Genomic DNA, 72089 nt, shown 5'->3' on the forward strand with positions numbered 1-72089 from the left:
TGAAATAATGATTTGGTTAAATCAGGAAATAAATGCCATCTACTGAAACATGTCAAAGAGTTGCTGGGAAGTTGGAACCCATCTGCTTTGCATTTCTTTTTATTTATATTATTTATGTAAGTGGAGGTACTTTATCTTGGGGTAATCCATCTTCCAAACAGTATTTTTTAATCACAGTCCTCTCCTCTTCTTCACTCAGCACGTGCCTTCTTTTCCAAGGGGCAGGTTATCTCCAGGCAGAAGGGATTTTCCTTGAATGCCCAGGTATAGATTCTACAGTTCACCACAACACTCAAAGACAGATATAGGGTGCTCCAGTGATCTAGAAAAAACCTGAGGATGTACAGTATTTGGTAAATACTCTACAGTCACTCATCATACATATTCTTCACCTGTGGCTGTGTTTCTGTTCAATGATTACCAGACTTTTGGGGGTCAAAGGCTCCCTGAGTACTGGGCAAACCTATTCCCTTTTGATTGACCTTCCCAGTCTCTCCTGTCTGGGATCCTCTTCCTCACAGACTCTCTCTACATGGGAATCTGGTCTCCACAATACTTTGTCTTGTAGTTAAGCTCCTGCTTGTGCTTCTCTCTCTCTCTCTCTCTCTCTCTCTCTCTCTCTCTTCCTTGTTCCTCATGGCACAATATCTTCTGTTTCCTCCTTTCTTTGACATTCAGACAGAAGGGTGGCCAAAACCTTTGACTCAGGGCCAGCCTTAAGCAGGGGCAAGAGGGGCAGTTGCACAGTGCCCTGCCCTCTGAGGACCCTGCACTTAACTGAGACACCTTTGCAACTGGCAGCTGACCAAAAGTTGAAGCTTCTTTTCCCTTTCTATCATCAAAATACAACCAGGGCACAAAAATACTTCCACTGAAAAAGTATATCACAAAGAGAAGTGGAAATAACTGCTGGTATGGTAAAATAAAACTAAAGATCAATTTTTAACTGTATTGAGTTAAAGATGGCATCAGAAATAAGCATTTGACTATAAATGGTCACAGGACTTTGTACAGGATTTGTGAATCTTCTTTATACAATGTCCAGACATATTACATTCATGCCTCCATGGCTCCATCATATGCCATCTCCTGAAAAACAGAATAAACTTTTAAAGTCCCAAATGTCTTTCAGATGTGAGGCACCACGTTTTCAGTTTCTACCCGAAGCAAGCTGATTTAAATAGTAGATGTAGGCATATTTTGTACAACACAGAAGGAATTCGACAACTTCTGTTAAAACATGACAAATCTGAAAGCTGGCGGGAGACCACCGAAACACCTTATCTTTGAAAGCTGTTTTCTTTGTTATCCATAGAAATCAAACAAAATAAAACATGGAAAAGAAAATAAGATGATACCTTATTTATTGGACATAACTTAATACATTTCTTGATTAGCTTTCGAAGGTTGCCCTTCTTCGTCAGATCGGAAATAAGCAAATGTGCTAGCTGACAGTGTATATAAGTGAAAACATTCAAGCATTACTATGACAGTCTGACAGGGTGGGAGGATGGGGGTGGGTCGGAGGTATGCATGGGGACATCAAAGCATATCATTGATATTCTAACAGGATGGGTGTGGATAGGTGAGGAGTGGGGTGATCAACAGAGAAATACAGCTTTATGGTTTATAATGGGCTAGGAACCCCAGGTCCTTGTTAAGTCCTTTCTGTTGGGTGCTAAAATATTCAATCATTCTGACTTCAAAGGTCTTACGTTCTTGTATGGTTTTAAAGTTACCTTTCAGTATTCTCACTGTGAAATCACTGGTACAGTGTCCTGGTTCTGTGAAGTACTGTCCCACCGGGGTGGGGGCCCTACTGGCTGTATTGTTCATGTGATGTCTATGTAAATTGAATCTTGTCTTAAGCATCTGGCCTGTTTCTCCAATATAGCATCCTTCGTTACATTTTTTACACTGAATGATATATACCACATTGGAAGATGAGCAAGTGAAAGATCCCTTTATGTTGAATATCTTTCCTTTGTGGGTAACTGTGGGGTCCTGTGAAATATTTTGGCATAGTTTGCAACTGGATAAATTACAGGGACGTGTGCCCTTCTGTTCCTTTTCAGTCTGTGATGAAAGTTTACTTCTGATTAGCTTGTGTTTGGGACTTGTTATCCACAACTGGGTCTTTGACCCCTTAAGTGGTTTTTGAACTTCTGTTGGTGTCAGGTGTCATAACCTGGAACTTGGCTGCAGTACTGCTTCAGATAAGTTGTCGTCTTTCTTTATTTATATGAACTATTTCACTGTGTGGACTATAAACATTTATTTAGTTTTTCAGGAGATGGAGGCATGAATGCAATAGGTCTAGATACTATGTAAAGGAATTTCACAAATCCTGTGACCATTTATAGCCAAATGACACCATCTTTAACAACGCAGTTTTTATAAATAATTTGAAATAAAAATTGATCTTTAGTTTTATTTTACCATATCAGAAGCTGTTTCTCTATCTTCCTCTCTCCCCCCCCCCCCCCCCCCCCCCCCCCCACAACCCGGTCATCATGCGCTTCAGCATTGATTCTCAATACTCATCCGGCCATATTTATACCAGAACATAAAGTAAATATATTTAGCTTATTTATTTAAAGAAGTTTTGTTCAAAAATAAATATAAGCTAATGTTTTATTTATAATACAGTGTAATAAGTAGGTAAATCAATGTAACAGTGTTAAACTAGATCATGGCAAAAGTCTGTTCAGTGGTTCCCTATTTTTGTTATTGTACTACCTCTAGGGTCCAGGCTATCTCAAGCTTGTAAATCACTAAGGGGTCCTTTTACTAAGGTGTGCTACCAGACTTAGCATGCACCAGGGGTGTAGCTGCTATGGGGCCACGGGGGCCTGGGCCTCCATAGATTTGCCCCTGGACCCCCTGCTGACGACCCTTTCAACCCCCCTCCCGCCGCCAACCCACCGCCTGCTACCTTTGCTGGCGGGGGACCCCAACCCCCACCAGCCAAAGTCTTCTTCCTTCGTTTGGTTTCTCAGTCTGACGTCCTGCACGTACAACGTGCAGGATGTGAGACTCACAGAGCCTTGCAGGGCTTCGTTCTGTTTCTGTGAGTCTGCGTGCAGGACGTCAGACTGAGAAACCAAACGAAGGAAGAAGACTTTGGCTGGCGGGGGTTGGGGTCCCCCGCCAGCAAAGGCAGGTGACGGCGGGCGGGGGGTTGAGAGGGTCGTCAGTGGGGGGGGGGGCAAAGTTGTTAGAGGTGTCAGCAGTGGCAGGGGGGTGTCGGCAATGGGGGCTGGGGGGGGGGCTAAAATGTGCCCCCTCACCTCGGCTCTGGACCCCCCTACCTCTGAAGTCTGGCTACGCCCCTGGCATGCACTAACAATTAGCGCATGCTAAATGATAAGACGCCCATAGGAATATAAGCACCTTAGTAAAAGGACTCCTAAGATTACAATAGTAGTTAGATTTATTTAAACAGAATTATTTAATTTCTGTCTCTGACACAGGGCCCCACAGTTGCTATGGCTGGCCCTGTTCTGACTTCCACATGTAGTTCACACAAGGAGAATGCACCTAAGTTCCTCACTTCCCACTTGATTTTGCAACAGTGATTGCAAGATTTCAGCCTGACAGCAGGAGGTGAGAGGCCTATGTGTTTCCCAAGCTGCTGAAAGGTTGGGCCAGAGTATTTTCATTGGACAATGTCAGAGGGAGATGTCCTGGTAACTTATTTACAAGTAAGTCATGTTTGCCATACTCTGCCTTCATTACTCCCATTATGTCCACAAGCTGCGAACCTGCATTTTCAACCATTGTTCTGACTGCTAGGAAGGCATGTTGGCTTTTAAAACATGTTAATGTTTGGAGCAGCTTTTACCAAGGAATGTCCTGTATCAGGGACAGACTGACCAGGCAACCGGGCAGTGCCCGGGGGCCCAGAGGCTCTGCCCAGATGCCCACTGCCAGTGACCTAGTGGCCTCTGCGGGGAGGGGGGGGGGAACATGTTCTTTCCTGCCCGTTGTGCTGCCTCTGTTCCCCCTGCCTGGCACCGCTGTATTTTAAAAATGGCAGCTGAGACTATCAAGACCCACGAGACTACCATGGGAAGTCTCGGCTGCCATTTTGAAACATAGCCGTGCCGGCAGATGGAGGAATAGGGGCAGGAAAGAACATGCACACAGATGAAAGGGTTGGCGAGTCCTTTGATTAGTGCCGGCGAAGGAGCGTCGACGTTCTTGGACCTGGAAAAAACAACTCCATCGCTCCCGAATTATTCAACCACCATGTCTAAAGGAGTGGAGGAGCGAGTTAGAGGCATATGCTGAAACGGAGGACGTTTACAGCAGAACCCGAATCAGCGGAACCACTCCTAAACACCTAAGAGAAATCAACTTGGAGTTTTTGGCTCCTGTGGAGGTTACATTGAATACCATCTGGAAGGCCCTTCGGGACCTAACAGTGGCAGTAAATAATTTTGTTTCAGATATAATTTTATTAGAGAGTTACATGGACAATTTAATTGAACCCTTTGACAATGAAAAATTGATATAACAAATGATTCTACACGAGCAAGAAGTGGTTATGATTTTGAAAATGATAATAGACCAGAAACTTTGAATAATAAAATGAATATTATTATAGATGATTAATATCGAGATTATTGTTTTTCCCAGAGTTCCGGGTATGACTCCTAAAGTTTTCCTCAGAAATATTTCCTCAATTATCACTTTAAAAGGAGTGAAGCCTGTGAAAACTGGGATTACTTTAATCAGTGGGATTTGAATTAGACACTTAAGTATATGGATTGTTAAATAACGTCTGGTTTTTAAAAGAGAGAGAATGTAATCAGATGTATTATTGCTAACTAATATTGGACAATAAGTATGTTTTCAATGAAATGATTTGACTATACACCATATTGGCCTTGAAGAAGCCAACCAGATGATCAATGTGGAATAATGAATTAGACGAGTAATATCTGGGGATAATCAGGTTAATACCAAGGTTTTTTTTTCTGTTTACTGTTTAATTGATCTTCTTGTCTTGTTTCACTCTCCCTATTTAGTGGTCTAAGAAAGAGAATAGAATTACCTGACTGAAATAATTCCTATATATTACTTTCTCTGTATTTCCGGCAAGTTGTTTTATCGCTTGTAAAATTTTAAATGGTTATAAATAAAAAAATTAAAAATACATATATTCAGGTACTTATTTTGTACCAGGGGCAATGTGTATAAATCATATTGTAATGAGATGCACTACCGTTTTCCAATTGCCTAACCGTGGAAAATCTAACAGGAGGTCTGTACCTCACGTTGGGGCTGCGCAGCCTCTAAAAACTTCTATAAATGTAACCAAAAAAAAAAATTGGGAAAAAAAACATCCAAGTGCTCATCAGGGCCGTCCTTCTAAAGTGCCTAACATGGACGTCCTTCACTGAAACATTAAAAAAAAAGGACGTCCCTGACGAGCAATTGGACGTTTTTCCCCAGATTGGGTGTTCTTCTGCGAGGATGTCCAAATAAAAAAACTATTTGGACGTCCCTTTCAATTATGCCCCCCTCCAGGTCTCTCTTCGCCAATCACAGCATGCTTAGCTGTCATCGGTGTCAGCTAAACGCGCTGTGATTGGAGGAGAGAGACCTGGAGGGGGGCATAATCGAAAGGGACGTCCAAATAGTTTTTTATTTGGACGTCCTCGCAGAAGAACACCCATCACAAAAACATCTGGGGAAAAACGTCCAATTGCTCGTCAGGGCCATCCTTTTTTTTTATGTTTCAGTGAAGGACGTCCATGTTAGGCGTCCTCGCACGTCCCGATGCCGGCGGTGGTAATTTGGTGCAACTCTCACCCCCCATCGCCCCCAGAGCTGCGCATTCCCAGGGAGGAGGGTCTGCACAGTCAGCCGCAATCCACCCCTTCTTCCGAAAGTGGGGCGGCAAGGATCACCGGCTGTACTGGCGGCTGCAGCTTGCACTCCGGCCCGTGGTTCTGGCAGTGCTCGTCAGGGACGTCCTATTTGGACATCCTTGGCTGCTCTGCTCATGCTTGACTGGCCGACTGTTTTCCGAGGAAATAGAGAATGCAAGTGAGCTACAACAAGCAGCTCATTTGCATTCCATTTCCTTGATGCATGGCCGTTTCCTACTGATTCGCTATGGAATCGGTAAGGGAACGGCTCTTCCGAGGACTTTAGTGCATGTAGCCCTCAGAGTTGCCAAGTTACCGAGTTCCAGGCTGGAGACCTTTGAACTTACATCCCAAAGCAGTGTGTGATTTGTAGTACCTGATCTACAGGTCCCATAATGCAACAGGATGGGTGGTGAGAAATCCAAGACTGTCCCAAAATCTGCATCCTGGAACTGGGTTATTTGGCATCTCTGCAGTCTCCCTGTAGGAAAGAAAGCTATGAAGCATTCTGAATACTCTCAGGTGCTTTATCTTATTTCATTTTGCAGTAGCTGCTAGAGCCTTTTGGCTCATCACAGGTTGGAGGCAAAGCCGCTCCCTCCATTATTTCCAAAAACAATGACCCTGAGAGAAGGCACTTGATTTGAGTGTGATAAAATGGTTTGGACATGGGATCCGGTTACAAGGCTCAGAGGGAGGGACTGTGCAAATTACACTCATTTAAAGCTATCACCATGTGAGAAGGCAAAACAAGTGAGAGAGCGAAGGAGTTACCACCCACCTGTATAGACTCTGCTGCTGACTCTTCACTTCTCAGACACTATCTCAGCCTAACATCTATACAGGGACAAGGAGGCTGCACTTGCACTGCTGAGAACCTTAATCAGCCAACAAAGTTTTCTCCTCATGCCTTTTTATCTGGATCTGAAAAGAGTGTGTTCGTTTGCCAGAGTTTTAAAGAGAGAATAGGGTCCTATCCTCTGCCTGAAACAATGCCACCCCAAGAAATTCTGGATTACCCTGCAGGAAAAGGGTTTACCAGTTGCACTCCTTCCTTACACAAGCAAAATACTTCTAGGCAGAGCAACCAAGATCTTAGCATCAAGTGTGTGCTGGTGGGAGATGGAGCAGTGGGAAAGACCAGCCTTGTCGTCAGCTATACAGTCAACGGGTATCCAGCAGAGTATCAGCCCACAGCTCTGGACACTTTCTCAGGTAAGGAGTGCTGCTGTGCTTTCATTCTTTCCTTCATCATTGGCTGTCTGGTGGTGTCTTTTAGTGATACAGTGTGATCCCAATAGAGAGCTGGCAGGGGACAGAGGCTGCATGTAGTGGGACTTAGCTGCCAGTAGTATAGACCACTAACCCTGGTTCTGATGGCAAAGGTAGTAAATTTTGATCTTCCGTTCTCAGGCTGGCCTGTCTGCTGATGAGGCATCTCTGGCCAGGCTCGAGTGGGGGGGGGGGGGGGGGGACCAGATCCACTTTCAGAGGGGCAGCTTTAGGAATGTGCTGTCAATGCAGCTGCAGAGGATGGGGATTCCCTGGGGGAGGGAGAATCATTTACTCTTTGGATCCTAGGGTAGAGGAGATCCTTCTCAGAAGATCAGGGCATTGTTTCCCCCACCTTCATAAAGTGTCACCAAGGCTAGGACTGGGTCCTCACCTCAAGCTGTTTACTAAGATTTGGAGGGTCTGTAAAAGGAAATTCAGTCATTCCTAACAGGTCCCTGAACATAGAGCAGCATTTATAAATGTGCTTGAACACAGTTTTCCATACTCTGTAATTTTAATTTTAAAATGTGATATTCTTTAGACAGAATTTGTGAAATGCCTCCCCTTAATTGATTTGTTCATTGTTCATCCCTATCTGGATATTGTAATAGTATTTCTTGAATTTAGACCTTGCTGAAATGTAATAGAGTTGCATCCCATGTTCAGTTACTGCTCTATCGAGCAGCGACTGTCTTTCTGTGTCAGGTGTTCAGCGCTGCGTGCGTCTGGTAGCGCTATACAAATGTTAATAATAATAATAAACAGCAAAGGTATACAATATCATATCTGAGCAAAAGATGAGTATAAGTAAAATAGGAGTGTGCATAGAAAAAATTCAGCTCATTTTTGAATCATTTTTGAATTTTGACCAATTTTGAACATATTTTTGGTTCACTTCAGATTTAATGTGTGTAAAATGTGATTAATTCATGTAACTGAAACTCGCACTTATTAATTCAGGGTTCTTATGTACATAAAGTCAATGGGGTCAATGTTCATCTGGCCACAGTGAACGTTTTGCTGACCACCGCTGTCATTATTCCTAGTTATTCAGTGCTGGACTGTGTCTGGTGAGCTTCTAGTTTATGGGGTGCCGGCTAAGACCAGTTAAGTCAATATTCAACACTTAACCAGCCATGAGTTGCCGCATAAAGATAGGGCTGACTTTTCTCCAGTCTCATTTATAGGGTTACTGTGGCCAGAACAACCCTAGAGTAGCAGCCTTCACTTGGGCGCTAACTGCTAATTTTCAGCAGAGATAACCGCTTGCCTCTGAAAATGAGCAAATAGTAACATAGTAAATGATGACAGATAAAGACCTGTACGGTCCATCCAGTCTGCCCAAGAAGATAAAACTCATTTTACATGGTATGTGATACTATATATATATATATATATATATATATAGATAGATAGATAGATAGATAGATAGATAGATAGATAGATAGATAGATAGATAGATAGATAGATACCAGAGTTTGATTTGTCCTTGCCATTCTCAGGGCATAGACCGTAGAAGTCTGCCCAGCACTGGTTTTGCTTCCCAATTTCCGGTGTTGCCACCCAATCTCTGTAGATTCCATGGATCCATTCCTTCTAAACATGATTCCTTTGTGTTTATGCCACAAATATTTGAATTCCATTACCGTTTTCATCACCACCTCCCGCGGGAGGGCATTCCATGTATCCACCACCCTTTCCATGAAAAAATACTTCCTGGCGTTACTCCTGAGTCTGCCCCCCTTGATTCTACTCTCTCCAAGGCTATCTTCATGTCATCTGCAAAAAGGCAAACCTTTCCTTCCAACCCTCCAGCAATATCTCCCACAAATATATTAAACAGGTAGCCCTGAACAAACAATTTAATCAGTCAGTGGCCATTTCTGGCTGGTTAAATCATTTTAAATATCGACCAGAATGTTCTTTACATGCACAAAATGTTCCGAGCTGAAACCAGAATGGGAATGCACACCTCTTTAAAATGGACAACAAGTATCTGCCTCTTCTTGGCTGACTAGAGGGAAACCCCAGTTCTGAAACAGCACTCCTCCTCCCCTGAGTTGCACTTTCGATCAGAAACAGGTTTCTCTCCTTTCCTCCCCTGGGGCTGAGATGTGTGAAAAAACTGTCTCTCAGCCACCAGGAAGTAAGAGCACGTTAAAGACTACAAACACAATGGGGAAATTTTATAAGGTATGTGTAAACATCAATGTGCATAAATCATTATGGGTGAATATGCACACAGACGTGAATAAATGCCACAATTCTGCCAAAGCTCTATTCTGTACATGAGCAGAACTCACATTTACACACGGAAGTTATACAATACTCTAGTTACATGAGTATCTCCAGCATTTAGGTGCGAGTGCTTACGCCAGGCCTATGGATGGATAAATGTTCACATCTAAATTATAACAGTCTATAAATCACACATATATCACTCTCAAAATATAGATGAAAACAATCCAAGGAAGAGTATTCCCCCAGCTGACATTATTGATAAATTTCTAAGATGAGTACAAGAATTTAAAAAAAAAATCATATTAAATTAAGTTAAAGAATTTAAAATTGAGATTTGTAGAAGAGCCAGTAACGAGATTGGTGAATTAAAACTTAATGATATAAGTTGAAAGTCTTGAGTATCACCACTGAGGTTCTAATATACATTTATGGATTGTTTTCATCTATATTTTGAGAGTGATATATATCTGGCATATAGACTGTTGTGATATTGTGGTTACCAGTATATAAATTCTTAACCATCTGTTGCTTGGCACATCTAAATTATAGGCATGCATTTTTGCTGCTACAATCGCCTATGTTCCTTTTATAGAATATGCTCTTACCAGGTGCCCCCTGAGCACTTATTTAGAGGTGTCCAGTAATAGAATTATTTACTGCATTTAGCATTTCATTGAGCTTTGTCTGCGTGTCTCTCCCTCTCCCTTTTTCACCACTCAGACCCTTTTCTTCCTTTATTCACTGTCTCTGAATAGACTTTATTTGCCACCCTTCCTCCGCCTTTTCCCTTTGAAACACATTTGCAGCGCCCTAAAAATAGCGCCGGGACAGCGCAGGGCTTTTCTGCATCAATGATCAAAGATAATGCATGCAAATCTAAGCAGTGCTATTATCTTTGATTATCATGTTTAAAATGCGGGAGAATTGTGCCGAGCGAATCCTCCCACACTTGTTTGACAGGTCTGGGCTGTCAAAAGCCCAAACCTGTCAAACAGCCTGCCCCGAGGCCCGAACAACGAGGCCCCCCCCCCAAACCCCCAGAAAACGTTGTGGCCGCCGCTGGCCAAACCCTCTCCCACCCTCCCACCCACCGACGGGGGGGGGGCTGGAGGATCGGTGGGTCTCCAGCCCCTAAAACCCCCAGAAATCGTTGATTGGCCGCCTCCGGCCAAAGGATCTCCTACAGTGATCCATCGACGAGGGGGGGGGGCTGGAGGTCCGGTGGACTTCCAGCCCACCCCAAATCCTCCCCCCAGCATTGTCCTTTGATTCCCTGGTGGTCCATGGTGTGCTGTGATGTCGTGCCGGCCCCCTCCCGGCCCCCCTACCTTTTGTTGGAGGAGGGACGCAGCCTGCCTGCCTCCCTCCTCTTCCAGTCAGTCGAGGCCCAAAATGGTGGTGCCCAGCCCTGCCAATTGCATCCTGGGATGCGCTGGGCGGGGCTACAGACCATGTAAGGGAATCGCTCCCTTACATGGTCTGTAGCCCCGCCCAGTGCATCCCAGGATGCAGTGGGCGGTGCTGGGCGCTGCCATTTTGGGCCTCGACTGACTGGAAGAGGAGGGAGGCAGGCAGGCTGCGTCCCTCCTCCAACAAAAGGGAGGGGGCCGGGAGGGGGCCGGCACGTCACAGCACACCACGGACCACCAGGGAATCAAAGGACAACGCTGGGGGGAGGATTTGGGGTGGGTTGGAGGTCCACCGGACCTCCAGCCCCCACCCCCCCCCCCTCGTCAATGGTTCACAGTAGGAGATCATGGGGGGGATCGTCGGGGGGACCGGAGGTCCACCGGACCTCCAGCCCCCCGTTCGCATTTGCCTTGGGGGGGAAGGGGGGCCTGCCAGCATGCAACTGCATGCTGGATAGGGCTCACCATTCCTCCCCAATGATCCGCAAAATCTAATGCCAGCTCAGAGCTGGCGTTGATTTTGCTGCGGCCAGCGACCCAATCTTTGGCACGCTGGTCGCTGATCATTGGGGATGAATGCGTTAAGCGCCAATTAGCATGCATTTGCAAGCTAATTGCGCTAGAAGCACTGTTTAGCATGCATTTGCATGCTACTTGCGCTGAGAGCCCTTGAGTGCGCTGTTTCAGGCGCTCGAGGGCTCTGATCATGGATCGGCTGCAAACTCTGGCGCTAGTATGGCGTTAACAGCCTCTAGCGCCAGAGTTTGCTTTTGATCATGAGGGCCTAAATGCAGGCTGATATTCAGTGGTTCTGGCGAGGGCCAGAGCAAGTTAAAATTGAACCCCATGTGACTTGCCCATCATGGTGCCCCTGCCCTCACCAAGCATCCATCATCCCAAAGCCCCTCCAAGACCCCCACAAGTGCACCCATTCCCCTTCTCACAAGCCACCCCTGCCAAAGAGCTCGAAGACCATCCACCCCCTCCCCCCATGTAACCCGTCAGTCACCTCCCTGTAGGCCCAAACCTACCTGAATGATGCCATGGTGGTCTAGGGTAGGCAGCAGTGATCCCCAGGTGCTGCTGCCCATGCCACTCCAAGTTCAAAATGGATGTACTTGAGGTGGGGCATAAGGAGAGAAAGGGAATATGTGGGCCACCTTGGGAAGTGTAGCAAGGAATAAGGGAGGTGATGTCTAAGCAGGAGAGAAAAAGAACACGGTGAAATTATGGAGCCCCCACCTCCCCTGTTCTCTGTGCAGCCGCATTTACCTCACTATGGCCCTGGTGCAGGCTTTTAAAATTAATACAGATGTTCAGCAATTACTGCTGCCACCACTATCCATTTAGTTTAGACCTTATATTCAAGAAGCCTAAATTAAACAAACAGCTTATACAGACACCAGCTGAATATCACCTCTATCCAGATAATTTCTCAGCTCCTCCCTTGCTCTGCCTTCCCTCCATATACATATACAGTGCACTCCATTTAAGTGCACGTCGGATAAGCGCATGCTCTGTTTAACTGCATGCCGTACTTCGGTCCCATTTTTGGCGCCATCAATTTCTATGGGGACAAACTTTGGTTTAGCGCATCACTGATAAGTCCAAGATTCACTTATATGCATGGTTTAAGACCGCTCTCTGTAGGAAAGACTCCGCATAAGCGCACACATGGAATATGGAAGCTGATTGGGATGTGACAAAGGGGCAGTAAATTTGAAATCTCGTTGGTTAACTGCCACAGGCAGAATAAGCGAAAGAAAGTGTACACTGGAGTCGTCATCGTCGTCATTGCACAACTGTAAGACTTTAACACTGGCTGAACGAATAAAAGTTCTTAAAAAATTAGAAAACAAGCAAAGTCAAGCATCTATTGCTAAAGAATATGGTGTCAATCCCAGTCAAATTTCATGTATCTTGAAGCAGAAAGACCAGCTTCTGGAAGACTGGCAAAACAATACAAATCCACAACAGAAATGAAAATGGGCGGGAAAAGCTGAGGAGGTAGATGCTCTTCTTCGGTGGTTTTCTCAAGTCAGGAGCAGACAGTTTCCTGTCAGTGGTCCACTGCTTATTGAGAAAGCTAACCAGCTAGATGAAAGTCTTGGACTAACAGAATTCAAAGCCACTGTTGGATGGTTGGAAAGATGGAAGGAGAGGAACAACATAAAATTCAAGAAACAGCATGGTGAAAAACAAGACGCTGATGACTTTGGTGCTGAAAATTGGGTTGTTTCAGTTCTTCCTACCATCTTGAACGAGTTTGCACCTCGTGACATTTTCAATGCTGATGAAAACGGTCTCTACTGGCGAGCGATTCCTGATGGAACACTTGCATTCAAACAAGCCGAAACTACAGGAAGTAAAACGTTGAAGGACTGACTGACGATCCTCCTTTGCTGCAATATGGATGGGAGTGAGAAGTTGGAACCACTCGTCACTGGAAAGAGCAAACAGCCCTGTTGCTTCAAGAATGTTAAGCGACTTCCTGTGTCATACGAGGCTAACGCAAATTCATGGATGACTGGGGAAATTTGGAAGCAGTGGCTAAAGAAGTTAGACACTAGAACGTGGGCACAAAAGCATCAGATTTTGTTGCTTTATGATAATTGTGCTGCACACAGTGATGATGTCAGGCTGTCTAACATCAAGGTGGTCTTCCTGCCACCAAACACTACCTCTCTGATCCAACCTATGGATCAGGGCATAATAGCCAATTTCAAACAACATTATCGGGCTCTTGTGCTACATCATCTGATGAGCGTTATGGATGACCAGACTGGCAAGGATAAACGTGCTGTTGAACTGGCTCGTAATCTATCACTGTAGGATTCCCTACATATGCAGAAAGAAGCCTGGAATCATTTTACACAGGCAACCATTGTGAACTGCTACAAGCGGGCAAGCTTTGTTAAGGATGTGGAGGGGGACGAAACAGATGCAGCTGTTGCAAACGTGTCAGATGAACAGGTTATTGACATCCCAGCCAGTGTTACTGAACAGGAGTTTCATCACTATGTAGCTGTTGATTACGATCTACAAACAGCTGACGACAGCACTGATGTCGAGATATGCACCTACACGCAGGCAACAACGGCTGATGATGAAACAGATTATGAAATGAGCAGCAAGACACATGCTGACGAAATTCAACAACCTCCTGCTGTCACTTTTGCAAGAGCGCTGGAGAGTCTCAACACCGTGCATGCCTATCTGGAGGCCACTGGATGTCAGTGCTATGACAGTTTTTAACCATCTGGCAGACATAGTCTATGGAACTCACGGACCCACTAGTGTACAGACTATAACTGATTACTTCAAGTAAGCCTAACGTCAGTTAACGGAGTCTGTATACTGTATGTATAATAATAAACAATACTGTACATATGTTTATCAGATGTCAAGCTTCTTTGGGTCACAACGGTTAAGTGCATACTCCGGTTAACTGCATGCATTTCTTTGGTCCCTTGCACTTCAGTGGATTGCACTGTACTATGTAAACCGCTTTGAATGTAGTTGCAAAAACCACAGAAAGTATATCAAGTCCCTTTCCCTCTTTCTATCAGTTTTCTGCACACTTCTCTGTAAACATAACCACTGTTTATTTCTGGTATATGGAGATATTTGTATATTTAGACTTGTTATGAATAGTTTCGCTATATGGTTGTTTGGTTATGTAACTTTTTAGTCCTAATAAAAACAATTTATTAAAAAAAAAACCCACCAACATTGTACTAACTCCATATGCCCATCTTCAAGTCCTTACTCAAAGCCCATCTCTTCTCCCTTGCTTTTGGCGCCTAACCACCTTCCCCATTCATGATACCTACACTGACTACATAGCTTGTTACCTTTAGATTGTAAGCTCTCTTGAGCAGGGACTGTCCTTCCCCATGTTTTAACTTGTACAGCGCTGCGTAACCCTTGTAGCGCTATAGAAATGCTAAGTAGTAGTAGTAGTAGTAGTAGTAGTTGTAAAGGCCCTGAAAACTGAAACCTTCAGATCACTTATTTGTGATTTTACTCTCTGAGTCTTAAGGCCAGAATTGTTTGTTTTAGTTGTTAACAGAATGAGCAAATACAAACTAAACAATTCTAGAATAAGCACACATGGACAGGCCAAAGGTCTAGTTTTATCATTAGAAATATGTCTCAAATGCCAGTAGTTTAAAAGCAATTAATGAACAGATGTAGTCTTTTCAAAACAAGTTTTCAAACTGGTCAGATGAACTCACATGAGTTTTGCCATTGCACCAAATGAGTTTGACAAACATTCCTTTTTTTTCTTGTGAAAATCCAGTGAGGTACTTTCCACCAGTCTGCATTGTATTTCAAACAGATTTTTTGGTTTGCATAATGTGTGATGGGCAGTTCCAATGTGGTTTCCTGCAAATTCTTCTATCTACATCAAACTTCTTTTAATTTATTAGATTTTCTACAAGTTTTGAAGGGCAGAATTCAACAAATGTCCACCTGGGGAAAATACAAAAAAACTCCATGGAAGTCAACCAGGCCGATTCTATGAGACTAATGTGAAGTCAAACTCCATGTAATAATGTGGTAAAACCTTCATCAAAACTCACCAGAAAGATTAAGATTTCAGTTACAAACAAATTTTATTTTAGATAATTGAGGGGGTGATTTTAGAACTGCATACTTATGTGAAAAGTACTACAACTACTACTATAAATCATTTCTATAGCGCTACCAGTCACAATTGAACATGAAGAAAAGACAGTCCCTGCTCAAAAAGAGCTTACAATCTAAATCAGGACAGACAGAAAGGACAAATAAGGGATAAGGGTAGGACAGACACTTATGTGTGGCCAAATTTTCAAAGCAAAAGTGTGCAAGTACTTCTGTGTTGAAAATTACTCCATGGAATCCATACAGTTAAGTGATCATGTGTTCAGAGGTGCAACCTGATTGGTCAGTGACAACTTCTCAAATTTACATGCATTCATTTGAAGTTTAAATGTGTAAATGCCTCAGCTCCATCTCTGAGAATGCCTGTACTAGATAAACTTTCATGCATACAGGCTGTAGACATATTTTTGCACATTTAACTTATAGAATGAGATCAGTTATGCAAGTAACTTAATGAATTAATTAGCTGCTAATTGGCCTTAATGAATTATTGGCTATAATTGGTGTTGATTGGCATTAAGGGAATGTGGAGCTGGGAGAGGCATGTCAGGCAGTTACACATGTCAGTTATAGAATACAGTCTTTTATGCATCTAACTGCCTACAGTTAGGTGTGAGCATTTATGTCAGCCATTGAACTAGCGGAAGGGCTCGCACTCAAAGTTAGGTGCGTAAATACAGATTTATGGTAGTAATCTCCAGTGCGGTAAGAGGAGGAGCTGCACAGCCACACATCAGGCTGCTTCCTGCTCCTCTGCCATCTTTGGCCCTACTGTTCCTTTGAGCCTGGTGGGCCTCCATACAGCTGCTGGGCTTAAAGAAACCGCCAGGGACCAAGGCAGCATTGGAGGAAGCAATTGGACCTGTGGTTGTGCAGCTCCTCTTCTTGCCGTACTGGAGTGGTGAGTGTGCAGGCAGGGAGGAAAGCAGGCAGCCAGAAAGCAGACTGCACAGAATTCTGCACGGGGAAAGTCTGGCGGCGGGGGGGTGGATTCTGCATTGAGCAGCAGCAGCATAGAATTCCTCCAGTAAAATACATTATGTAAGTGAAGCAGCTATTTCCAGAATAGTACTGAGGCAGAATGCCTAGTGTATGGAATTGCCTTTGCCAGGGGGTAATTCTTTAAACTGCTAACATTTACATACTAAATGTACATGAAAATGATTAGAATACTAGCATATACACGTACAGATGTGCGCATATACACACATAAAAGCCAAATTCTGCCACAGCGCTATTCTGTAAACGCGTACATATGTTAAATAGTGCATATTTTACAGGTGGGGAGTACACATAGGCAGCATCTGGGCACAGCGTGGGCGGGACTCACCCTAACTGACGTGAGTTTACAGAATACTGTAAGTTGTGCAGGTATTGTGGGCACTTAAAGCTCTATGACTGGTGTAAGTGCTCATGTCTATCCTGTTAAGTTAGTTTTCTAGACAGTAGAGGCCTGCGCTCCTTGATAGAGTAGGTTCTTATCAGGTGCCCACATGCCCAGTTATAGCATTACCTCCGTAGAGGATATTTTAAAACAGGGCCCTTGACTTAAGAGGGTAAGTAGGCACCTACTTTAGGCTCTTTTATAAAGACATATAGGTGCCTATTTGCATTCATAAAATACCAGCATAAGCAGCAGATATTGTGCCTACCTTGCAGGCGCGGATATTTATTCAAGTTTAGTATAGTTTATCATCTGTGCTTGTGAACTTCTCTGACATCATTACATCTACTGGTGGGGATAGATATGAAAATGGATTTCTATACGTACCTTATTTCCGACCTGATGAAGAAGGGCAACCTTCGAAAGCTAATGTATTAAGTTATGTCTAATAAAAAAGGTATCATCTTATTTTCTTTTCCATGTTTTATTTTGTTTGATTTCTATTGATAACTTTTAAGAGTGGACTAACACGGCTACCACAGCTCTAAACTTACCTCCGTAAGGGTACCTGTGTATCAGGAGGTCGATTAAAGCCCATTTGTGCTTTACCTGTGGAAATGTTTTTGAAAATTGCCCTCTTAAACACAATTAAACAAATATCTCTATCCCCTAATCCTAACCCTCCTCCCCCTATTCCTGAGGGAAACGGAGAAGAGGCTAGTAGAAGTCAATTAGTTCAGTCATGTAGCCCGGAGCTAAACCATGGATTATTTTGTGAACCAAGGTACAAATCTTGAAGGTAATATATATATTCTTTGATTGGAAGCCAGTGCAGTTTTTCGCAAAGTGGTTTTCCGCTTTCAAATCTTGTTTTTTTCCATTAATGAGCCTGGCTGCCGTGTTCTGAGCAGTCTGAAGTTTCCTTAAGTTCTGTTCTTTGCATCCCATGTATATTCCATTGCAGTAATCGACGTGGGTTAGTACCATTGTTTGAATTATATTATGAAACATTTCTCTCGGGAAGAATTGTTTTACCCGTTTGAGTTTCCACATTGTGTGGAACATTTTCTTTGTAGTGGCTGGATTCTCTAAAGTTGCTGTCTACGGTAATACCGAGGATTTTCAGGTTGCCTGAGATTGGGATCTACCCAGTCCGCTAATTTGTGTCTCTCTAGTGTCTGTCAGGTAGCCTCCCTTCCCTCCGCCCTCCAGTCATCCACTATTAAGGCCTTTTATGTTTGCTGTCCTTGTACTTGAATTCTGCTACTGTTCTGGCTCCTGTAACCTCAGCAGGAAGTCTGTTCCAGACATACACCACCCTTTTTCAAAGCTCCTACTCAGAGGAATAGCTAGCTGGGGTGCATAGGGAGTGGCCGCTCCCCCAAATGGATTTTGAATTAAATGGCACCTATGTGGCTCAGCCCTTCAGCCTTGCACCCGGCGTCTGTTTTACAAAAGGTCTGTTCCCCTAACCTCAAAACCTGGCTATGCTTCTGCATCCTGCTTACTTGCCTACCAATACTTATTACAAATCAAAGTGAGTCGGAGCTTACCCATACAGAAACTCCCCATACAAGTATCAAAGGCAAAGTGTAAATACATGAACGACTGATGAGGGAGCTCAGGGAAGGATGTTTCTTTAAAAAAAAAAAAAAAAAAACAACACTGTTTATTCTGAAAGTCTGCAGAAATCTAAGAAGTAAAATACAGATAGGCAAAAAACAAGAGAAAAGACTTAGAAATCACACCAGAAGTGGAAGCAAGCTAGCAGGGAGCAGGATGTGATCATTCGGAAGATGTACACTACAAGGTTTTCCCTTTTCTGTGGTTGTGGTATAAATGCTTAGTACATATTACACAGCGCCATCATGCTATAAGTTTGTCAATTATGCAGCTCATCCTGCACAAATTAGAATGGCTGCACTGTTAGTCCTTGGAGAAGAGGATATTTCTCTGGTAAGTGAACAAATTTTGCTTGTGCTTTCGGAACTTGAAGATTGGGGTTTAAAGGAGGAACTGTAAGTTAGTGATAGGCTGATATCCTTAATACTTTAGCAAGTTTTAAATTACGGAAAAACTCAAAAAACACTAAGATGGAGTCAGCAGTCCAGCAGCGAGAGGGGTGCTATCCAGTCTTTTGCATTGAGTGTCACATGTATGATTATCTCCCAATTGGTGAGGTGTCATATGTGTGTGCCCGATGCAAAGAGCTCCTAGCTCTCAGAGAACGTGTCCGTTCTCTAGAGGCTAGAGTAGCAGACTTGATGGAGCTGAGGGAGACAGAGAGGTACATAGAGGAGACCTACAGGGATGTTGTAGAGAAGTCCCACCTCCAGTCAGGTAGCCCCGTGCTACCTTGGAGGAGGGAGGTCTCCTAGAAGGAGAGCATCACCCTAGTGAAGTAGGAAGTACTCCTGTAGCCAGGACCTGCCCACCAGGGGATGTATTATCCTTTCGCACCGAGGATATATCTCCAAATGTTGCCCGGGAGGGAAAGGTTAGGACAGCTGTTGTACTTGGTGATTCGATCATTAGGCATATAGATAGCTGGGTGGCTGGTGGACGTGAGGATCGCCTGGTGACTTGCCTGCCTGGTGCGAAGGTGGCGGACCTCACGCGTCACCTAGATAGGATTTTATATAGTGCTGGGGAGGAGACGGCTGTCTTGGTACATGTGGGTACTAATGACATAGGAAAATGTGGGAGAGAGGTTCTGGAAGCAAAATTTAGGCTCTTAGGTAGAAAGCTGAAATCCAGATCCTCCAGGGTAGCATTTTCTGAAATGCTACCTGTGCCACGCGCAGGGCCCAAGAGACAGGCAGAGCTCCAGAGTCTCAATGCGTGGATGAGACGATGGTGCAGGGAGGAGGGCTTTAGATTTGTTAGGAACTGGGCAACATTCTGGGGAAGGGGGAGCCTATTCCGAAAGGATGGGCTCCATCTTAACCAGAGTGGGACCAGGCTGCTGGCATCGGCGTTTAAGAAGGAGATAGAGCAGCTTTTAAACTAGAAATGGGGGGAAGGCCGACAGTCGCTCAAAAGAGCATGGTTCGGGATAAGGTATCTTTCAAAGATATCACCATAACAGGGAAGATAGAGTATCCTGATAGTGAGGTTGCAAAAGAGATTGTAGTAGATCGGGTATCTTTAAATAAAAATAAAAATCAGACAAAAGATTGCCAATTAATACTGTCAAGTACTAAGCATGATGTACTTAGGAACAACAAACATAGTTTGAAATGTCTATATGCGAATGCCAGGAGCCTAAGAAATAAGATGGGGGAGTTGGAATATATTGCACTAAATGAAAAATTAGATATAATAGGCATCTCTGAGACCTGGTGGAAGGAGGATAACCAGTGGGACACTGTCATACCGGGGTACAAATTATATCGTAGTGATAGGGTGAATCGGATTGGTGGAGGGGTAGCATTGTATATTAACGAGAGCCTTGAATCAAATAGATTGAAAATTCTGCAGGAAACAAAACACTCCTTGGAATCACTGTGGATTGAAATTCCATGTGCAAAGGGGAAAAGGATAGTGATAGGAGTGTACTACCGTCCGCCTGGCCAGGACGAACAGACGGATGCGGAAATGTTAAAGGAAATCAGGGACGCAAACAAACTGGGCAACACAATAATAATGGGGGATTTCAATTACCCGCATATAGACTGGGTTAATGTAACATCTGTACACGCAAGGGACATAGGATTTCTTGATGAAATCAAGGACAGCTTCATGGAACAGCTAGTTCAGGAGCCGACAAGAGAAGGAAAAATACTAGACTTAGTCCTTAGTGGTGCTCATGATCTAGTGCAGGGGGTAACGATACGAGGGCCGCTTGATAACAGTGATCATAATATGATCGGTTTTGATATTGGCATTGAAGGAAGTGAAACTAGGAAATCAAGTACGCTAGCGTTTAACTATAGAAAAGGTGATTACGACAAAATAAGAAAAATGGTGAAAAAAAGACTGAAAGGAGCAGCTCGCAGAGTAAAAAACTTGCATCAGGCGTGGATGCTGTTTAAAAACACCATCCTGGAGGTTCAGGACAAATATATTCCACGTATTAGAAAAAAGGGAAAAAAGACTAAACGTCAGCCGGCGTGGCTAAACAGTAAGATAAAGGAAATCATTAGAGCCAAAAAACAATCCTTCAGAAAGTGGAGAAGAGAACCAACTGAAAGTAACAGGATAGATCATAAGGAATGCCAAGCCAAATGCAAAGCGGAGATAAGGAGGGCAAAAAAGGACTTTGAGAAGAAATTAGCGTTGGAAGCAAAAATACATAGTAAAAATTGTTTTAGATACATTAAAAGCAGGAAACCGGCCAAAGAGTCGGTTGGGCCGCTGGACGAAAATGGTGTTAAAGGGGCGATCAAGGAGGACAAAGCCGTAGCGGAGAAATTAAATGAATTCTTTGCTTCGGTCTTCACCGAGGAGGATTTGGGGGGGACACCGGTGCCGGAAAGAATATTTGAAGCGGGGGAGTCGGAGAAACTAAACAAATTCTCTGTAACCTTGGAGGATGTAATGGGTCAGTTCAGCAAGCTGAAGAGTAGTAAATCACCGGGACCTGATGGTATTCATCCCAGAGTATTAATAGAACTAAAAAATGAACTTGCGGAGCTACTGTTAGAAATATGCAATCTGTCCCTAAAATCGAGTGTAGTACCGGAAGACTGGAGGGTAGCCAATGTTACTCCGATTTTTAAGAAGGGTTCCAGAGGAGATCCGGGAAATTATAGACCGGTGAGTCTGACGTCGGTGCCGGGCAAGATGGTGGAGGCTATTATTAAGAATAAAATTGCAGAGCATATACAAAAACATGGACTGATGAGACAAAGTCAGCACGGATTTAGTGAAGGGAAGTCTTGCCTCACCAATCTAATGCATTTTTTGAGGGGGTAAGCAAACATGTGGACAATGGGGAGCCGGTTGATATTGTATATCTGGATTTTCAGAAGGCGTTTGACAAAGTGCCGCACGAAAGACTCCTGAAGAAATTGCAGAGTCATGGAATCGGAGGTAGGGTATTATTATGGATTAAGAACTGGTTGAAAGATAGGAAGCAGAGAGTAGGATTGCGTGGCCAGTATTCTCAGTGGAGGAGGGTAGTTAGTGGGGTCCCGCAGGGGTCTGTGCTGGGTCCGTTGCTTTTTAATGTATTTATAAATGACCTAGAGATGGGAATAACTAGTGAGGTAATTAAATTCGCCGATGACACAAAATTATTCAGGGTTGTCAAGTCGCAGGAGGAATGTGAACGATTACAGGAGGACCTTGCGAGACTGGGAGAATGGGCGTGCAAGTGGCAGATGAAGTTCAATGTTGACAAGTGCAAAGTGATGCATGTGGGTAAGAGGAACCCGAATTATAGCTACGTCTTGCAAGGTTCCGCGTTAGGAGTTACGGATCAAGAAAGGGATCTGGGTGTCGTCGTCGATGATACGCTGAAACCTTCTGCTCAGTGTGCTGCTGCGGCTAGGAAAGCGAATAGAATGTTGGGTGTTATTAGGAAGGGTATGGAGTCCAGGTGCGCGGATGTTATAATGCCGTTGTATCGCTCCATGGTGCGACCGCACCTGGAATATTGTGTTCAGTACTGGTCTCCGTATCTCAAAAAAGATATAGTAGAATTGGAAAAGGTACAGCGAAGGGCGACGAAAATGATAGTGGGGATGGGACGACTTTCCTATGAAGAGAGGCTGAGAAGGCTAGGGCTTTTCAGCTTGGAGAAGAGACAGCTGAGGGGAGATATGATAGAAGTGTATAAAATAATGAGTGGAATGGATCGGGTGGATGTGAAGCGACTGTTCACGCTATCCAAAAATACCAGGACTAGAGGGCATGAGTTGAAGCTACAGTGTGGTAAATTTAAAACGAATCGGAGAAAATTTTTCTTCATCCAACGTGTAATTAGACTCTGGAATTCGTTGCCGGAGAACGTGGTACGGGCGGTTAGCTTGACGGAGTTTAAAAAGGGGTTAGATAGATTCCTAAAGGACAAGTCCATAGACCGCTATTAAATGGACTTGGAAAAATTCCGCATTTTTAGGTATAACTTGTCTGGAATGTTTTTACGTTTGGGGAGCGTGCCAGGTGCCCTTGACCTGGATTGGCCACTGTCGGTGACAGGATGCTGGGCTAGATGGACCTTTGGTCTTTCCCAGTATGGCACTACTTATGTACTTATGTACTTATGCACTAAACTGAAAGTTAACACAAAACAGAGTATCCTCTATATAGCATTAGGAACAAGGAGACAAAGCCTGGGGATCTTACACCTGTTTAATAGCAATAGCAGTCCCGATAAACCGGGCTTCTTCCTGTCACTAGCACCAAGGTGTTTATATTGCTAGGGGTGTTGTCCAGAGGTGTGTATAGAAGAAAGGAGTGTTTGCCATTAGGACTCACTATAATAGGATTACAACTCCTCCAGTAAGGAAGTCATCTTGACTCGGGGTGTGTGACCCCTGTGTTTGCACAGGGTACTCCACTCAAGTGCCACCAAATTCAGCAGTCTGGGGGGGTCTTTTCCTCGGGTTAACTACGGAGAGCACCACCAACTGCAGCAGTCCAGGAGGACCCCTCCCCCTGATAATACTGCAGCTTTAAAGGGGGTACGGCCAGCCACAGCACCTCTGGAGAGGACCAAGCCAGCCCTGTGCAGACTTTGACAAGTACTGTGGTTTCTGTGTTAGTTCACAGGGCCACATTGAGGTTGTAGATGATCTCCTTTACATTTGGACTAACTTTTGGGAGCTGTTTATTTATTTAGGATGATTTATTACCGACACTGTCTCTCATTCTAAGGCTACAATTTTTCATTCTTCCATCAGGTCAACAATAGGGAATGGCATTTCAGACTAAAGGAACCAAGCTAAACCCGTTGGGTTTTTTAATTCAGTTTTGAAAAATAGTGTTCTTATCAGTGGCTGGCATAATCACAAGGGCCAACTATTTCAGGTTACATCTACCTCAGTATAATAATGTGTGTAATGTACCACTCATACTTGTGTCCTTCTGTGGAGGCCATTGTGAACACTCAGATTTGTTATAGAACATGTTTAATGCTCCAATTAAAGTCAAATCTAAAATTTCCATAAGCTTCAAAAATGCAGTCCTGCTTCTAAGAAGGCAATTTAAAAAAGAACATTTTTATATGGCTTTGTACGCGGGTTCTTTCTGTTTTGGTGAATAATATCAAATATCAGTTAAATAACATCTTTCAGGGCCTTATTCTATAACTTTCTCTAAATAGTAAAAGTTTCACGTTCACACGTACACACAGATATATACATATAGATATGAGTATTGCGTTCAGCTTCCTCTCAGCCAAAGTCCCTGTATAATTCATATGAATAATTTATTGTACCTTTGTTTGATCTATCTGTATATTCATTACATTATATATTTAGATAGATAAAATGCCAGCTATATAGCAGTGAGCATGAAGCTAGCATGCATGGGGGTGCCAGGCGAATGGAAGTACAACCGCTGACTTCCCCGCTGTTCAGATGACCTGGGAGACTCCATAGAGAGCATCTTCAGCTGGCAGGGCTTGGGAATCTCCACTAACAACACCGAGGTGTGCCGCTGCTGTGTGGGCCTGAACTTGAAGTGAGTGGGCCCCTTCCCACCTGTGGCTATGCCTCTGCCATAAACAGATATGTCCCTTAAACAGAGACTAATATTGATATCGTCAAGAGAAGTCTGATAGGACTTCTGAGGCTGTGCCTGTCTCGGCTAGCTGGAAGGACATCCATGCCTTGGGGCTAGGTGCCGAGGTGCATGCTCACATCTTGACCTTGAGGGAGCTTCTTCTTCTGATGTCAAGGGTTGCCATGCATGGGAAGGAACTGACACTAATGCCTTTCGATGCAAGGTGGTCAGAGACTGCTCCACAGGCAAGGCATGGACCTTGAGGGTTAGAATGGATGAGTGCTGGAGCTGGCGCAAGCGCCCTTGATGCCTGAGCACTTTGGAGCTGTATCAAACTTGCTAACTCCTCCCTCAGCATGGCCCAGAACTGGTCAGTGAGGACAGGCATCAGTAAGGCTGGGTCCCATTTGCTTGGTCCCGGGGCCTGCTACTAGTGCCAGACGTCGAGGGAGGTGCCAGCGATGCTGATGTCCCAAGCTGAGCAGGAGTCTTCCAACTGCATTGGCGGCAGAGAGGGGTGGTGCTTTAATATTGTGTTTTAAATCATTAGGGACAAGCAGGTTCCCTGGAGTTCTGCAGAGCTTACCTGTCCCTCACTATTGGAAATGTGATAGTGAAACAGCACCCCCCACTGGCAGGACTATGGGTGGAGAACTCCCGCTTAGCTTAGAGGGAACAGTGGTCCCGACACCGTGTGTCGAAGGGGACTGACGCCAACACTTCTTGGTCTTTGCCTGATGCCTGACATCGGGGTCCCTCGGTGCCAAAGAGGACACCGTTAAATCTACATGTGTTCTCGGTGTCAGGTCTAATGCAGATTGGTCCTGGGACCTGCTACTGGCGCCCGACATTAAGGGAGATGGAGACATCCTCGATGCCGGTGAACTCCCAGTGTTGGACAGGGCCCTGGCAGCCATCAGAGTCTGTGCTTCTGATGTCGATGGACCGGACTTCGAGGTTCAAAAAAGTTCCCTCTGGTGTGCCTGAGGTGCTTTCTGTGTTCTTTTCTGCATTTTAAAACAGAACACAGTTAAATGGATCATGATCAGGCCCCAAGCACCCTACACACCAATTGTGTGGGTCAGTGCTGGATATCACCCGATTCCACTGGGTGCATCCTTTGAAACTGCTAGGGGTCTTCTGGGATATGGCAAAACGAACAGTGGCTAAATCAGAAAGCTCAATGATGAGGCCCAAAAGGGGCTTACCTCAAATTGAGCTCAATGCTCTGGCCTAAGAGGGCCTCGGGACTCACGAGAAATAGAGAAATCTTGAAAGAGCCGAAAAATGCTAAAAAGAATATAAGGAACAAACCATGAGAGAAGAAAATAACAAAAATAAGAAAAATACCCACACAGGAGGGATAAAAGGGTACTGAGGAGGAGATCAATGAGACGTGACCTTCTCGCTGTATGGAAAAACAGGACTGAGGGCCCCACACTCGTGCATGTGTGGTGGGACAGCTGCTAAAAGCCTCTTAAAGATATAGTGTGCTGGGCAGAGTACACATTGGGCTCCGTCAGGATGACATCACCGAAGTTGTAAGGATACATCTGTCCTGCTTGTCCTCTGAGAACATATTTACTCCTATAACGTCTATCAGCACTTATTCTTACTGGGATGGACTGGGTGTTTCACAAACAATTAGCTACAATACCTCCCCCAAACCTAAAAAACATAATAGAATAATAAAACTTTCATCTTTACAAGCATAATTAGTCACCAGTTAAGACAGAAAAGTAGGGTTGTAAGTAGGGGTGGGCAATGAGCAGCAATTTAAATCAAGATTAATCGTGATAAAAAATTTTAATCATACGTTTAATCATGGCATGGATGCATTTTGGGCATTTCTTTCACCTTTTCCTATTGGATCTCTCCAACTGACCACAAACATCTTTCTCTATATCTCTCAACCTCTGTTTCATTCTCTTATTCCACCCTCCACCCATATTCTCTCATGCCCCTTTCATCAGCCTTCACCCAATTTCTCTCATGCCCCTCTCCCCAGCCTTCACCCAGATTCTCTCATGCCCCCCTCTCCCCACGTTTACCTCAACAGCGGGGCTCAGGATCCGCATTTTTTTCTTCCTCATTGCCTCAAAGTCTATTTTCTTCCCCTGCACAGCGATCAGACTCTTCAGATACTTGAGTCGCGCCGTGCAGGAAGTTGGGGAAGGTCTTGCGGTTTCACAGGACTCAAAACCGTGAGACTTCCCCAACTTCCTGCATAGCAGCAGCGCGGCTCAAGTATCTGCAGAGCCTGATTGCCGTGCAGGGGAAGAAAATGGACTTTGAGGGGCAGTGAGGAAGAAGAGAAAATGCAGAGGCCGAACTGTTGGGGTAATTGTGTGTGGGGGGGAGGGGGCAGGTCTGCATTAAATCAAAAATCAGTTGGCATTAAAATGCTATTAACATATTAAAATATTAATGTGTTAATCGCATTATTAACACATTGCCCACCCCTAATTATAAGTATTTTAAAATTCAAATCATCACATTACTACCTTGTCAGAAACCTTAGAAACGCTTACTATTACCAAATCTTCAACTACAGATATGCCCACAAAAGAGTTTGGAAGCCATCTTGAGAAGGGACCTGCCAACTGCACTTGAATCTGGAATGCACCTTAAGCTCAGATTTGGTAAAACAAGTGATTACATCCAAATCCATCCCTTTGATTGCATTTCTTTACAGGACTAAAAGGGTGGAACATTTAAGCTTTGTCAGATTCTTACTCTCTGTTAGCAAAGGGTGGCAATTCTTTCCTTGTCTGTGGTTTTTAATGCAGCTTTGGCATCATCTTGGATTCCACAGCACAGGTGCCGAAGCTGGCACTGGTTCCTGGTACTACTTATATTTAGCCATGCAATGTTAATGGTTATAGTTAATAGTGTTTGCTGAAAAGTTTGTTAAAAATGCAGCTTTCTCCTGAAAACGGTTTCATGGGCCAATAACAGGAAATGGCAGAGGAAATGTTCTTGTAATTGACTGCCCATCCCCTACAACTCTGAGAGGGTAGAATTTTTTTCTGGAATCACCTGACTCATGCACAGTAGGAAGAGGCTTGATCATTTGTATGGTAGCTTGCCCTGTGCTACAGCTGATAGAGGAGTTACACTCCTGTCATAAAAATCATATCCAGTTTCAAGTGAAATCCTGAGCGTGACAAAAGAGTTTGATCATTTTGAAAAGCATATGATTGCCCTGTTCCTTTAAATACAGTTTGTATGGTACCTTTAACTTGCACATTGTACCTGAGTGTGGAGGTTACCTTCATAAATTGGCAGTCTGAAAGTTGTCCTCCTTCATTGTGACTTTTAGCTCAGATTTAGGGGAAGTCTTCCCAGACCTGGTTAGGTCAGGGAGAAAAACTAAGCGGCCCTTTTACTGAAGCTTAGTGTGCACTAAGAGGCATGTGGCCCATGGCTGTAAAATAGGACATGCAGCATTTAACACGTGTCCATTAGCACACACTTAAGTTTTAGTAAAAGGGCCTCTAAATGCTTAGATTATATTTTCAACTTCATCATGTTATTTTCCATTGGAAACCTATCTTAGAAAAAGTGCTAAAGTTCACAAATAGTTTGCAACCACAGCAGATTTTAAAGTGAAAATATATGTGTAACTTTCACTTTGAAATTCGGTGCAAAATCCACAGGAGAAAAGTGCCCATGGGCTTTGTCCCAGTGTGGACAGGAGAATTGATCCTTCTATGGTTTGCTTCAAACCCCATCCAACTGTGGATTTTTTATGTCATTATAATGTCATCCAGGAGAGTTCTGGGAGGTGAATCAGTGGTGCGTTGTAGCTGGCATGGTGTGAACCTGGCCGTGATTGACAGTAATCAGTGTGATGTCTCTAGTTGTATTAGCCAGGCTTGTGGATAGTACAACATGGGCATCAAGGTAAAATAATGCTCAGCTTTAGAAGTGCAGCTAGAGCAGGGGTTCTCAACCCAGTCCTCGAGATCAGGGCCACTGAAAGGGGGGGGGGCAAGATTTAGAGTTACCATACGTCTGGTTTTATCCGGACATGGCCTCTTATTGAGGACATGGCCGGGCAACTGGGCGGATTTTGCGGACAAACAGGCAGGCTGGCGGGCGGGCCTAGGGGTGTCCTATCCTCCCCTCCCCTTACCTTACCTTACGGTACTGCCCTGATGGTCTAATGACCTCTTCGCAGCAAGAAAGAGCCCCCTCTTTCCTGCCCGGAGCGACTGTGGACTCTCTTGCTGCCTCCGGTCCTGCCACTGATTCAAAATGGCTGCTGAGAGTTCAAGCGGCGGCCTCATGAGACTTCCGCAGAAGTCTTGCAAGGTCACTGCTTGAACTCTCAGCAGCCATTTTGAATTGGCGCTGGGACCAGAGGTAGCAAGAGAGAGTCTGCAGCCGCTCCGCCAGAAAACAGGGGCTCTTTCCTGCCCCGAAGAGGTCACTAGACCACCAGGGCAATACGGTAAGGGGAGGGGAGGATAGGACACCCTTAGGGGGTGTGACAGGGGGCGGGGTGGGGTGCGGCAGGACAGGGCATATGTCCTCTTTTTTGGGGGAGCAAATATGGTAACCCTAGCAAGATTCCCCAGGGCCTGGCCTCCAAGGAGGGCCCGCTTGGTGCCTGCATGGCTGAGATTGGTCTCCTGAGTCCTGCTCCTCCTGTGTGCCACAGTGCTGGGTTATCTCTGCTCTGCCAGCCACAGGTCCTTCTTCCTGCCTCGTCCCACTTCCTGTGCGAAGTACTTCCTATTTCCACAAACATGGGAGGGGACGCAGCAGGAAGAAAGACAAGTGCGGCAGAGCAGAGTTAATATCCTGGCACACAGGACAAGCAAGTAAGCAGCAGAAGTTCTTGCCTGCTGAAATCACTCAGTGCCAGCTATTCCCCAATATTCAGTGGTACTTAATTGGGCAGTGCTGCTAAATATCGACACTTACCGAACACTTTGGAACTGGGCCGCATAGGGACATGATGGGGGCGGAGTCAGGGAGGAGCCATCAATATTCGGTGCCAGTACCTGCATAGTTAAACAAGGTTCCACATTAGGAGTCACTGACCAGGAAAAGGATCTAGGTGTCATCGTTTACGATATGTTGAAGCCCTCTGCTCAGTGTGCAGTGGCAGCAAAGAATACAAATAGAATGTTAGGTATTGTTAGGAAAGGAATGGAAAGCAAAAATAAGAATGTTACAATGCCTTTGTATCGCTCCATGGTGCAACTGCACCTTGAATACTGTGTGCAATTCTGGTCACCGCATCTCAAAAAAGATATAGTAGAATTGGAAAAGATACAGAGAAGGCCAATGAAAATGATAAAGGGGATGGGATGACTTCCCTATGAGGAAAGGCTGAAGCGGCTGGGGCTCTTCAGTTTGGAGAAAAGATGGCTGAGAGGAGATATGATAGAGGTCTATAAAATAATGAGTGGAGTGGAATGGGTAGACCTGAATTGCTTGTTTGCTCTTTCCAAAAATACTAGGGGGCACACAATGAAGCCACAAAGTAGAAAATTTAAAACTAATCTGAGAAAATATTTCTTCATTCAACGTGTAATTAAACTCTGGAATTCATTGCCAGAGAATGTGGTAAAAGCAATTAACTTAGTTGGGTTTAAAAAAGGTTTGGATATCTTCCTAAAAGAAAAGTCCATAAGCCATTATTAAGATGGGACTTGGGGAAAATCCACTGCTTATTTCTAGGATAAGCAGCATAAAATGTATTGTACTGTTTTGGGATCTTGCCAGGTACTTGTGACCTGGATTGGCCACTGTTGGAAACAGGATACTGGGTTTGTTGGACCTTCAGTCTGTCCCAGTATGGCAACGCTAAAAAAAAAAAAAATAGCACGCACATAGGGATTGCATAAAAAGTTGTCCTAAATATGCACACTTAGCATTTGGGAGCCAGCTGAATATTCACTGGATCGTAAACAACCAAAATAGGCCTTTCAATCTGTCTCACATTCTGTCCACTTTGGGTAGCCATGTATAAAAATTTCAGTACCTGTATATAATATGTAAATGGCTTTGACTGTATCCCATCCCCCTTTCCCAGACAAAACCCAGCTCCCACAATCCCTTCTGCTATGTCACACTTCTAGCTTATTAAAGAAGGACCATTGCCTTTTAGGGTTGCAACTGCCACTCCATGTAGGTTATCCCCAGTGCTTTGTCATAGAAGCATCAGTTTTAAGATTATTCTAAGTGAGATTTCACTAGAGCTCATGTGTCTGAGAAAAAAGCAAGAATTACAATTGTCCTTTCTCTCTCTCTCTCTTCTAGTTCAAGTCCTTGTAGATGGAGCTCCTGTTCGGATCCAACTTTGTGACACAGCCGGCCAGGTAAGGATAAAGCAGTTCAATTTATTATCCAAACGTTTTCATAACGATAGACAAATTAAATGACATTCTAACAATTAAAGAATGAAGTTCTTGCCAACAGTAAAATGTTCTGCAGTAAATTTATATTCAGTCCTTATGTATTTTAGGGAGGAAGTTATCAACATGGGCAACCATTAAGATGTGTTATTTTACTGTTAACACCAGTTATTAGTAACCAGGCCTCATTGCATAAAATGGAACCTGTGTTAAAATAGCATGAAAAAAAAACACCAAAAGGAACTGATGAAGTCCACACAGTCACACGAATCAAACCAAAGAAGTGGAGAAAGCCAACCACAATGTACAGGGTGACCAAAGTTTATTCCGCCAATCAAATATGCTGATAGAATGACCCAACCCGGGCCATGTTTTAACAAACACAGTCTTCGTCAAGGGATTCTTTCAAAACTGCATATTATGTATTGTCATGTTCAAATCGTCATAGCATCATTTCTATTGAGACGCAGCACGGCAAAGTGCTCCACAGTTACCAACCACTGCAAGTACAGTACATAATTTGCTGTACATTGTGGTTGGCTTTCTCTACTTCTCTGGTTTGATTCCTTTAAAATAGTATGAGTTAGAGGTAAAATAACAGGTCTTTACAGTGACCTTTGTTGATAACCACATCACTTAACAGTGCAGTTCTGTAGAAAGCAGCTTTCAATTTGCACACACAGCTTAATTGTTCAGCAAGTCAATAAGTGCTAATTGACCTCTAACAAGCAATTAGCACTAATAGGCACTAATTAAACTTTACACATGCAACTTTCTAAGAATCTGTAGAATCTGGTCCTAACTGCATAACGCACTTTAGTAAAAGACCTCCTATGGTTGTTATGAGCAGGTGTAAATTTACTACAGTGATATTGTCTTTCCCATTTCTTGTCCCTGCAGGAGGACTTTGATCGTCTGCGCTCACTATGCTACCCCGAGACTGATGTTTTCCTTGTATGCTTTAGTGTGGTGAAGCCCGGTTCCTTTCAAAATGTCATTGAAAAGTGGATCCCTGAGATACGAATTCACAGTCCCCATGTCCCCATTGTTCTGGTGGGGACACAGGCTGATCTACGAGATGATGTTAATATTCTGATAAACCTGAGCCACCATCATGTCCAACCAGTACCTGAACTTCAGGCCCAAGGCTTAGCTGAGAAAATCCGGGCCCTGGCATATTTGGAGTGCTCAGCTCTAACCCAAAAGAACCTTAAGGAGGTCTTTGATACGGCTATTCTCAGTGCTATTGAGCATAAAGCACGACTTGAAAAAAAACTAACCACAAAAGGAATTAAAAGACTGTCCAAATGCCGCTGGAAAAAATTTTTCTGTTTCGTGTGAGCTTGTTTCGAAAACCTATGCCAATATGAGGCCCTACTTCTTAGACTACACTTTAAATGGGTTTGTGACTCCACTGTAGAAGTCAGTGAGCCTAATTTATATGTGGACTAGAGAGCAACCTATGTCATAAAGCAAATAGATTGCGAATTAGCTGTTCAATTACCATTGTTGATATGGAAGGTTCACTTCCTTATCTGACTCTGTCTGCAGTCCCAGAGTTAAGGCTTGTTTGAAACACAGATATTGACCATTGAGGTCAAGGACACAATGGAAACTAAAGCAGAGAAAGGAACTTGTGATAAGAAGCATGCTTGTTAGAAAAATATTTTACCAAGATTATTGTACTGTCTTCCAGGTGTTGGTGAGAGAAATATACTAGATACATGCTGAAACTTTCCAGTATTTAGCATTACAACATAAAGACAAGCAACAAGCAGGCAAATTTTAAATTACAGCTATGGTACTTACATAGATCTTTGGAGAGGAAATACTACTTTTGAGTCTTCTGCTGATGAAAGCACAGTGAGAAAGATGAGATCTCGGATGGCTTCACAGTTTTTCCTGTGCAGAGTCTTTCAACTGAATGCATAATCTTGTTTAGTAAAGGGATTCCATGTGCTGGTGATCTGACTAAAGAAAGAAAGCTAGAAGAATGTGTAGAAAAGAGAGAGAAAGATGAAAAAGAAAAGGCAGTGTACTGAGAGAAACCAAAACGAGGAATAAAAAGGACAAAGAGAAAGGAAGAAACATAAAAGATAACAGTAATAAAACATAAGGATAACCTAATAGAGATGAAAGGAAAGAACAAATGACTGTTTTTGTCAAGTAAGTTTTGTTGTTAGCACAAAATAGGAAAAACATATTTGAAAATAAAAGGCCTGAGTATAATAATCCTTTAGTCAGAGGTTATTTAATGAATTACAGCCAAAGAACCAGGAAGATGGAAAAGAATAAGGCTATAGCTTTTAATAAAGAAATTCATCACAACCCTGCTGTTTATACTGAGAGTGTATATGTGGCTTTCTGCTCAAGAAGTGTGAACTGCAAATGGCAGAGGAAGATTTCTCTGATATTTTCCCAGAGCTTGGCTTGCCTACATCTGTGGCACCTTCTTTATTATTTAGTACTGGAATAATCGGCCAGTTTCTAGCTTGGTTGGAAGCTGTTTGCTGACAAAAGTTAGGTCTTGGATCGTTTCTTCCACAATTGGAAATAATGTGCGCCTTCCCTTCTTGTGTGTGCACTCTTTACATGTGTGTGTTGTTGGGAAACACACATGACATCAGCAATTCACGTTTTTCAAATGACAGGACTTGTGTAATGTGTTATATATACCAGGCTGGAGCTGTGATTGGTTGGCATGCTCTGTTATATGGGTTTATTTGCACAGGAATCCGTGGGTGGAGTGTCTCCAGCTTGGAAAACGAATTGTGTTTGGAACTGACTATGCCACTGTCTTATTTGTACAATAAAAGTGATTTTCATTACAATTAATGTCTTTTTTTTTTGATATGCCACACACAAACACAATATACAAACCATAAAAATTAATCACATTGCTGGACAGTGATTGCACTGCCGGCTGACACCAATGCATTCCAATAAATTCAACAGAATATAACGTCATTGTCTTATGGTGTCCTCCAAGCCTGAGCTGTTACTGATCCTTCTCCATTATGGGACCGCCCTTTTCTGTTTGCAGAATGTCTTATACAAATTGCCTCATATTTATAGATGCAAAACTAGTCTTGCAAGGAGAGTTTGGCAGCCAACAGACACAAGGGTTATTATGCATATGTCTAAAATGCTAAGCCAATATTTAACACTGAAATTCATATCACAAATTGTAAGTCTGACTGATTGCAATTAACCAGCAAATACTAACAATTCCAGCTTGTAGCAGGTGTATGTACCTGCAGCCCTTAAATCGGGCAGAATAACAAAAAAAGCCTTTCAGAATTTTTAAAAAGCAATTTTTAAAACATGAGCACTCGCAGACTTTGCATCAGTTCTGAACGAAAAAATACAGTGTACTTTTACTTTTGAGAACTGCCTAGGGATAGAATAACCACAGAGACTGCCACCTACTTCTCTATAGGTATTTATTCTCTTTCAGAACTGCTCAATATTGGCAATACCCTGCCTTATTCCCACTCACAGAAACACCTCCACTGAATTGACAACTCTAGAGGGAAAAAAACAACTACATTCAAACAGCCCTATGCAAAGCAACCTATGTTTTTCCATTATTTTTATATCATTCCCTTACTTTCAGTAGGCAACTAGATTACTCCAGTGGTTCCCAGACCTGGTCCTGGAGGCACACCAGCCAAGAGCTTAGCCAGACCTCGAGGTGGGAGGGGGCCAGAGCCCAAGGTGGGGGGGCACATTTTGGTCATTGCCCCTCCCCTCCGCCACCTCACTGCCGCCTCCTCGCCGCCCCCTCCCCACTGCCGCCGCCACAAATACATTGGCTGGCAGGGGTCCCCAACCCCTGCCAGCTGAAGACTTTGTCCACTGCTGGTCTCTGGCGCCACTGCATTGCCTGCCCTGCTCTCTCTTCCCCTCACGTCTGGCACACTCCTTTTAGTGAAACTCTCAGTTTCACTAAAAGGAGCATGCCCGACGTGAGGGGAAGAGAGAGCAGGGCAAGCAACATGGTGGTGCCGCTGCAGACCAGCGCTGGATGTAGTCTTCAGTTGGCATGGGTTGGGGACCCCTGCCAGCCAACCAGGAGCCCAGAGTAAATTTGGGGGGCCCAGGCCCCCGTGGCCCCACCTAGCTACGCCACTGACCCCAGCCAGTCATGTTTTCAGGATATCCACAATAAATATTCATGAGAAAGATTTGCATGAGCTGGGATGCCTCCAGGACCAGGTCTGGAACCCATGGACTATTCTTTTCCAGGAGGTATAGGGCTTCATATACCCTTCCTCTTGTCTCACTTTCTATACCTGTCTAGATGATGATCCAAGAGTTGGTTCATTAAAAATGTATTACTTTTTTAAAATATTGCCTCAGTAAAAGGTTCAACAGTCATCAATCCCTTTTTATTTTCTTCATCTTCAAAATCACCAAGATGCCTCTCCTGGATTATTCCAAGTGTAGACAGAGTCTTCTCTCTTTTATACCCATCTCATTAAGGAAACTGATTCCAAATTTCTCTGGGGTCTAAAGTTCACATCTAGTCTTTCTGGAAAGAGGGAATCAGATAATTATTTGAGTTGTGTTGACAGCTAATATATGAATCTGCAACAGTAATCTCTAGGCTAATGAAATTTGGCTTATACCCAAGTTCAACCACATGTAATAGAGCGGTTTTCTTTCCCATGACTTAATCTCGGGTGGGGCTGGTAACAGGTATATTGTTAAGAATATATAAGGAAGATACATCGCTTCCCAGAGCTAATTTAAATCTTGCTCCCTGTTTTCCCAGGCACTGGGCCAAAGCATCATGAAAGCATCAGCTTTATTACATAGACAGCAACCATAGATTTTGTTTGCAGTCCTTTTCTGGTCAAGTAAGAGTTGAACAAGGGCTAGACTGAGTATGAAAAGATGCAGAATTAGGAGAGGAAGGGGAATACAATGGGATTAAATCAGGTTTATTCATAAAGTTTTCTGAGAGGATAACTTGTACTTCCTAGTCTCTGTCTTTGTCATTTCAAAATATTCTGCTGTTGTCAATTCATAGAAATTTTCAAGTTCTCTAATGAAAACTAGCAAAATCATTTTATTCTGTGTTATTCTTTTTTAACCTTAAACTTGGTATCAGATATTATCTCCGTGACAGAGAGTAACCCTACCAAATCATGTCGCACGCAACAATGAAAGTGCAAATGGGGGAAGTCCATTGCTGAATGAATATAGCAATTGCTTTCCTATTACAGCCCAGAAGAGATGGTCTGTGCAGGTTAGGGATGGGGCAGGCCTAAATTTAAGCATAGACAACTACCTCTGGCACCACATGTTCACAGGCACTAGGGCACAACTACTATTGCCAATCAGGCCCACTTCCACATTGCTGTCCTTTTCAAAATTGCAGCTTAACCTCGCCACCGGGCCATGAACTTTGGCTTATATCCCTCAGATTCCCACTCCTGGTGCAGGTATCCATAGTCACAGAAAGCCTGTGTGAGCGGAGAGGGCAGGGTTGCTGCAGCAGCACTCATAGGCATCATGCTGAGGTTAAGCTACAGGAGGTTTGAAGAGAGGATCAGCACAATGATTCAAGGCAAGGGCATAGCTACCATTGAGCAAACCAATCAAAAGAACAGGGGCCTTTCACTGGTAGGGGTCACCTCCTCCATCAGATCAGCAAGCACAGGAATCATCCAGTAATGTAACAAATGTAGCAGAAAGAAAATAGTACCACAGGATCTTGGAACTCACTTGTGCACTAGGAATGTGCAATGCTGGACACGGGAGAGAGGAAAGGGGAGATTAGGCAGATGCTGGATATCATGGAGGTGGAAGGTGAGATAAGGGGAGATGCTGCACATTGACAAAGGTAGAAGAGGAGTTTGAGGGAGATGCTGGATAGGGGGAGATGGAAGAAGAGATGCTAGATATGAGGAAGGTGGAAGATCGGAGGAGATGCTGGACAGAGGATGTGGAAGGGAAGATCAGGGAGATACTGGACATAAAGAAGATGGAAGAGTAGTTTGGAGGAGATGCTGAACATTGGGGGGAGGTGGAAGGAGAAATCGGGAGATGCACATTGGGGAGGTGGAAGGGTAAATGCTGGATATGGAGGAGATAGAAGGGAAGATTGGGGAGATGCTGGAAATGGGGGATGTGGAAGGAAAAATCAGGGGAAATGCTGAGAAGGGAGCAGGAAGGGACAAGAGGGGAGTTACTGGACCTTGGTGAAGGAAAGAGATGAGAGATAGCTGACATGGATGGAGTGAAGGCAAGAGAGAGGGGAGATATTGAACATGGGTGGGGGAGAGAAAGAAAAACATAAACAGAAGTAGTAAAATGAAGGAACTCGGATGGTGAGAAGGAAGAACGAACTTTGAGTGGATTGAGGCAGAAAAATAAATGGAAGAAAGCTGAGCATGAAAGATCAATGCTGGAGAAGAATATAGGGGAGGAAGTAAAGAAGACAGGAGAGAAAAGAAATGGCAAATGGAAAGGAGGCTCTGGACAGCAAGCAAAAAGGAAATAAGAACCAGAGGCTGGGATCAATCTGATCAGAAAAATAACATTACCAAAGGTAACATTACCAAAGGTAGACCTATTAGTCACAAAAGCTGAAAGTTGTGCTGGGTCAATTAAAAAAAAAAATAGCAAACTCCTTGCAGAGTAAGAGCACATTTACAGGGATATTGGAGAACAAAACTGGCTCCCATTTGAAGTGCCTGAGGCCTTAGCAATAAGAACTGTCTTCTCACTGTTGGGTCACCTGACCCACATCAGGAAACATTCAGATGTTAACAGTTCATAAATAACAGATCTCTATATTTAAAGAACATTTTCATAAGCCACTCCCTATCAGAATCCAATGCTAATTGCATCAAAAGTATTTCAGATTACTGCCGGGTACACTTCGGCGCTACAAAAATAAATACATTTTTGTAGCGCCGGAAATGATGGCATGCTAGGGGTGGGAAGTACCGCCGGGCTGCTACGGTAGCCCGGCGGTACTTCCTGTATAGCGATCAGTAAGCCCACCATGGGCTTACCGCCTCTTAGTAAAGGAAACCCATAGTTTTTAATACGGTTTCAGACCCATGCATAGTACTGAACCCTTACTTGTTACAGTGGTTACAAAGGTTAGGAAGTTGTTAAGTCAAAATGTTCCATCTGTACTATTGCAATTTGATATATCTGATGCTTTTGATACTGTAGTCCACACTCTGTTGGAGAACAAATTAAGTGAGCTTGGGCTCTCTGGAACTGTTTTTTTTAAGGAATTTCTCAATAATAGACAGTATAGTGTTTAAAAAAAATGGGAAATTTTCTAAAAGTTGGAGTCCCACAGGGTTCACCACTATCGCCTATATTGTTCAATATTTTTATGAGTTTCTTTGGGAATTTTCTAAAATCTTCTTCATACTATGTTTCCTCTTATGCTGCTGATATTTTTATTTTAGTGCCATTATTATCTGAAGGTAGTAATGCAAAAAGAGTAATTACAGAATGCATAGGAAAACCACACTCTTGGGCATCACAAAATTTGTTAAAACTTAATTCAGCTACAACTAAATTGTTGTATTTTTGCACTTCTTCTGTTAATGTTCCGGAAAGCATTACACTCAGGACAGGGGACTGTTTGGGTTTTGAAAATTCATCCAAGGTCCTTGGTTATATACTGGATTCACAATTAACGATGGAAAACCAAGTTAAAAACCTGAGTAGGAGGATTTTTTTCAAATTGCGACAGCTCAGGGCAATTAGATCATCTTTCTTCCCTGATCAGTTTAGAGTGTTAGTCCAAGTGATTGTTTTACCACAAGTAGATTATTGCAGCTCTTTATATGCTGCTATCCATCAGACTCTTCAGACAAAGTTGCAGTTACTGCAGAATTGTGCAGAAGGATTTGCATTGATTGCCAGTTAGGGCTAGAGTTGATTTGAAAGTGGCCTGTATGCTATTTAAGATTTTTTTTATTGCTGTTGCCTACTGGATCATATATCTTTAGTGTCTTATCCAACAATTCGTCTGTCCACTCATTCCAATTATTTGCTGAATTTAAGGCTTACAGCTGTTAATAAGATCTGGGTTTTTATTTTATTTTATTTATAACAATTTAATTTTACTAGCACTAAAATAACTTGCCAGAAATACAGACAAAATAATACAAGAATTATTTCAATCTGGTAATTCTATACTCTTCCTTAGACCACAAAATAGGGAGAGTGAAACAAGACAAGGAGATCAATTAAACAACAATAAACAAAGAAAACATGGTATTAACCTGATTATCCCCACTTATTATTTATCTGAATCATTATTCCACATTGATCGCCTGGTTGGCTTCTTCAAACCCAAAACGGTGTATAGTCAATTAATTTTGTTGGAAACATACTTATTGTCCAATATTAGTGGAAATAATACAACTGATTTCATTTTTTCTCTTTTAAAACCAGAAATTATTTAACAATACAAACACTTGAGTCTCTAACCCAATTCCCACTGATTAAGGTAATCCCAGTTTCACAGGCTTTACTCCTTTTGAATTAATATACTAAGAGGAATCATTTCAGAGGAAAAAACTTTAGGAGTCATACCCGGAACTCTGGGAAAACAACAATCTCGATATTAATCATCTGTAATAATATTCATTTTGTTCAAATTTTTCTGGTCTATTATCATCTTCAAAATCTTAACTATTTCCTACTCCTGTAGAACTTCATTTGCTGTATCAATTTTTCATTCTCAAAGGATTTGATTAGATTATCCATGTGGCTCACTAATAAGATTATATCAGAAGCAAACTTATTTACTACCACCGTTAAGTCCTGGAGCACCTTCCAGATGATATTCAATGTAACCTCCACGGGAGCCAAAAACTCCAAGCTGATAGCTCTTGCGGGTTTAGGAGTGGCACCGTCGACATGGGTTCAGCTGTAAACGACTTCCGTTTCAGCATACACTCCTAACTCACTCCTCCACTCCTTTGGACATGGTGGTTAAATGATTCGGGAGCGATGAAGTTGTTTCCAGGTCCAAGAGCGTCGACGCTCCTTCGCCGGCGCTAATCAAAGGACTCACCGACCCAGTCATCTGTGGGCAGCTCGTCACGCAGAGGTCCCACACTTGCTGCACAGGGGACAAAACACTGGCCATCGGCAGCTGACCCCGATTGTCCCCTTCCTCTCAGTTAAGATAACTGCAATTGCAGAGAGGAAATTTCAAGTAAACAAAGACAGAACTTCAGAGGTCAGCTGGGCCGTTGAGCGTACGAGCTTCAGGTCGCCATCTTTCCACTCTCCCTAGTTGGGCCTGTCTGATATGGGTAACCCTTCAGCATAGCCCTCTGAGTCACTGAAACACAGAAGCCCCTCCACCACTACCATCTTCCAATTTATGTTGAAAGATGGGCGTCCTTCTCTTTCGAAAATGAGCCCAATAGTGAAACAATTGAAATCAGGTGAACTCAGATTTGCTAACATTAAACTTAAACTTTGTTCAGATTGGCAATACCAGAGCTATCATCACTACATGACTTCCATAGAGCATGAAACACAAATGTACCTTTTAAAATGAAATGCTTTGAGAAAAGTGAGAGGTGCCCAAAATGTTGGAAATTTGTCCTGTACATGAATCTGGAAAATGCTATTTTGGAGAAATCAGAATTAAAAACCTTGATCTAAAAAAAAGCCAACGAACCCTCCTAAAACCAGAAAGTCACTTGAACCATGTATGTAGTCACATTCTCTCTCACTTGCACATGTATTGAGACCATATAACTAAATCTGTGTTTGTGCAAGACATTATAGAAAAGGAGTGGGTAATCTTCATTTCAAGGACAATGCACCAGTCAGATTTTTAGGAAATCCCTAACAGATTTACTTAAACACAGCCTCATCTGTATGCTAAGCTTAGGGACATCCTGAAAACCCAGTTTATATTTGGTCAAGTATGTAAGGTCTCCATCCCTACAGCGAAGGGGCAGTGGAACAAGCAGAAGAGTGAATTTTTGCACTTTTGCACAAACCATATAAGAAAATATCAATTCCAGTAGATAACTGAACAAATAGTAAGACATTACAGAAATATGGTCTTTCACTTATGTACTTATGTACCCTGGCCAGTTAAGTGCTGAATATCGGCAATTAACTGGTCAAGTGCCAATTCCAACCCCAGAACGCCTCCAAAATAGCCAGTTTTCAAAGAGAGCTGCATGGGAGCAGGGACAGCGGGAATCCTGCGAGGATCCCCTCCAGGACCGTGGGGATCCCACTGGGATGGACCCGGGTCCTGCAGGGTTCTCACAGAACCACACAATTGAACTGACCTATGCTTTCCCTTCCCGCACATACCTGAAGACACCCTGCTAATCTAGTGGCTTGCTTCGGGGCAGGAAAGATCCATACTCTTTCCTGCCCGCTGCCGCTGACCCATCTTGCTGCCGCCGCTTGTTTAAAATGGCTGCCAAGACTTCAAGTGGTGGCCTCGCAAGACTTCAGTGGCAGTAATCAGCAGTTGGCCTGTGCTGCATGGTTACAGCATGGGTAGCGCATGAGCCCTTACCGCTAGGTCAAGGGGTGGTGGTAAGGGCTCAGGCTGTAAATAGACGCACAAAACAAAAGAAATGGAAGAAACCCAAAAAAGACCAGACTGAAACCACAGATGGTAAGAGCACCAAAAAAGTTTATTGGGACCCTACACGGTCCGTATTTCGGCCAAAAAGGCCTTCCTCAGGGGTCTTCAAATTGACGTATACAGATTTACCTCTGAAATTCTCATGGAGTAAAAAGACATGAACTCTGGTGCAATCTGAAACGGAGCATAGACAATGAAGCCTATATATGTCAATTTGAAGACCCCTGAGGAAGGCCTTTTTGGCCGAAACACGGACCGTGTAGGGTCACAATAAACTTTTTTGGTGCTCTTACCATCTGTGGTTTCAGCCTGGTCTTTTTGGTGTTTCTTCCGTTTCTTCTGTTTTGTGCGTTTGGCATTTTTTTGCGGGAGATTTGGACTCTCTTTTTGTTCGTCTTTGTAAATAGACGCACTTTTCCCAGCAGGGCTATAAAAAATGGCCCAGCGTGTGCCCAAAACATGTACCCACCACTGCAGGCCACTTTTTACTGCGGCTTAGTAAAAGGACCCCTCGGACAGGTTTGTAGGCCAGACAGGAACCACTCATGTTTTAAAGGATAAATTAAAAAAGAAAAAGCTATTGGTTCTTGCACTTTGACACTGGAATATCACTATAAGAAAAAGACGAGACTGCAGGAGCACTGGCCATGTACGTATTTGCAGAATTGCAAAAATTGTAAGTTTATAGTCTCCACTGAGGAGTCAGTTATTGCCTTGGGCAGGACAATGACACATTACACACAGCTTGCTTGTCTTTATCATGGGAATGAACTCCTGAGAGAGATTCTGAGAGACTCACCCTGTTCTCCAGTCACAGTCAGCAATAATACTGCCACTTTTCACAATCCAACCGAAAGCCAGTCAGAGCCACAGTGGATAAAGGGTTTTGAAACACAGCCAAGGGTTTTTTTGGCAGAAAACTAAGCTGATGCTTTTAGAGTTTCAGACACTGGCAGATTTGGGGTTTTGTTTAGATTTTTAAGGAGGTTTTAACCTTGCAAATAGAATGATAATAGATGCACATAGCACTGTTAGAAAAACATAGAAACTGATGGCAGATAAAGACGCAGGAAAATAAAAATAATGTGGCATCAAATACCCAAGGGCCTGGTCAACTTGTTTTACATCAGTGAATTAGGAGAGCGTCCAAAGTCAATGCTTCTTTGGTATATAAGCTTTGCAGTCAGGGCTCTATATTCACAAGAATTTCTTCAAAACAGCATCTGATTGAGTATGAGAGGGGGTTTTAGCCAGTGCGTTTTTCCTTCAAAAAAGGTGCCAGTACTTCAAATGCCAGGCCACCCTTCAGGGTTGGGGTGATCACTGAGGGACCCACCCCACAATAGCCAGGCCCCCTGCAACCAGTCACAGAATCTATGACAAGGCAGAACTGGTGTGCAGAGCCTGAGATCTTTCATTAAACCTTGGGGACCATGGGTCAATTTTAGCAGACAATAGAAAAGGTGCCAGTACTCAGTACCCCCAAGTACCCCCTCAAAAAAAGCCCTGGTTTTAGCATGTGTTTGTTAATGTTACATAGAAACATAGAAAAATGTAGGTAGATAAAGATCCTATGGTCTATCCAGTCTGCCCCATCCATGCTGTTTAATCTCCTTATCACTCTTAGAGATCCTATGTACTTGACCCAAGCTCTCTTGAATTCAGATACAGTTTTCATCTCCACCACCTCCATTGGGACACTGTTCCACAAATTCATCACCCTTTCCATGAAGAAATATTTCCTCAGGTTACTTCTGAGTCTATCCCCTTTCACCTTCATGCTATGCCCCCTCGTTCCAGAGATTCATTTCAATTGAAAGAGACTCGCCTCCTGTGCATTTATGCCACATAGGCATTTAAATGTCTCTATCATATCTCCCGCCTTTCTTCCAAAGTATACATATTGAGATCTTTAAGTCTATCCCTTTACACTTTATAAGACCACTGACCATTTCAGTAGCTGCCCTGACTTCACCCTGTTTATATCTTTTTGAAGGTGTGGTCTCCAGAATTGTACACAATATTCTAAATGAGGTCTCACCAGGGGCATTGTCACCTCCATTTTCCTACTGGTCATTCCTCTCCCTATTCGTCCAAGCATCCTTCTAGCTTTTGCCGTCTCCTTTTCTACCTGTTTGGCAACTTTAAGATTATCACATCCAAGTTCTGCTCCTCTTTCATGCACAAAAGTTCTTCACCCCCTAAACTGTACCGTTCCCTTGGGTTTTGCAGCCCAAATGCATGACCCTGCATTTTTTAGCATTAAATCTTAACTGCCAGACCGCTCTCTAGCTTTGCTAAGTCCTTTCTCATGTTATCTACACCATCAGAGGTGTCTATCCTATTACAGATTTTGATATCATCTGTAAAGAGGCAAACCCTACCAGACAGCCCTTCAGCAATATCGCTTACAAAAATGTTAAAAATAACTGGCCCAAGAACTGAACCATGCGGCACACCACTCGTTAGAATGAGCTCCATTTACCAAAACCCTGGGTCACCTTCCACTATGGCCCATACCGAGGGCACTCAGTTTATTTATCAGTCATCTATGCGGAACCCTCTCAAAGGTTTTGCTAAAATCTAAATATACCACATCTAGCCCCTAATTCTATAAAAGTCTCCAAAAATTGTATGTGCAGTTTAATTGAATAACAATCTAATTAGCACCAATAATTGGCTTTTTAACAAGCAATTATTGGCACTGATTATATTTAATTGGCATTTACACACGTAAATTAAGGCGCGGGATCCACACCTAAAATTTATATGTGATCTGAAAAAGGGGGCATGGAAATAGGAGAGTCATGGGCATAATTGAGGAGTTCCTAAAATTAACGCATGTTGTTACAGAATATGGTGGATACATGACTAATGTAGGCATGTACATTTGCACCGTGTTTCAGTTACTGCAAATGGTCAAGCCTAAAGTTAGGCATGATTCCTGGGCATAAGCGCTATTCTATAAACCGTGCCGAACAAGGTCTCCAAACTCTGTGTCACTCACAGCCAACAAACAGCAAAAAGCTGGAAAACTTTCTGACCCATTTCTTGCAAAAACAGACAGGATATATTGCCAATTTTGTGGGGAGCCAGAGGAGCCGAGCAAGCAGCCTCCGCTCCTGTCTAGGCATCACGTGATCCACCTTTCTTTAATATTTAGTGTTCAGTGTAGAAGAACTTTATCTTTCCTAAGTTGGAAACCTACATTGTTTTGGCTCCTCACATATACAATCTGAGTTTTTGTGGTGAGAAGTAAGAAGTTGTTCTTACTTCTCACCACAAAAGCTCACTGTTGGTTGTTTGGGTTCAGATATGCACATTTACACCAGCTACAGGACTGATGTAACCAGCCAAACTTAAATTAAGGCACATTCTCAGCCACTGGTGCTATTATTTTATAATTTTCCTTATACAACAGGCTTAAAATAGGCTCTTTAAAGAGCACTTTTAGTAGATACCCTATTATAAAATCACTCTCATAATGTGTACATGAAAGCAGCGATCTTCAGATTATACATTTAGCTGTGCTGCCTGAAAGCAAGTAGAACTGGAACATCTACTTTCGATGTTTCACTTATACCCAAACATTCAGCAGTGCTACTGAAACATCCAGCAGCACTGATGGGCCAATGTTCAAAATGTAATGCCGGCACTAGAGGCAATTAACACCAGACCAGTGCCGGCATTAGTGAGCGTGTAATGCTGAGAGGGCTCTAGCACGGGAGACAATGTGTGCAACAAAGATTAGTGCAAATGTAGTGAAACACAGGGCCAGTCTTAGCAAGTGCGGGGCCCTGTGCAGACCAATTTGGTGGGGCCCCATCCTAGCCCCACCCCTGCCCTAGCCCACCCCCACCCTAGCTCCACACCATTGATAAGATTATTCAGTTTTTTAGAAACTTTTTTTATTTATGAAATTTCAAATAAAGACAAATGAAGCTAAACTTTCAAGTCCACTACAATTAGTAGTTCCAATTCTCATAACAAAGGAGAATAAGAAAAGATCCAGTACTTTCAAACTCCCCTATTACTCTGTAACCCATCAAACCAGAGAGGCAACACATAAGGTTGTAGCTCGTCTTGTCCTTGGAATTAGTGCTGTAATGGTTTGGTAAGGTTATGAGTGTGTTTTTGCACAAGTTTGTGTATAGTGTTTTGCAGTGGAGAGATTGTGTGTTGGCCTTACTGAGGTGGCACCAAAACATCAGAAAGGGTGTAGAGCCTAAATCATGACACACTACCTCTTGAAGGATCTACATATGGTCGTTAATAAAAGGAGCTCATTGTGAACACTGTCCACCCTAAAAGGGTGTTTTGTGGCTCTACATGAGAATTGTGATATTATGATCCCTTGTTTCATATTATTGATGGTCTGCATTTTCCGTATGGTGGTATATTGGTGTATTAGGTCTGCCTAGTGTAATATTTATGGTACAATAAGGTTCTGAGTATGTTTTTGCACAAAGTTATGCATAGTGTTTTGCAGTTGAATGATTGTGATTAGTATATGCTTTGAGCAACCGCTTTATTCTTTGACATATGATACATATCTAATATCTAAATTTAATAAAAGGTATTAATTGTGATTATTTTATTTTTACTTCTTTTTTTTCTGTGTGTTGTCAGACCATTTACAGCACGCATATAATTTGAATATCATTTCCTTTGATCACTAATGAGCTAGTTTTCTACTCTGTTCCGGCGGTATGGGTTCTGCGCTGTTGGCTTTACCGCGGGAGTTGTGAGCATCAGCCTATGAATACAGGACCTCTAATTTGAAACATCTATGATAAACATTTCAAATTATACTTTGTCCATCCTGCTGAATATTGGGCTGCTTGTGTATAATATTGTGTAGTATTGTATAAAGGTAAATGTTTTCTCTCTGATGTCCATATGTTCCTCCCTCCCCCTCCCCCTCCTCCTACCCCCTATAAAGAAAAAGCAGAGACCCTGTGTGTGAGATAAGAAGAGGTGGGACCTGTGGGAACCAGAAGGGAGTAACTAGAGTGAGAGACAGGAAGTGTTATGACTTGACTGGGACCAGCCCTGGCTTGTCCCAGTAGCTGTTCTGCTTCTTTGTGTGATACCTGAGCCAAGACTGAAGTTTATCAAAGATTAATGCAGCAGCTGACTCTTTGTGTGATGTCATTACAAGGCAAACTTAGTTAACAGACAGTGATAAGTGGTTTAGTCATGAAGCAACTCAAATCCTCATGACCTGCTGCCCTGGAAAGGAAAGAACCCATTCATTTGTTCTGCACCCAGGGCTGGTGCAAGATTATTAGGTACCTTGGCAAATCTTCTGTCTTGCACCCTCTCAATTAACTTCAAGTGCCCCCCCCTGAGAATTTGAAAAAAATCAACAATTATAACCACCTCAATGCCACACTTCCCAGAACAATCCTGTAGAAATGCATAATTGGGTATCACACATTTACATATTAAGCTTTATTTTGTATATATACCTAATGAGATCAAGATCCAAAAGCCATTTACTTGGGTAAATGAACTGTTTGGAAATTCCCACTCTCACTCTGCATGAAAGCATGTGCTGATGGTCTCCACCCCCCCCCCCCCCCCCCCATAAAGCAACTGCCTAGTCATGCCTAATGTTTGGGCTGGCCCTGTCTCCGTCCCTATTTTGTGACCGGTAAACCATAAAACCCCAAAGCAGCGAAAATGCTAAAGTGAAGTGACATTCCAGTTTAGCCAGCTCAGTTAGATTAAAATGCTACCATAAAGTTACATGTTTGGGGTGGGGGAACTCAGCTGCTCTTGATTCCCTTCTGGATCTGTGATCATGTCCCTATGGCAGTGTTTCTCAACCTTTTCTATAGTGCAGCGTACCCATCAATGGATTCATTTTTTAGCAGCTTACTAACTTTTTTTGTTTGTTTGTTTGTTACATTTGTACCCCATGCTTTCCCACTCATGGCAGGCTCAACTTTGTCCATTTTCCCCTCCCCCATATAATCACCTCCTGTCCTCAGCCCCATAAGTGGCGTAGCAAGGGCGGGGCGGTGGGGGCGGTCCACCCCAGGTGTCAACGGGTGGGGGAGGGGTGCTCCGTCCACCCCCTCCCCGGTGTGGCACGGCACCCCCCCTGGCGTGGACTCCCCCGGCGCAGCACCTCTCACTCCCCCCCCCCCCATCCGACAGTCCCCACCTGCCTATCAGCTGAGCTCCATGCACCCGGCACCTCGAATCTGCAGCACTGCTGACTGTAAAAGAAGAAATTGTCTCGTCGTTGGCCCTTCCCTCACTGTGTCCCGCTCTCAAGGAAATAGGAAGTTACATCAGAGGGCTGGACACAGTGCGAGGGAAGGGCCAATTTTCTTCTTTTACAGTCTGCAGCGCTGCAGATTCGAGGTGCCGGGTGCACGGAGCTCAGCTGGTAGGCAGGTGGGGACTGTCAGGGGGGGGGGAGTGAGAGGCACTGCGCCAGGAGGTCCACGCCAGGGGGGGGTGCCGTGCCACGCCGGGGGGGCACCATGTTGCACTGCACTGGGGGGGGTGCGCGCAGTGGTGATCCGCCCCGGGTGCCAGCCAACCACGGAACGCCACTGCCCATACCCCTGGCATAATCAATTTTCCTTCCCTTCCCTTCCTTTCTTTGCCCTTCACACTTCTGGTATCACCTTCCCTTCCTTCCCCCTTCACCTCCTTGGGACCATTTTTCTTGCCCCTCCAACCCCTGCTCCTCAAGCAACATCACTTTCCCTTCCATTCCTCCACCCCCGGCATCATTAGGCTCCCTCCCACCCAGTCAACTGACATCATCACTTTCTCTTCCCTCTTCCTCCATCCTCCTGGCATCATGATCTTGCCATCCCTTCCTTCTTGCCTTCCCTGGCAACATCACCTCCTCTTCCCTTCCCCTCATGCAATCATCATCTTTGACCGGCTGTGCAGTGTTTCTTATCTGTGGCTGGTGCTTCCCCCTTTGTTATCTTCCCTGGAAAGTTGGATCCCCAGAATCTCACAAGAGCTGCCAGCCCCACACACTTCTGATTTCAAAGGGAAAACAGCAGAAAAGGGAGCAGAACGTAAGGAGCATTCTGAATCCTCCTGACAGCAGGAGGCTATCACATAGGGGGCTGAGGGAGGAAAGAGAGGAAAACCCAGTGATACATTACAGCAGCAGTGGCCTGCCCCCTTCTTCTTCTTTCTGCAAGTGGTTTACAATTTTACCAGGACTGTGGCATGCCATGCCATGCCAACTGGGAATATCTACTCATGGATCCCTACACTGCCATCTACTGGCAGAAACTCTTGTAGTACCCCTCCCAGGTGTATCGCTCCATTCCATGGCTAAGTCCCACAGATCTTCTCCAAACTCTAGCACAGATTATCCAATGGGGAAAAGAGATTCTCCACCTCAGGACTCAAAGCATATTGCACAAGTTCAAGAAGACACTTCAAACTTAGTAGTGGTATTCCCAAATAAAAGTCTTTAGATACGATAACATGACATAGGAAACTTATATTCTGCATTTACCGACTCAGTTCAATGCGGATCAGAGCACTGAGTAATTGGGATAAACCCCAAGCAAACATCAGGATTGGATAAGTTTCTTTTAAGCAAGCAACGTAACAGTTTCAAGTGCAGCTTCACAGCACACAAGTACAAAATGCAAAATAAGGCTTTGATCCTTTCTTCCAATATCCAAGGACATCCTTCTTCCCTTCCTTTACACTTTTAGATTTTATCTGGACCTTTATTGGACTACCAGACACCCCCTGCCCTCCCCCCAAGAGCTTGACTCTCTCCTCAGCAATAGCTACTTCAGTAAAATGCAGAGAGCATCACCACAGGGACTTTACTATGTGGACCTCTGTATCCAGCACTGGACACAAAAGATATGAAGTAGGATTCCCTCACTCCAGCTCCAAATTCCCCTTGAAAAAAAAAAAAAGACTGATCCCTTTCACACCACACTCTCTTGAGAAAAAAACAGGAGACTGACCTTCTCCCATACCAAACTTCTCCAGCTAGAATCCTCTGGGGATTCGTTGACTAATGCCCTGGACTATATCATTGTTGTCTGTTATGAGATGGACATGGGGGAAGCCACTGCATGGAATATTGCTCCCCAAGTATCCCTGCTTTGCCCGAGCCCCAACCCCCAATGGCCGACACAAATAAACAAAATCTCACAGTCATCACAGCAGCAGCAGAGTCCCATTCAGAGAGTGCTGGCTGACAGCTGATGAGTGACATCTGGATTTCATCACAGTGACACTGCTGATGCAGCCAATGAGCAGGAACCCACGTTACATGAGAAGACAACTCGCATTGGTGTAGTGCGGGATGGCATCAATGTGTCTAGGCTTGGGTACAGCAGGTTGGGGGGGGGGGGCTGAGTTCTGGCCCGAAGTTCGAAAAGCACAGTTTTCAGGCATAAGTAGAACACAACACAGGACTTGAAGTGCAGCAGCAGGTAGCATCCCACCTCCCAGAAAGTACCTATTTGACCCTCCTCTTCCTCCCGCAGGCAGCTGCTTCAGACTCATTGGTGGCCCACCACAAGGAGATAAGGTGCAGTTCTCAGTTGTTTATTTGGCTGGAGCTTGGGATGTTACTTGCAACCTGAAAGGAGGCTTCACTGTCTGTCTCTCTGTAGAGCATCAAGGAGGGCAAAGCTGAAAAGGCAGAGAGGCGCTTGCCTAGATGAACCCAAACTACAACTACATAATGCAAAGTTTCACATTAGGAGTCACCACCCAGGAAAAAGATTTAGGTATCATCATTGAATCCCTCTACTCACTGTGCAGCAGCTGCCACAGGAGCCAGCTCTGTGGGTGCTTGAGCAATCACAATAATGCAGAAACTTCTTGACTGTGTTCAGGGAGAGCAAGAGGCAATTTCTGTTGGCTTCAGCACCCCCAATAATTTTGAAAAGTTGGCTCCTATGTCTGTGACTAAGCTCAGGAAAGTGGAGGGCAGAAATTCAGTGCTGATTTAGTGGCACTCCTCCTGTGTCCACTGAATATACTTTTCCTGCTATGATGCAGATATGTTTGCTTGACTTAAATAACCCTGAAGTTCCTTTGAATAAATCCTTTTATGACACTTGCTGCTTAGGGGAAAACCTGAATATCTGATGGCATTTGACAAGCAGAGGCTAAGTAAGGCAAGTGAGAATCAAGCCCATAAGAATTTATGTTTGGGGGAGGGGGAGATTGAATCATCCTGCTTGGCCATAGTAACATTATTGTGTCCCAGTGGAGTGGAGTGACTAGGCATTGGTTCTCCTGTGCCCCACCCTCACTCCTATATTTTACAATCTCAGCAGAAAGTATGATTATGCACTTGAATCTTAAGCACATGGAGACTGAGAAGCCTAATGCTGTGTATAAAAGATCCTTAAGTCCAGTATTTCTAATTCTCCTTCTACCATCTTTACCATCTAACGTCTTCCAGTTTCCAACCTGTCACAAAGCAGCAGGGTGTGGAAAGAGGAAGGGTGAGAGTATTAACTTCACTACCAGGGCATCAGCTTAGTATTGTTTAAGGAATTAAGAAATTGTTCAGCAGGAACCTTTTGTTTGTATAGCTCTTTACAGTTTGTCAGTTACCAAGAAACCCAAGACGTTCACAGACTAGCTGTTAAAAAGTTCTTGTTTAATTTGTATAATGTGGTTTGCGTACTCTTGAAATGAATGCGCGTAATAGGATCCTACTAATCACTTGAGGAAGCACTCTTGCTCTGGAGCCCAGGAAACAGCCTGCTTTGATAACTTCAGCCAGTGAGGGAAGGAGATGAAACTTCATGCTTCCTGGTCATAAGAACGTAAAAATAGCCATACTGTATCAGACCAATGGTCCATCTAGTCCAGTATCCTACTTCCAGCAGTGGCCAATTCAGGTCACAAGTACCTTGTAGAAACCCCAATAGCAGTAACATTCCATGCTACCAATCCCAGGGCAAGCAGTAGCTTTCCCATGTCTGTCTCAATAGTAGACTATGGACTTTTCCTCCAGGAAAACCAGATACACTAAATGTTGTTACTACATCCTCCGGCAAAGAGTTCAAGAGCTTAACTATTAGTTGAGTGAAAAAATATCTCCTCTTATTTGTCTTAAAAGTATTTCCATGTAACTTCCTTGGGTGTCCCCTAGCTTTTGTACTTTTGCATTTTTGCAACGAGTAAAATATCAATTCACTTCTACTCGTTCTGCACCACTCAAGATTTTGAAGACCTCAATCATATCTCCCCTCATCCTTCTCTTTTCTAAGCTGAAGAGCCCTAACCTCTTTAGCCTTTCATCATACGAGAGGAGTTCCATCCCCTTTATCAATTTAGTCATTCTTCTTTGAACCTTTTCTAATTCTGCTATATATTTTTTGAGATACGGTGACCAGAACTGAACACAATACTCAAGGTGAGGTTGCACCATGGAGCAACGCAGAGGCATTATAGTATTTTTGGTCTTATTTACCATCCCTAGCATTCTGTTTGCTTTTTTGGCCGCCGCCACACACTGAGCAGATGATTTCAGATCTTTTGCACCTAATTCCTACATGTTATACTGAACCTCCTGCTTGGATTGTGTCTTTTTAAAGATTGTTATCCTGACACCCAATATTCATCAGCGACTCTGTGTACAAACCCCTGATGTAGGCTTTATGCCGAAATACAGTGCTATGTTGGGTCTTGAGAAATAAAAGTTTTTGTTTATTACATCTCTCGTCCTTCTGTTTTCTCATGGGAGAGCCCTGTTGCCTACACTAGTCTTTCTGCAAGTTATATATTACTTACAGCAAATCTGCAATTTCATGTTTGAGTTCTTTCAGGACCCTTGAATATATGCCATCTGGTCCAGGTGATTTACTACTCTTTAGTTTGTCAATTTGGCTCAGTACACCTTCCAGTTTTACTGAGATTTCTTTCAGTTCCTCATCATCCTTGAAAACCATTTCCAGTAGAGGTAGATCTCTTACATCTTCTTCCATAAAGACCAAAGCAAATAATTCATTCAGTTTCTCCGCTATGGCCTTGTCCTCCCTGAGTGCCCCTTTTGCTCCTTCGTGATCTAACAGTCCCGCAGATTCCCTCACACGCTTTCTGCTTCTGATGTACCTGAATAAGTTTACTGTGAGTTTTAGACTCTGCGGCAAGTTTCTCTTCATATTTTCTTTTAGCCTTCTTTATCAGTGCTTTGTATCTGACTTGCCAGTGCTTATGTTGCTTCTTATTTTCTTCATTTGGGTCCTTTTACCGAAGGACATTCTTTTAGCTATAATACCCTCTTTCTCTTCACCTTTTAACCATGCTAGCTGTTGTTTTATTTTCTTTCCACCTTTGTAAATATGTGGAATGCATCTGGTCTGGGCTTCCAACATGGTATTTTTGAACAATGTCCATGTCTGAGATCCTGTAATAGAGCTTGAAGTAACTCTACTCCGCAATTTGTATGTATTCTTAAATGGACAGCCCCAGTGGAATGGATTTCCCTTTTGAAGTTGACATGGTGGAACAAGAACTGAGCTTGAGTTCATGTATTCCCCTCCCCCATGCCTTGACATTTGCCAGCATCTCATCTCTCCTTCCCTCTCCTCCCCACCTCATATCCAGTATCTCATCTCTCTTTCCATACTACCCTGCAGGCCTGCACCCACCACCACCCTACCTCTGCCAGGCCAGAAGAGGAGGAAATCAATGCAGCATGTAGAGCTGCCAAGGAGGCCTGCATTTTTGAGAGGAAGATTTTAGAACACATCCTATCATCATTCCTCACTGCCCAGTCCTACCCACTCCACCTCCTAGCTCAACACACTGGCATACTGGCACCAACCAGCCTCCTCCTTCTCCAGCAGAAGGAGATACCTTAATAAAACATCATCTCCTGCTGCACCAGTCTCCCCATAAAAGCTGTGAGATTTTGCAGCTTTTATCGCAAGACTGGTCCCACTGCAGCAGAAGACCATATCTTAATATATTTCCTGTTGGCAATTGAAGGGGAGGCTGCTGACAGGAGCTCTTGGCTTCCCAGCAGGAGTGTGGGTCCGGGGTTGGGGGTATTGTACCCCTTTTTATATTGTAACTGATCAAATCACTGTATGCAATATGTGTGTATTTTATTTCCTGATAATGCAAATTTTTTCTTGGTAGTAGAATACTATTTACTATTACAGTAAAAATACAGAAATTTTCATTTCTCCTCTTGATCCATGGTGTGATAGTAGCATAATTATCAGACAAAAAAAATCCACTAAGCCACCTCCTAGTCACCTAGCAGAATGATCACATTTCAACACACTCACCTTAAGCTTAGGATCTTTGATAATTCCTGTTCCCCAGGATAATTGCATAACTGATTTCTTCACAGCAGTCCTCATGAATGAGAGGTTGCTCTGACCTCATGGTCTGTTGCTGGCTGTTAGTATTTTGACAAGTGACAAACTGCTTTCCCCTTTCTACATCACAGTTACCTGCCAGAAATTCCGCATTTACTTGAATGGCCAAGCAATGGAGGGTGGTCTAATGGTTAGTGCAGTGGGCTTTGATCCTGGCAACCTGGGTTCGATTCCCACTGCAGCTCCTTGTGACCTTGGGCAAGTCATGCAACCTTCCATTGCCCCCGGTGCAAAAACGTAGATTCTGAGCCCTTTATGGACAGAGAAAGTAGCTGCATATAATGTATACTGTGCTGTGAACGTCTAGTAGCACTATAGAAATGATTAGTAGTAGTAAAGGTCCAAGATATGTACTTCTTACATCTCACACTAGATAGTCACGCAGAAAATGTTCCATGCAATGTGGAAACTCAAAAGAATAAAACCTTTCTTCCCAAGGGAGGTATTCCGCAATTTGGTGCAATCAATGGTGTTAAGCCATTTGGATTATTGCAATTCCATCTATGCCGGATGCAAAGCACAAATTATTAAGAAACTCCAAACAGCCCAAAACACAGCAGCCAGACTCATATTTGGAAAAGCAAAATACGAAAGAGCCAAACCCCTCAGAGAAAAATTACACTGGCTCCCACTAAAAGATCGAATTACATTCAAAACCTGTACCCTGGTTCATAAAATTATCCATGGTGAAGCCCCGATATATATGTCAGACCTCATAGACCTACCAGCAAGGAACACAAAAAAATCATCACGCACATTCTTGAACCTCCATTATCCCAACTGCAAAGGACTCAAATATAAATCAATATATGCATCTAGCTTCTCCTACATCTGCACGCAACTTTGGAATGCATTACCAAGTGCCATAAAAGCAACGCACGATTTGGCAACCTTCCGGAAATTATTAAAGACTAACCTGTTCAAAGAGACTCATCATTTGGACCCTTCTTAAGTGAACTGTCATCACAACTTTACCAGAACAAGTCAACTCTTTTTATTTGTTTACTTTATCTCATTGACATTATTGAATGTTATATATTATCCTTGTTCTCAAATACCTGAAATGAATGGTATATCTATTCATTTCTAATTTATATTATATTTTCTGTACTTTAAATACAATAATATTCTGTATTTCTCATTCCGGTTAATAGTGATCGCCATTTCGACATAATGTAAGCCACATTGAGCCTGCAAAGAGGTGGGAAAATGTGGGATACAAATGCAGCAAATAAAATAAATAACCAGTGCCAAGTACACTGTAAACAATGTGAAAGCACAAATTTAGATAGCCGAGCAGCAGGTGTGTGCAAGACATATCCAGTATCCAAGGACCGGACAATTGCCCTCTCATAGATTATCAGTGTATAGCTTTCAGGGTTTGCAGATCATTGGGGAGGAATGGTGAGCCCTGTCCAGCATGCATTTGCATGCTGGCAGGCCCCCATTCCCCCCTACAGTAAACCTGCCAGCAAGGGCAGTTGAGGATGTCCAAAATTTGGATGGTTCTGTGACGGGGCAGTTGAGGATGTCCAAATTTTGGCACAATCAGGCACAATTCTCCCGCACTTCTACCCCATGATCAGAGATCATTGCGCTGCTTAAATTTGCATGCATTATCTCTGATCATGGATCTAATAGCTCCCCGTGCTGTTCCAGCGCTATTTTAGAGCGCTGTTTGGAACAGCGCGGGGCTTTTGATCATCTGCCTGCTAGTCAAATAGTGAAGACAACAGGCCTGACTATATAAGAGCAGGTCTGGCAAGGACAGGCCTCTGCACTTCTGAGTATAGGTCATAGTCTTAAGAGAAAAGCGGACTTTACTGGGGTCATAGTCTTAAGACAAAAGCAGACTTTACTGGCCTTTCATAAACAAAATTCAAAATCAGAACGTCTAAATACTTGTATACATTGAGCCTACAAATAGGTGGGAAAATGTGGGATACAAATGTAGCAAATAAATAACTAAATAAAATAAATACGATATAATTATACACAGAGCCACGGTGATTGTTGCAATGGTATTTGAACAAGATTACAATAATATTTTAAGATTATACTTCAAAAATATCAAAGCTCAATTCCATGGTATTAAGGTTTGGATCTATCCCGACGTGACAAAAATGACTCAACAAAAAAGAAAACAATTTCTTGCCTTGAAACAAAAAACTATAGAGATTGGAGCTACTTTTTTCCTAGCATACCCATGCAAGTGTGTAGTGAAATTGGGTCAAACAAAATATAATTTCTTTTCGCCGGAACAACTGAAAGTGTTTCTAGAAGTTAAAACAGTGAAATAAGTTAATTCTGGAATTTACAGTCTGTATTTTATTTAAACATGAGTGCCTATTTAGGTCTAGTTTAATTTGCTCAATGCCTATATAACTTCTCTTACTCTTTTCCCCCCCAAACAATTATTGGGGGTCTAAGAAAGGTTAAATTTATTTGTATTTGTGTTTGTAATTATACTCATTATAATTTTCTTATCTTTTTTATTAATGACAGAAATGTAAATTTTTATTTTGAATGAGAATGTTACAAATTCTTGAAATTACATATTTCTTTACCTGTATTGCTTTAACAAGGTTATCCTTGTGAATTATAATTAAAATTATAAATAAAATAAAAAATAAAATAAATACCTTAGACGCTGGCAACCAGTATCTATTGAAGGAGAGACTTTGGAGATCAGTGTAATATCATGCCGTGATACGGAGCCATCTAAGAGCTACATTACACAGATAAGTTTTTAAAGACTGTGTTGCAATGATGTTTTTTTTCTGGACAGATTCTGGACTGTGATTAAACAAAGGACTGGTGTGAGATGATAGATAGTAGTGGATGGAAATATGTTTTCCACATTTGTGCTGGTCACATATAAATTTCTGAGCACATCACTTTCACAAATTATTTTTTTATAAAGTATTATTTTAAAGTATTTAGATGCTCTGGTTTTGAATTGAATCTTGTTATATATACCAGAAATTATTGTGTTTCAGATACTCCCAGGATTTGTTTTCCTTTCATAAATAAAGGCGTAGGTATTGCTCTAAAATATGGCACTCCCGTGGTTTAAAAGAAATAGGCACCATCCGAAGTACATAAAGCCACTTGGGGAGAAGGAACATTTTATAAAGGGCAGAACATCCCAACAGCAAAAGAGGCATCTTTGCCCAAGTTTGGAGCAGAGTATGGGAAAGTGACAATCAAGGGGCTGACATTTGCTTCATGCAAATGGCCCAATGTTCTAGGCAACTATATGCCAAAGTAGCAAACAGTAGCCCCCCCCCCCCCCCACACACACACACACACACATACACACTGAAAAGGGAAGGCTGAGCCCATTACTACTACTAATAATAATCATGTCTATAGTGTTACTAGATGTACGCAGAACTGTACACATTTTTATGCAGCTACTTTCTCTGTCCCTAGAGGGCTCACAGTCTAAGTTTTTTGTACCTGGGGCAATTAATTGGTCCTGAGTGATATGAATAGGCACTGCCACTGATTTAAAATAATTTAGTTTAAGCCCCGAATACTGGCCATATCGATCAATTGAAGACTCATTTTACAATGCCCACAGGAGTGAAAAGAATGTGCATACTTTCATTCCGTGCACTTTGCAGGATTTTCAAAGTGAAAGCTTCACGACTTTCATTTAGAAAATTCTCCTGAGAAAAATACTCACGCACATTGACACCTGCTAATGTACCTGGAAAATACATGCAGGCTCTTGAGAATTCAAAACTATGGTTGTAAATCCAACTGTATCCTGATCAAACCCTTCCCTACAGCGGTCAAAAATGCATGTGAAATGGCACGTGGATGGCACTTCTATAAAGTGGGCCTGACTGGGAAGTAGGCACCCTCTTGTCTTTATCGAATACTAGCACAGCAATGCAAATAGGCACATATCATTTAGGAGTGACCACTTATACCAGCCATAGAGCTATGGTAAATGCTTGTGCTTAGATTGCTGAAAACACTTATAAATGGTAGTATTATTCTACAATTTATTTGTATAACTGTAAACCCTGCCCGTGCTCTGCCCAGACTCTACCAATGGGTATGCTCACCTAGGGGTGGCACAAAACAGTCTGCCACTCCAGCTCCTCTTGCCCCCCACCCAGCTCTGCTCTGCCCCCCCAATCCGATATCTCCCCCTTCCTTCCTTCCTACTACTACTACTACTATTTAGCATTTCTATAGCGCTACAAGGCATACGCAGCGCTGCACAAACATAGAAGAAAGACAGTCCCTGCTCAAAGAGCTTACAATCTAATAGACAAAAAATAAATAAAGTAAGCAAATCAAATCAATTAATGTGAACGGAAAGGAAGAGAGGAGGGTAGGTGGAGGTGAGTGGTTACAAGTGGTTACGAGTCAAAAGCAATGTTAAAGAGGGGGGCTTTCAGTCTAGATTTAAAGGTGGCCAAGGATGGGGCAAGACGTAGGGGCTCAGGAAGTTTATTCCAGGCGTAGGGTGCAGCGAGACAGAAGGCGCGAAGTCTGGAGTTGGCAGTAGTGGAGAAGGGAACAGATAAGAAGGATTTATCTATGGAGCGGAGTGCACGGGAAGGGGTGTAGGGAAGGACGAGTGTGGAAAGATACTGGGGAGCAGTAGAGTGAGTACATTTATAGGTTAGTAGAAGAAGTTTGAACAGGATGCGAAAACAGATAGGGAGCCAGTGAAGGGTCTTTAGGAGAGGGGTAGTATGAGTAAAGCGACCCTGGCGGAAGATGAGACGGGCAGCAGAGTTTTGAACCGACTGGAGAGGGGAGAGGTGACTAAGTGGGAGGCCAGCAAGAAGCAGATTGCAGTAGTCTAAACGAGAGGTGACAAGGGTGTGGATGAGGGTTTTGGTAGAGTGCTCGGAAAGAAAGGGGCAGATTTTACGGATGTTGTAAAGAAAGAAACGACAGGTCTTGGCAATCTGCTGGATATGAGCAGAGAAGGAGAGAGAAGAGTCAAAGATGACCCCAAGGTTTCGAGCTGAGGAGACAGGGAGAATGAGAGAGCCATCAACAGAAATAGAAAACGGGAGGAGGTGGGTTTGGGGGGGGAAAATGAGAAGCTCGGTTTTGGTCATATTTAATTTCAGGTGGCGTTGAGACATCCAGACAGCAATGTCAGACAAGCACGCTGAAACTTTGGTTTGGATGCAAGGTGAGATATCAGGGGTAGAAAGGTAGATTTGGGAGTCATCAGTATAGAGATGGTAGGAAAAGCCATGGGATGAGATTAATGAACCAAGGGAAGAAGTGTAGATAGAAAAGAGGAGGGGACCAAGAACAGAACCCTGAGGTACGCCGACAGGCAGAGGGATAGAAGTAGAAGAGGATCCACCAGAGTGAACACTAAAGGTGCGGAGGGAGAGGTAGGAAGAGAACCAGGAAAGGACAGAGCCCTGGAATCCAAGTGAGGACAGGGTATCGAGAAGTATGCTGTGATCGACAGTGTCAAAAGCAGCGGAAAGATCAAGAAGAATGAGGATGGAATATTGACCTCTGGATTTAGCCAGTAATAGGTCATTGGAGACTTTAGTAAGTGCAGTTTCGGTTGAGTGGAGAGGGCGAAAACCAGATTGTAGTGGGTCAAGAATAGCATGTGAGGAGAGAAAATCAAGGCAGCAGCGGTGAACAGCACGCTCAAGTAATTTGGAGAGAAAAGGAAGGAAGGAGATGGGTCAGTAATTAGAGGGACAAGTAGGGTCGAGTGAAGGCTTCTTAAGGAGAGGTGTGACCACAGCATGTTTAAAGGCAGCAGGGACAGTCGCAGTGGAAAGTGAGAGGTTGAGAATGTGACAGATAAAAGGAATAAGAGCAGGAGAGATGGCATTAAGAAGGTGGGTGGGAATGGGATCAGAGGAACAGGTGGTACATTTTGAGGAAGAAAGGAGAAGTGTAGTTTCCTCAATAGTAACTTCAGGGAAGGAGGAAAGGGAATGAGGGAAGGAGAGAGAGGGGAACGGACTAGTGGAGGGAGAGGTGGTGAGGTAGAGAAAGCAAGGTTTATCTTTTCAACCTTGTTGTGAAAGAATTCAGCAAGGGTCTGAGGAGATAATGAAGGGGGAGTTGGGGGAGGGGGCACCTTGAGGAGAGAGTTCAATGTGGTGAAGAGAAGTCGAGGATTAGAGCCAAGAGAGTTGGTCAGTTGGATATAATAATCCTGTTTGGCACGTAAAAGAGCAGATTGGAAGGAGGTCAGCATGAACTTAAAGTGTAAGAAATCAGCAAGGGCCCGAGATTTCCGCCAGAGGTGTTCGGCGGAGCGGGTACAGGATCGTAGGTAGCGGATATTAGAAGTCAGCCAAGGTTGGGGTTTTGTACGCCTTACAGGGCGGGTCATCAAAGGTGCAAGAGTGTCTAAGGCAGAGGATAGAGTATTGTTGTAAGAAGAAACAGCCTCGTTGACAGACGTGGATGGTGCCACAGTAGAGAGGAGATTTGAAACATGGGAGGATAGAGATGAAGGGTCAATATCGTGAAGATTCCTAGATAAATTAGATAAGATAGGACGGGACTGGGAGGGAGGAGATTTAAGTGTGAAAGTTATAAGATGGTGATCAGAGGAGGGAAGATCAGAGGCAAGGAAACTAGAGGGTGAACAGTTGGAGGAGAAGATGAGATCAAGACAGTGACCATTTTGATGAGTGGGGGAGGTGGAGCATAGTTGGAGATTAAAGGAGGACGTTAAAGCGAGTAACTTGGAAATATAAGAGTTGGAAGGATCATTAGCAGGAATATTAAAGTCACCAAGGATGAGAGAGGGGGAGGAAGGATCATGGAAGAAGGCAAGCCAGGCGTCAAAGTCACTGAGAAAGGATGAAAGGGACTTATCAGGGGGACGATAAATGACCGCTATTCGAAGAGGCAGAGGAGAGAAAAGGCGGATAGAGTGGACTTCAAAGGAGGAAAAACAGTGAGATTGAGGTGGAAGAAGGGGTTGAAATCTGGAGGAGGGAGAGAGAAGTAGTCCAACACCGCCCCCACGGCCAGCAGGGCGAGGAGTATGTGAAAATAGATAACCGCCATGGCACAGGGCTGCGACTGAAGCAGAGTCATCAGGGCAGAGCCAGGTTTCTGTTATGGCGAGCAGATGGAGGTGACGCGAGATAAAGAGGTCCTGGATATAGGCGAGTTTGTTACAGATAGAGCAGGCATTCCATAGGGCGCAAGAGAAGGGCAGAGAAGAGGAGGGGAGTAGAGAAATAGAGATGAGGTTAGAGAGGTCGCGGTGAGATCTGTAGAGTTGGGATAATAGTTGGTGAGGGGGGCCAGGATTGGGATTGATGTCACCGGCTGAGAGTAAGAGAAGGAGTAAAAGAGAGCGGAGGAGAGTAGGAGAGGTGTGGCCACGAAGGCGTCGAAGACGAGAGGTATTTAGGTGGAATGGGGAAGGCAAAATGGATGGAAGAAAGAGGCGGAGATTAAAAGCCAAGAGGGAGGAAGAGGGTAGGAGAGAAGGTGAGGTGATGAAGTCGATGGATGGGCAGTGAGTTCCTGTAGCGGAGAGAGGTAGGGGGTGAGGGAAAAGATTAGGAAGGGACAGGGCTAGGAAGAGAATGTGAATAGGGGCCATAAATGACTGAGGTACTTTAGCAACTTCCTTCCTTCCTTCCTTCCTTCCCTCCCTGAATTTACCTTCTTTTCTGGCTCTCCAAAAGTTGGAGCAGCCGCGATTCCCATACGCTGCCCTGCCACCTGACCCGGCCTCTTCTTTCTACTGCAGCCTGTCCCACCTCCAAGGAAACAGGAAGTACGTCGGAGAAGTGGGACATAAGAGAGAAGGGGTCGGCAACAGGGCAGCATATGGGAAACGCTGCCACCCTGACTTTTGGAAAGCAAGAAAAAAAAAAGTAAATTCAGAGAAGGAAGGGCAGGCGTCAATGCCAGAGCATGGTGGGCGTGGGGGTGGATGCCACTTCAAAAGAGTGCTGCCTGCAGCTCCTACCTCAGGTGACCTAATGGTAGGGCTGCCACTGTGCCCACCTTCAAACTACACACCATTACATTTAAGGACATATTATAGTAGCTCATGACCAGAATATTGGCATTTACACACACAAGCATTCTTCAGATCTAAAAGTTGGTGCTCATTTTAAACAACTACCTCCATGTGCATACTTTTACATTGTATAGCATTTGTCTAAATCTCATTTTTGTGGGTGAGGAAAGCATTGTTTTCTTTATGAAAATGGTTTCGGAAATTACTGTCTCTGCGTAATGGGTCATACATTTGGTATACCGCCTTTCTGTGGTACAACCAAACTGGTTTACATATTATATACAGGTACTTTCTCTGTCCCTAGTGGGCTCACAATCTAACTAATCCACGTTGGCAGTTACTCCTCTTTCATCCTACGTGCTATCTCCACCGTCCTACGGTTCACCAAGTGACTCAGAGAGTTACATCACTATTGAGTTCTGTCCCCTTTGTTCATGTCCTTACATTAATATTGTCTCCAGTGGCCTTAAGAGCAACCCCAGGGCTTGACTGCTTGGTTAATAAGCAATATGCTTTGTTCAGGCTGTCACTGCTGCAACCAGCTTGTGTCAGGTCTTCACTGCTCCTTATTCATCACTTTTAATTACAGGCTCCTATATACAGAGTGAGTCACTTAGGTAAAGAGCAGAAAAAAAAATTCTCTCACAGAAAATCAAGGAAGATTGCAGATATACAATTGCAAGGGGAGGGAAGTTGGTGAAGTCCCTCAATCTCTTTGCGGATTTCAGTAATGAGATAGCTGAGGAGCTCAAACTTATACTAAAGACTACAGGGAGACTGAGGGGTGTTGAATGCTGGCCACAGCATTGAACCTAATCCACATGTTCAGTGCCGCTTAATATACACATAGGGGAAAATCTATATATGGCGCTGAACATTAGGCATAAATACATAAGTGTTGCCATACTGGGAGAGGCCGAAGGTCCATCAAGCCCAGCATCCTGTTTCCAACAGTGGTCAATCCAGGTACAAGTACCTGGCAAGATCCTAAATCAGTACAATACATTTTATGCTGCATATCCTAGAAATAAGCAGTAGATTTTCCCCATCTTAATAAGGGCTTATGGACTTTTCTTTTAGGAAGCTATCCAAACCTTTTTAAAACCCCGCTAAGCTAACTGCTTTTACTACATTCTCTGAGATGTTCAAGTCAGAATATTAAACACAATAAACGAAATCAACAGTTGCTTATGGTGGCCCCCCCTGCTACTGGCCTGAAAGTCACAAAATAAATATTATTAATGCACCAGCACCATTTTGCCCTGTCTCCACAGTGCACTGAAGTTTTGGCAAGACAAAAGCATTCTAACAGGTGCAAGATGCCAAAATGGGGCAGAAATGGCAGTTAGTACATAAGTACATAAGTACATAAGTAGTGCCATACTGGGAAAGACCAAAGGTCCATCTAGCCCAGCATCCTGTCACCGACAGTGGCCAATCCAGGTCAAGGGCACCTGGCACGCTCCCCAAACGTAAAAACATTCCAGACAAGTTGTACCTAAAAATGAGGAATTTTTCCAGTCCATTTAATAGCGGTCTATGGACTTGTCCTTTAGGAATCTATCTAACCCCTTTTTAAACTCCGTCAAGCTAACCGCCCGTACCACGTTCTCCGGCAATGAATTCCAGAGTCTAATTACACGTTGGGTGAAGAAAAATTTTCTCCGATTCGTTTTAAATTTACCACACTGTAGCTTCAACTCATGCCCTCTAGTCCTAGTATTTTTGGATAGCGTGAACAGTCGCTTCACATCCACCCGATCCATTCCACTCATTATTTTATACACTTCTATCATATCTCCCCTCAGCCGTCTCTTCTCCAAGCTGAAAAGCCCTAGCCTTCTCAGCCTCTCTTCATAGGAAAGTCGTCCCATCCCCACTATCATTTTCGTCGCCCTTCGCTGTACCTTTTCCAATTCTACTATATCTTTTTTGAGATACGGAGACCAGTACTGAACACAATACTCCAGGTGCGGTCGCACCATGGAGCGATACAACGGCATTATAACATCCGCACACCTGGACTCCATACCCTTCTTAATAACACCCAACATTCTATTCGCTTTCCTAGCCGCAGCAGCACACTGAGCAGAAGGTTTCAGCGTATCATCGACGACGACACCCAGATCCCTTTCTTGATCCGTAACTCCTAACGCGGAACCTTGCAAGACGTAGCTATAATTCGGGTTCCTCTTACCCACATGCATCACTTTGCACTTGTCAACATTGAACTTCATCTGCCACTTGCACGCCCATTCTCCCAGTCTCGCAAGGTCCTCCTGTAATCGTTCACATTCCTCCTGCGACTTGACGACCCTGAATAATTTTGTGTCATCGGCGAATTTAATTACCTCACTAGTTATTCCCATCTCTAGGTCATTTATAAATACATTAAAAAGCAACGGACCCAGCACAGACCCCTGCGGGACCCCACTAACTACCCTCCTCCACTGAGAATACTGGCCACGCAATCCTACTCTCTGCTTCCTATCTTTCAACCAGTTCTTAATCCATAATAATACCCTACCTCCGATTCCATGACTCTGCAATTTCTTCAGGAGTCTTTCGTGCGGCACTTTGTCAAACGCCTTCTGAAAATCCAGATATACAATATCAACCGGCTCCCCATTGTCCACATGTTTGCTTACCCCCTCAAAAAAATGCATTAGATTGGTGAGGCAAGACTTCCCTTCACTAAATCCGTGCTGACTTTGTCTCATCAGTCCATGTTTTTGTATATGCTCTGCAATTTTATTCTTAATAATAGCCTCCACCATCTTGCCCGGCACCGACGTCAGACTCACCGGTCTATAATTTCCCGGATCTCCTCTGGAACCCTTCTTAAAAATCGGAGTAACATTGGCTACCCTCCAGTCTTCCGGTATTACACTCGATTTTAGGGACAGATTGCATATTTCTAACAGTAGCTCCGCAAGTTCATTTTTTAGTTCTATTAATACTCTGGGATGAATACCATCAGGTCCCGGTGATTTACTACTCTTCAGCTTGCTGAACTGACCCATTACATCCTCCAAGGTTACAGAGAATTTGTTTAGTTTCTCCGATTCCCCCGCTTCAAATATTCTTTCCGGCACCGGTGTCCCCCCCAAATCCTCCTCGGTGAAGACCGAAGCAAAGAATTCGTTTAATTTCTCCGCTACGGCTTTGTCCTCCTTGATCGCCCCTTTAACACCATTTTCGTCCAGCGGCCCAACCGACTCTTTGGCCGGTTTCCTGCTTTTAATGTATCTAAAAAAGTTTTTACTATGTATTTTTGCTTCCAACGCTAATTTCTTCTCAAAGTCCTTTTTTGCCCTCCTTATCTCCGCTTTGCATTTGGCTTGGCATTCCTTATGATCTATCCTGTTACTTTCAGTTGGTTCTCTTCTCCACTTTCTGAAGGATTGTTTTTTGGCTCTAATGATTTCCTTTATCTTACTGTTTAGCCACGCCGGCTGACGTTTAGTCTTTTTTCCCTTTTTTCTAATACGTGGAATATATTTGTCCTGAACCTCCAGGATGGCGTTTTTAAACAGCATCCACGCCTGATGCAAGTTTTTTACTCTGCGAGCTGCTCCTTTCAGTCTTTTTTTCACCATTTTTCTCATTTTGTCGTAATCACATTGTAAGCTCTTTGAGCAGGGACTCTCTTTCTTCTATGTTTGTGCAGCGCTGCGTATGCCTTGTAGCGCTATAGAAATGCTAAATAGTAGTAGTAGTAACACATGCACCCATTATAGAATAAAGTGTAAGTGTTTTGTGTGAATCTGCAAAGGGGTGTGGCCATGAGAAGGACAAGGGGGGGGCTAGGGATGTTCCCTTAAAATGTGCACAGTGTTATAGAATTTGGGGGATCCGCACTTGAGAGTTGCACAGGGACAGAAATTTCACCCGTCCCCCTGGAATCTAACCCATCCCCACCCGTTCCCTATGCTAAAATAGCCCAACTTTTGGTAAGATAACTCAACAGTAGCCCATCTTGATGACTTCCCCTTGTACTGTTTCTGGTTGATGAGTAATTTAAGACAAATTCAGAAATATTTTACTTGTTTCAGTTGCTAGTAGAAGCATTAATTCTTACAAAGCTTGACTATTGCAATATTATATATCTTGGTTGTATGAAAAATCTATTGAGATGACTTATAACTATCCAAAGCACAGCAATTCATCTTATATGTGACGAGCAGATTTGATAGAGTTTCTTTGTGTTTTGAACAGCTCCATTGGTTGCCAGTGGAGGCCAGAATTCTTTAGAAGCTTTGTTGTTTTATTCATAAGATTCTGAAAGGAATAGCACCATGTTATATGTCTTCTAAGTATAACACCTGTAGTAATTTAAACCTCTCTGTTCCATCATACAGAGGTTTATGTTCAAAGAAATATTTTTTCAACTTTATTTTCATATCAAACCTCTCAAATTTGGAATTTGTTTTACCAGTTTTGGTGAAATCTCAATCATGTTATTTGATTTGTCACAAACTTCTAAAAACAGAGCTATTTAGAAGATTTGTGTAATATAGTTAAACATTGATATGATGCTGTTATTTAATTTTAAATTTGTTCTATTTTACAAATGTGAGCTCACAGTCCTACTGATTGGTTAAAGTTGAATTGTGCTTGTAATAGGTGTTGAGGTGAATATAGCATTGACATTAACATTATGGGGATTTCAATGTATCAATCATATCCATTAATTTTTTTTTTTTAGTGCTATTATAAGTGCTAAACTAGCTTAGGAACACAAGGACAGGATAGGTAGGCTGGCCTGGCACTACACTTCGGTGGAATCCCTGAAGGACCTGTGTCCATCCCCGTGGAAGTCCCATAGACCTGGAGAGGACCCCGTGGGAGTCCCAGGGGTACCACGGCATTCCCGCTAACCCCGTTCCTGTGCAGTTCTCTAATCCACTGCCAACTTATGCACCAGCAATTACACCTGATTTCAGTTGGTGTAACTCCTCGTGCCCAAAGTTGAGCATGAATGTCAGCATAAGGGCACCAATCCCAGAATGCCCATTAGAGAACACCATTCGATGCTGAGTTTTTTCAGTGCTGAATTTTGAGTGCCATTTATAGAATTTCCCCCCATAACTACAGACACTTTCTGATTATTAATAATAAGCTCAGGAAGAATATTCAAATTTTACACCACTTGACCACCAATAACTCAGTGTTCTTTACGTTTAAATGTTAAACCCTGAGAAGATAACCAGGAGGAAACCAACTCTAGCCTTTCAATGATAGATTGCAAGGAATCTTAAACTTTTGCCTCAACTGGAAGCAACAACATTAGCTAATCAGCATAAAATCGATAGTTAATCTTCAAGGATTGCAATATAAATGCTGAAAAGAATCATGAACCAAGCTGAACCTTGAGGGAGGCCTTGCACCATCTGAACCCTGATTGAGAACTGCTCACCAATAAACACTTTCTGTTCCCTATCTGAAAGAAAATAATGAAACCATTCCAGGACGGAACACCCAATTCCCAGCTCTGACAATTACTCTAAAAGCAAAACATGTCCCAGAATCCAAGGCTGTGGTAATATCAAAGAAATCTGCAGCTAAGGAGTTCCCTTTCACCAGTTTCAAAAGCCATATTTCAAGAGTCGAAGCTAGAAGAATCTCTATATTATATCCAGTAGGAAACCCAAGTTGATACTTATCTAGCACCAGGCAAGTATCCAAAAATTGTTGTAAATGGTCAAATGCCTCCTGCTCAATAACTAGAAAACAAACAGAAGACTAGAAATAGGTCTGTAGTTAAGCTTAATCTTGGGACCACCTTTACCTTTTTTCAATACTGGTTGTATTACACTCGCTTCAGCATAACTGGCATAACTTCACTGTTAAGGAACTATTAGATTCAGAAACATGGGAGCCACCACCAGATAACAACTCTTCAAAATCCTGGAGGAACTGGATCCATTCTAGATAAACAAATTGAAATCCACTTCAATAATTTTTTTCCAATACTCAAGATTCACCTTAGAAAACTGTGTGCATATTAAAGGCACATTTTGAGGTTACCCATCATTATGACAATCCCCATTAACATCTAACTGTTGTCTGGATTCAAGACGTTTAGCAAATTTATCAGAACAGATTACAGTTTCCACTGCTCTTGACTTCTAGGCTTAGTCAATCTCTGAACAATTATCTTGAGGGTGACAAAGCCCTATTAATTCGATTTGACAAATACAACCTTTCTTAGCTGACATTAATCAGTCATGCTAAACTGCTAGTAATGAGGTGTAATGTTGTTTCCTGTTAGTTACCTTTGACCTCCGCCAATTCCCTGTACCACTGCCTTCCGTGCCGATACTTGGGGGGGGAGGAGATTTTGAGCGCCATTTATAGAATTTTCCCCATAATGAGGTTATTATGTTAGCACTATCAATTTAGTTTAGACCTGTTGTTAGCAAGCCATATAACTTGTCCATTTATTGGCTGAATTATCACCACTAATTGGATACATTTCTAACTTGTCTTCACTTCTGATTTCTCTAACATGATATTGCTACCACTTATAAACTGTTTCAGATCAATGGAGGAGCCTCAACATTTCTGTCCTGGGCTCAAAGCACTTGCTGTCATCAGCACAAAATCCTCCATAGGTAGGTCTTTACAGTCTTTTAAATTTTTTGGTCTATTAAATTTTTAATTATTGTAAAATACAGAAACTTATCTTTGCAGTGGCACAGTCTCTTTTCCTTCCCACGGCCGACAATGGCCAAGGTTTCGAATCCTTCTTCAGGATCTGTGGTCTGTGCGACTGTCTATGAAATAATAACATAAGCTTCTCTTAATAAAATAACCTTGTAGCAAATACCACTGAATGCAGAACTTGTACATATGCCTCACTTCACTACTGCGATTCGTTACTGTGTCCGGTGTTGCCTGCCAACATGGCGCTCCAAAATATAAAGTGACAGCAGATGCCACCAATCTAAGCTGGCCAATGAGTGGCCACGAGAAATTTAAAGCACCCCCATTAGAAAAAATGACTCCATTCAATTCTAGACCTCTTGGGTGCAATGTTTGCAGATGATATATCCATTTTTGTTCTTCCTGTAAAAGCACAAGCTTTTTGTCTCCACCTCTGATGTTCAAATTAACTTGATGTAAGACAACACATTGCAGGGATTCAAATAAATGATTTTCTTTGTCGCAATGCGCTGCCAAAGGTGCAGTGGTCTTTTTTGTGTGTATATTACATTTGTGTTCTGTCAGCCGTGTTGCCAACTTTCTCGAAGTTTGTCCAATGTACAGCTTGTTGCACGGGCATTGAATGCAGTACACCACCAGACTTGAATGATGTCTTGGATCATAGAATGAAACTTCTGCCAGATTGCGGATTTACAAACTCAGCCGTGACTAACATAATGTCACACATTCAACATGGCCCACATCTGGTGTGCCCAACTTCAGCCAGTCAGGTTTTCAGGATATCCACAATGCATATGCATTAGAATGCATAACGAGGAGGCAATCGAAGCAAATCTATCTCATGCATATTCACGGTGGATATCCTGAAACCCAAGGATAGGTGCCTGAGTTTTCCGCTGAAAATGCACCTAAAGCTGTACAGTTCCCTGCTGTAAGATTCAAAATAAATGGTCATCTCTCCTCGGAATTTGGTTTGTGCAGGGGTGTCAGGCTGGGTTACGCCCTATCACCTTTGTTATTTGTGCTGTCTCTGGAGGCCTTTGTCTAAGTTATAAGATTAAATGTCACTACAAATGGCATAATGGGGGGAGGGGGGAGTACAGAGCAAAAAATAATAGCACTATATGCTGATGACACTTTTCTGTTCCTCCAAGAACCAGGAAAATCTTTGGCACAAAGATGGGCTGACCATTAGAATAATAAGGCAGTGCCCGAGGGCCCAAAACACGTGCGTGCAAGCAGGACGTCAGTCAGGACTCACAGCACAGATCAGCGAATGTGCCGGAGACCGGCGCTGAAGAAGACTAAGGCTGGGGACCCCTGCCAGAAAAGGTATCTGGCGGTGGGGGGGGGGCCAAAAGTAGCAGGGGAAAGTCATCGATGACAGCGGAGCCAAAAGTGGTGGGGGAGGGGCAGCAGCGGGGGGAGGCGGGCTAAAATGTGCCCCCCACCTTGGGCTCTGGACCCCCTTCCTGCTGAGGTCTGGCTATGCCCCTGGTCTGAGGGCCTAGATCACTGTCAGTCCACCCCTGCTTTGGCAGAGTTCATGAAGATGTATAGAACCTTTGGGGGATGCTCTGGCTATAAATTAAAAGTTAAGTCTACCGTGTTCCCAATAAATCTCCTCTTGGAGACTGAGGCACTTATCTGGCCTCACTTTCCCTGGAAGAGAGGCAGTTATACTTTTTCAGGGTTAGTCACACTTGTCAGTTTGCTTAACTTATATAAATTACATTATCCACCCTTTCTTTAGAAGGTAGAGAGGGAATTAGAGACAGCATGTGAATTTCCACCTTCTTGATTGATGAGAATGTCATAAAAACACTGCGTTTTATTCTAGCCAAAAAGGTGCCAGTACTCAAATGCCAGGCTGTCCTTCAGGGGTGGGGTGATCACTGAGGGACCCACCCCACAATAGCCAGGCCACCTACAACCAGTCACAGAATCTATGACAAGGCAGAATTGGTGTGTAGAGCCTGAGCTCTTTCATTAAAACTTGAGGACCATGGGTCAATTTTAGCAGACAATGGAAAAGGTGCTGGTACTTAGTACCCCCAAGTACCCCCTCAAAAAAAGCCCTGCAAAAAAATGAATGTTTTGCTCCACTGTAAGTATATTTTTGTGATACTCCCCTTGTGGAATCCCATGTTAGTTTTTTTTAAGGTTTAGACTGATTAATGACTAGGCATATTTGGAATGGGAGGCACCCGAGAGTTAGGTTCTGTATGTTAATTAGGAACAACCTGAAGGGGGCCTGGGCATTGCTTAATTTTAAGGCTGATTGTTGGGCAGCTATAATATTGTTAGGAAACTCCGAAAGGGATTGGGGTCTGGGGGAGGGTGAAATAATGAACTAACCTTTAACAGTGAGAATGTGGACTGCAGGAAGAAGAAAGGAGGTACTTTCACCTCTGAAAACAGACTGGATTCAGAAATTGCTCTAGGTAAGAGAAATTGAATAGTTTGAAGATAAAATAAATTTTGTAAAGGTTTAACAGGTCTGGAGGCCCTCAGATCTCTCTTTGAAAGCACTGAACCTTAGTGAATAATGTATAAGCAGTGCATAGTGAAGCAGACTGCTAGAGATAAGCAGCATCAATGTGTGAAGAAAATAGTGAATGCATTTATATAGCTTGAGGAATCCAGTATAGAAGGCATGGAACCAAACAAAGTCAGCAGTGATTAGATGGTAACACCAGTAATTAGGAAGTTAAACCAGTTCTGGGCAGACTTCTATGGTGACGGTCTGTGCCTTGATTGTGGCTGGACAGATTTAGATGAGCTGGAGTGGGGCTTCGATGACAACTTCAGAAGATGGAGAACAAAGACAGTACCGGGCAGACTTCGATGGTCTGCGCCCTGAAAATGGCAAGGACAAATCGAGATCAAGTATAAATATAAAGTATCATATCATACCGTATGCTATGAGTTTATCTTGTTGGGCAGACTGGATGGACTGTACAGGTCTTTATCTGCTTTCATCTACTATGTTACTATGTCCCTAGAGACAGATAATATATACATGTAAGAGATTGCATTGCATGTCTTTTTCCAATATCTTCAAACAAATTTATAAAAATTAAGTGAAAAAAATTCACCTAAATTTAGGAGCTTATAAGTTATGATTCTTCATTTCGGCCTGCCAATCCTATGCATAGATTTGGGAACCTAATGCTGAAAATCAGTTCTCTGCTCGTAACTTTTTTTCCTGCCCTAAATCTATCCTGTTGCCACCTGTGGTCTATGGTTTATGTCAGTTTGATATAACGCCTTTTCAAATTACATCAAAACAGTTTACAATCAAAATTTCATAAAGAAAGGAACACCATCTAAATTATAGAAAAGAAACAGGAAAACAAATGAATAAAAATAAAACAAAAGACAAAATAAATGTAGGATTTTTGTGAAAGTTGTAGAATAAATTTAGGCATTCAGCCCTAGTAAATTTTCAAAGAGGCCAATTGAAGAACCTAACTCTCAAAGCTAGGAGCATAAACTCTTTGAATATGGGCCTCATTCAGTTCAACCTTCCAGCGTGATCAGCAA

At 43.2% G+C, this 72089-nt stretch overlaps 1 protein-coding gene across 1 annotated transcript; it reads left to right on the forward strand.

Moving 5' to 3' along the window:
• Positions 1-6645: 6645 nt before the first annotated feature.
• On the forward strand, positions 6646-33698 carry RHOV (ras homolog family member V). The gene is made up of 3 exons (XM_030215052.1): positions 6646-7094; positions 30786-30844; positions 31781-33698. The coding sequence occupies exons 1-3, from the start codon at positions 6872-6874 to the stop codon at positions 32219-32221; spliced, it is 723 nt and encodes a 240-aa protein (XP_030070912.1). The 5' UTR covers positions 6646-6871; the 3' UTR covers positions 32222-33698.
• The last annotated feature ends 38391 nt before the right edge of the window (positions 33699-72089 follow it).

This window comes from Microcaecilia unicolor, chromosome 9, assembly GCF_901765095.1.
Source record: "Microcaecilia unicolor chromosome 9, aMicUni1.1, whole genome shotgun sequence".
NCBI classification, from domain to species: Eukaryota; Metazoa; Chordata; class Amphibia; order Gymnophiona; family Siphonopidae; genus Microcaecilia; species Microcaecilia unicolor.

Excerpts from the sequence above, each read along its gene's own strand:
- RHOV (XM_030215052.1), top strand. The coding sequence starts at position 6,872 with ATGCCACCCCAAGAAATTCTGGATTACCCTGCAGGAAAAGGGTTTACC. Across the intron at positions 7,095-30,785 it reads AGCTCTGGACACTTTCTCAG|TTCAAGTCCTTGTAGATGGA; the intron begins GTAAGGAGTGCT and ends TCTCTCTTCTAG. Across the intron at positions 30,845-31,780 it reads TTTGTGACACAGCCGGCCAG|GAGGACTTTGATCGTCTGCG; the intron begins GTAAGGATAAAG and ends TTGTCCCTGCAG.